This window comes from Bubalus bubalis, chromosome 18 (genome assembly GCF_019923935.1).
Source record: "Bubalus bubalis isolate 160015118507 breed Murrah chromosome 18, NDDB_SH_1, whole genome shotgun sequence".
NCBI lineage: Eukaryota > Metazoa > Chordata > Mammalia > Artiodactyla > Bovidae > Bubalus > Bubalus bubalis.
Genome location: NC_059174.1, coordinates 61,506,138 through 61,575,404, shown reverse-complemented (window position 1 = coordinate 61,575,404; position 69,267 = coordinate 61,506,138). Strand labels below are relative to the sequence as shown.

Sequence of the window (69,267 nt, the reverse complement as noted above, 5' to 3'; positions counted from 1 at the left end):
CAAGCCGGAAACCTGTGAGGCCCCTCCTAGTGACAGAGCGAAGGGACAAAGGAGGTGATTAAATAGGTAATCCTGCCAAGGGGTCAGGAGTAAAGGAAAATGTTCGGGAGACCCCTGTAAGTTAACGACCATTCAAGAAGACGTGCCAGGGAATTCCTTGGCGAGCCAGTGGTTAGGACTCCATGTTGCCACTGCAGGGAGCTGGGGTTCAATCCCTGGTTAGGGAATTAAGATCCTTGGGTGCTGTATGGCACGCCCAAAAAAAAAAAAGCAAGTTTGCTTAACCACAGAACCAAAACCAAACAGGCTTGCTTAGCAATCAACCCATGCAGCTGAGACATGCCCTCACACAACGAAACAGTGATGGCATGAGACCCACATCCTGGCCAGTGGGCTCAGTAAGCTACTGACCCCTAGGACGCGCTTCTCCGGGCATGTGCACTAAAAACAGAAATATAAGGAAAAGGGGACGTTATGCTGAAACCCAAGAGGATTTACCTTATTTTAGTTATTTTATGTTGCCACCTTTTTGCTCATTTCCATTGCACTGTGACAGTCCTAGTTTGACCGTGTGTGTGTGTGTGTGTGTGTGTTAGTCGCTCAGTGTCTGACTCTTTGCAACTCCATGGACTCTAGCCTGCCAGGCTCCTCTGTCCATGGGGTTCTCCAGGAAAGAACACTGAAGAGGGTTGCCATGCCCTCCTCCAGGGGATCATCCCGACCCAGGGTTTGACCATGTATGTAGGGACAGGAAAACTCCCCGCCTGACATGGAGGAGTTGCTGATGATGGAAGCTGGATGTGGACTTAAGAATGAGGGAGAAGGGGATCCTCTTCCCCTCCCCACTTTTCTCTTCTTTATAAAACCGCAGCCCACTAAGTTCTCAGCACAGCACCCTCTCACCTGCCCACTTACAAGCGTGCTATTCTGATAGATCACTTCTTACCCATCACTTTGCCTCTCACTGAATTCCTTCTGTGCTGAGATATCAAGGACTGGAGCCTCCCAGTGCCCCCCAACCCGAGACATATTTCTATGGTTTCACTAGCACCCCTTCAACGATCACTTACTAAGCACTTGCTCAATAGCAAGCACAATTTTGGAAGCCGGAGAGAAAGAACAAGACCCAAATTCACAGAGACAGGGTAAAAGGTGGGTGCCGGGAGAGAGAAAGGGTGAGCAGAGAGTTGGTGTTTAATTGGGAGAGAGTTTTAACTGGAGAAGATGTTAAAGTGCTGGAGATGGGTGGTGGGCATGGTTGCACGACTGTGTGAATGAACTTAACGCCACAGAAAATGAAAGTGAAGTGAAGTTGCTCAGTCATGTCCGACTCTTTGCCACCCGACTGTAGCCCACCAAGCTCCTCCATCCTTGGGATTCTCCAGGCAAGAATACTGGAGTGGGTTGCCATTTCCTTCTCCACAGAAGGGGGCACTTAAAACGGTGCAGGGTTCCCTGGTAGTTCAATGGTTAAGACTCATGCTTTCAATGCAGGGGGCATGGGTTTGATCCCTCGTCAGAGAAATAAGATCCTGCATGCTACATTGCATGGTCAAATATAAAATAAAGGTATTTTAAAAAAAGGGTTCAAATGGTAACTTTTGTGTCTTTCACTGCTTAAAAAAAAAAAAGAATAAAGCAAACCAAGGAATCAAGAATCACAAAAGGCAAATTAAGACTCCATCAAGGGACTTCCCTGGTGGTCCAGTGGTTAAGACTCCACGCTCCCAGTGCAGGGTGCCTGAAGTTGGATTCCTCGTTAGGAAACTGGATCCCACATGCTGCAGCTAAGACCTGTCACAGCCAATAAATGTCATTGTTGTTCAGCCGCCAAGTCGTGTCCGATTCTTTGTGACCCTGTGGACTGCAGCACACCAGGCTCCCCTGTCCTTCACTATCTCCTGGAGCTTGCTCAAATTCATGTCCATTGAATCGGTGATGCCATCCAACCATCTTATCCTCTACTGCCCCCTTCTCCTTTTGCCAAATAAACGAGTAAAAATAATTTTTAAAAAGAGAAACTCCTGGAGAAGGAAATGGCAACCCACTCCAGTATTCTTGCCTGGGAAATCCCATGGATACAGGAACCTGGCAGGCTACAGTCCATGGGGTCACAAAAGAGTCAGACACGACTTAGCAACTAAATAAACAAAAATAATTTTAAAAAAATAAAAAGAGAGACTCCATCAAGACTTTAGTAAAGAGTGATGATGGAATCTAACTTAGTTGAAGCCACTGACGCAGAGAGCAGAATGGTGGTTGCCAGGGACTGAGGGGACGGGGAAATGAGGAGATGCTAATCAGAGGGTACAGACGTCCAGCTGCAAGAGGAATCAGTTCTGGAGGTCTGCTGTACAGTATGGTGACCACAGGCTTCACTGGTGGCTCAGATGGTAAAGAATCCGCCTGCAATGCAGGAGACTGAGTTCGATCCCTGGGTTGGGAAGATCTCCCAGAGAAGGGAAAGGCTACCCACTCCAGTATTCTGGCCTGGAAAATTCCAAGGACTGTATAGTCCATGGGGTTGCAAAGAGTCAGACACTACTGAGCGACTAAGCACAGCACATGGTGATTATAGTTAATATACCATATACATAAACTTGCTAAGAGAGTAGATCTTAAATGTTCTTGCTACCAAAAAAAAAAAAAAAAAGGTTAGTATGTGAGGTCATGAATGTGTCAGCTAGTTTGACTGTCATGACCATTTTATGATGTGTATCAAAACATATCAAAACATCGAGTGGTAGGGGAGTTCCTTGGTGGCGTGGTGGTGAGAACTTGGCACTTTCACTGCCGTGGCCCAGGTTCAATCCCTGGTCAGGGAACGGAGAGATCCTGCAAGTCACACAGTGTGGCCAAAAAACAAAATGAACAAACGAAAACCCAACAACATCAAGTGCACACCTTATATACAATAGTATGTATATATATGTATGTGCCGTGTCGTGTGTGCTCAGCCGTGTCTGACTCTTTGCGACCCCTTGGACTGTAGCCCACCAGACTCCTCTGTCCGTGGGATTCTCCAGGCAAGACTCCAGTGGGTTGCCATGCCCTCCTCCAGGGGATCTTCCTGACTCAGGGATTGAACCCATGTCTGTGGCATTGCAGGCAGATTCTTTACTGTTTGAGCCATCATGGAAGCCCATATATGTGTATATGTATATATGTAAGTGTGTATATGTATATATGCACACAATTTATACTTGTCACTCATATGCCAATGAAACTGAAAAGAAAAAAGAGTGATGGCAGATTACAAAATGAAAAGACAATCAGGCAAGTTGTAATGCGATTTGATAAAAAAAAGAAAAAAGAAAGGAACAAGACCAACAAAGACCCTCACAGAACCTATGTTCTACTTGGAGAAGACAGATGGTAAACAAATAAACCCAGGCTTGCAAAACTCAGAGGCCTCCAGGGGACAATGAGAAAGTACAAACAGATGAGCAGGCAGGTGTGGTGGGGACAGTGACAAAGGGTGGCCCAGACCCAGCTTCAGCCAAGGGCAGCTCATCAGAAGCAGGGACTTAACGGACTAGATTTTCTGGTTTTCTAAGAACAGCTGGAATTTTGAAAACTGATTATTATTTCTTGGGGGGCATTCACCCAAAATATTGGGTGAGTTTAAATATTGGCTCAGAGAAACCTCTATACACTGCCTGCCAAACAAAGTACATTTATGGGCTGTTGCTGGCCTGTGGGCAGCCAGGCTGTGACTCTCAAAGTAAACACATGAGAAGATGGGGTAATTTCAGACAGTGATGCAGGCTAGGAAGGAGATAAAAACAGAGTGATGGGAAGGGGCGTAGCATCCAGGGGCGGGGGCTGGGACTCGAGATGGCGTCATCAGAACAGCCACTGGAGCTGAGACCCAGATGGACGAAAAGAAGCCAGCCGTGCACAGAACTCAGGGGCAGTGGCTCCAGGCAGAAGCAAGGCCTCTCTCATATGACCTAGAGGGGTCCATGGGACCCAGACCCAGCCTACTTCTTCAACCTCCTCTCGAGCTGCCCTTCCCGCCCTACAGCCGCATGGTGTACGATTTCTTTCAGGACTTGAGTGCACCTAATTTGTTCAAGCCTGGAGACCTTTATGGTGCTTAGAATAACTGCTTCCCCGCCCTAAACCTACATTACACATGCTTATTCTCTACATCCCTACTTAAGTTACATTTCTTGCGAGAAGCCTTCCCTGACCACCACTACTTAAGTCTCTGTTGGGTCTACCCAGTTACAGGTTTCCATTACACACTTTACTTTTCATTTATAGCATTAATCACAATTGGTAATTATTAACATACATTAATTTATATGAGTGTTATTTATTTGCCTGGTTTCTATCTCTCCCAATAGAATATAAACCTGTGAGGGCCAGGAACTTGTTTGTTTCATATCCCTAAAACATAGGAAACCTGACACATATACTTTATGGAGAAAAACAATATAACCTGAACATGTTTGAGGTCTAGGGAGACCTCGAAACCCCCACCTGCCCCGATATCCAGTATAAGAAAAATAATTACCGAGTCAAATCTACCCTTCACTTTCATTTGGTTGTACAATCTGCAGAGCATTTTTGTGCCTGAAACTTTCATATAACACTTTAATGTCTGCACTTTCATGGCACCCTCAGGAATAACACAGGCATGAGTTCAATAATAACACCAACACCAAATTCCTACCAAGCTAAAAATTCCATGACAGCAGAAATCATCTTAATCTGGTCTTCATTCTGTCCCCAGTAGTACCTAACACAGCATCCAGCACTTACTAGATATTAAAGACACACTGTATCATTGAATGAATGGGTGGATGGACAGATAGATGAATATATGAATGGAAGGAGAAACAGAAAAATGGGGGGAAAAGGAAGGAAGAAAAAGCAGTGGGGAGGGAGCTGATTGATGGATCAGTGTAAAGATGGATGGATGGATAGGATAAGTACTTGACAAATAGATACTTGAATGCATGAGTTCATAAATATGAAATTTAAACTCAGAGAAGGAGAGCAATTTCCCCAAGATCACTCATCTCTTAATAGTTACTTGCCTGTGCTGGGTCTTCCATTGCGGCATATGGGCTCTTTATTGTGGCATGTGAAGCCTTAGCTGTGGCTCGTGGGATCCAGTTCCCTGACCAGAGATCAGACCCCAGTCCCCTGCATGGGGATTATGGAATCTTAACCACTGGACCACCAGGAAAATCCCTCCTGGTTTGTCTTTTACACCAGTTATCCTCGCTCTCCATGTTCCAACCTCATGGGCTGTCTTTCAGGACCTGAAATTCACCAAGCGTTTTTCTAGCTTGCTTACCCAGAATTTGACATAGTAACTGTCACCTCCTCCAAGAGGCCTTCTCTAACTCTGCTCTAAATCAGCTGCCCTCATTAGGCACTCTCACAGGACTCTACTTTTTCTTGGGCACTTACTGCCATGTATAACTGTGTGATAATTTGTATCATTTCTATGTCCTTAGCCAGATGATAATTTCCTTAACCTTTCTGTCTTCTATAGTTTTACTATGACACACATGTTCACACATATACATAGTGTAATGGGTCTGTGTGCATAGCAGTGATTTAAGTGAACTAGTGGATAAATGAAACAGAGGAAAGGGAGTGACTGACGTTCTCCCCTTTATTTAGGAAGCTCTCTAAGGCAAAAAACAATAATAAGAATGTGATTATTGGGACTTCCCTGGTTGTCTGCCTTGCAATGCAGGGGATATGAATTTGATTCTTGGTTGGGGAACTAAGACCCCATTTGCTGCGGAGCAACTTAGCCTGAATGCCAGAACTAGAGCGTGCATGAGCTGCAGTAAAAGATCCCAGGTGCCACAACTATGACCTGACACAGTCAGTGAGTGAATAAATATTTTTAAAAGAATGTGATTATTAATCATTTCTATTTGAGTGTGCTCTTGACCATTTGAATCTCACTTGCCTCATTTTTCACCAAGCCTCTACTTCATCTGTGGATTAAGGTTACCTTATACATTTGTGCAAATTTTGCCCTGCTTTATGCTCTGATCTTCATTGTATCCCTCAGACTTGCCAAATATTTCACAGACTCCACACATCCTGTTTATCATCACTGTTACCGTATCACCAGCATCACCAGCGCACAGTCCCACAGTCCCCACCAACATGGCCGCCAGTACTGCCAACACCACACTCTGGGTACTTTCTGTTCCTCATTTGATTATTAGCTTTAATACCACTTTCTCAAACTTTGCCTGACACGCCTCCCACCCCAGTGTGTACCCCTTCTATGCTTTATCATAACTCTCATCACAACTATAGTTGAATTGCTGGTTACTGTCTATTTCTGTCAGAATCTAGGCTTTATGAGGGCAGACACAGTGTCTGTCTTATGAATCTTATATCTCCAGCCCCTCGCCTAATGTCTGGAACACAGTAGGTGCTCATTAGATCCATGAAAGATAAATGAAACTTTTATAATGAATGACCTATCTATCCACCTTAGAAACCATCTGATCCAATGAGGGCTACATTTCACAAGATGCAGACTTTTTGCACCGTCAACTCCAAAAATGCAACAGTTCTTACAGACCCCAAGTGCCAATCTAAAAGAGTGTCTGGAGAACCTTCAATTCTTGGCCAACAACGGCGCTTGGAATTTTCTCATATTTAAGACTACTATAGCCCTTGTGCTTCCCAGAATGCAACCAGTGCTTAGAGAACTTCTTCAACCTCCCAGCATGCAACAGCTCATGGGGCTCTCCCTCACCCTGTGAGCAGGCAACAGAGCTTGGAGACCCTAGATTCCAATCTAAAAAAGTGTTTGATTCAGCAGCAGAACTTAGAACTCTCCCATCTCTGAGAGTTCTATAGCACTTGAGCTTCTGCCAACTCCTAGCACACAACAGTGCTTGGAGACCTGATCTCTCAACATGCAACAGTGCTCAGAGACCTCCCTCGACCTCCCAGCATGCAACAGTGCTTGGAAACACAACTTCCTAGCATGCAACAGGGCTTTAAAACCCAACCTCCCAGCATGCAATGGTGCTTGGAGACCCGACTTTCCACCATGCAACAGGGCTTGAAGACCTAACCTCCCAGCATGCAAGAGAGGTTGAAATCCAGATCTCCTAACATGCGGTGTCCTTGGTCTGCAGGCTCTCAACCCTCACCTGAGAGGCCAAAGCAGACGGCTCCAACCCGGAGCAGGAACTCTGCACCTTTGCTGAGCACCATGATGATACAGAGGCACCCCAGGGCCATAACTGCCAAGCCTAGTACCGCTATCACTGCAGCTGCCTGATTCACCTCTGTGAGGAGGGGAAGGGGAAATGGAGAACACTGGATGTAGGAAGTGGAGAGAACTCCCCTATAGGGACTCAGAACCAGGAATATGAAAGATTCAGGACTACAGAAGAATTTTCAAGTAGCAGATCATCCAGTCCAATATTTTACTTATACTGTTCAAGGAACTAAGACTCAGAAAGGGTCAGTTATTTGCCTAAGGTCACAGAGCCAAGAATGGGCAGAGCCAGGATTAGAAGGAGATGGGAACTACCAATTATCATTTATGATCTGGTCACTGTTTGTTTACTAGTGGAGAAACTGAGGCAGTGGGTTGTGTGTGTGTGTGGGAGACAACAGAGAAGGCCGTACATTACAGTGGGATGATCCAAGTTGGAATTCTCCCTAGCTACTTTCTAGCTGGAAGGTTCTGCTAAAGCCACTGAACTTCTCTGAGCCTCACTTTCCTCTTCTAGAAAAATCAAGACAAAAGTCCCTATTTGGTCTGCTGTGAGGATTAGAAATGACACATGTAATGTGCCCAGAGCACAACGTGGTGCACAGCACTTGGTCCATAGCTGTGCCCTGAGGGTATTTTACTATCCTGGGGCGGGGGTGCACAATGACTTGCCCAAGCCCACTTAGCACCAAGGTAAGAAAGAAAGGAGCGGAGAAGACAGGAAACCACTGTTTAATGAGGGCCTACTATATGTCAGGCACCATACTATGTTTTAGCTGCACCGTCTCATTAAATCCTTATAAAGACTAGATAAGGTTGATGACATGACCACAGTTCCTTTACTGGTGAGGATACTGAGGTACTGGGGTGGTGGAGAAGCTGTGTTAGGGTAGAAAGGGTGAAGTCTTAAGAGTTTCATTGTTTAGTATGTAGCCACTACCCACAGATGGTGTTTTCATTTGAAATGGATTTAAACGGAATGAAATTGAAAACTCAGTGTCTTAGTTGCACCAGCCACATCTGGTCAGCGGCTGCCATACTGGTCAGTGCAGATTCAGAAACATTTCCATTTTCACAGCATGGTTTATAGAAGAGCGCTGAGTTGGAGTCGGAATTATTTAGCTTTAAATTATGCCTCTCTGCCACTTCCTGGGGAAAGAGACCATTTATGGGCTTCCGTTTTCTCATCTGGTAGATTAAGATAAAGGCCCTGCCCTGCAGAGTCATGGAAAGGACTGGAAGTCTTATAAATTAAACTCTCAGGGCTGTGCTTAGCATGTGGGAAATGCACACTTGTGAGATGTTATTGTACTACCCACAGAGAGGGGCTGGGACTTGCCCAAAATAACACACCTGAGGCAGGGACACTGGACAGAGGGCCCTGAAGAACCACCTCTCCCCAAAGGTGAGACCTCCCAAGACTTAGGAGCTTGTGCCCATCCTGCAGCAAAGCAGAGAAGAGCATGATGCTATCAAGAACTCCTCGGGTACTAACAGATACAAACTACTGTACATAAAGCAGATAACCAACAGGACTTATTGTCTAGCATGGAGAAGTATGATCAATACCTTCTAATAAATAAGGGAATATCATCAGAAAAAATAATGGAATCGTTTTGCTGTACCCCTGAAACAACACAGCATTGTAAACGAACTCTGTGTCAATTTAAAAAGAAAGAAAAGAATTCCTTTGGCGTGGTCATCCCATCCCCTCTGCCGGGTGAAATGTTCTTACCTTTCTTCGTGGTTCTCTGGAAGATGTGTGCATTCTCTCCCGTGGTGAAGAATTTAAAATAAGTGCAATTTGCTTCTGTAGGAGGAGCAGGGGAGAAAAAAAGAGAGGTAATGACATGGAGATCCCTAGTGTAAGCTCAGGGCTGGACATTTAGCATAGCTCACAATAACCCAGAAATATGACATTAGCATCCCTGATAAATAGAGAGAAATGATGTCCAGAAAAGGAAAACCACCTGCTATCACACAGCTATCCAGGAGCTGGGACTCCAATCCAGAGCTGAGAAGTCCAGATCTGTGGCCGTGAGAGGGCTATTGACCTTTCTGAGCTTCTGACTCTTCCTCTATAAAGTGAGTTAATAGTCTCTTCCCTGACTCTGTCATATGGACTTGTTTAGGGTCAAATGAGATTAGAAACAGATAACAGCTTTATTCAACAGAGCACACCAAGATCCAGGCAGAAGGTTAACACGTTCAGAAGAGATTCTTTATCTCAGAAAGGGCTCCTGTCTACACAAAGAACTCCTGCTGATCATCAAGAAAAGAGAGATAACCCAGTTGAAAAATGGGCAAAGGAGATGAATAGTCAGTTCATAGGAGAAGAAGCCCGGATTACTCACAAGAACATAAAGAGATGCTCCATCTCACCATGGATCAAAGAAATGCAACTTAAATCAGCAGGGAGACACCACTTTAGATCAATTAGATTGGGAAACATTAAAAGGATAATATTAAGCACTTGGAAGGATAAGAGGAAACATCTGGGGGTATAACAGGTACTAGTCTTTTTTGGAAAGCACTCTGGAGTACTTTATGAAATGAAGTATGTTTATACTCTATAACCCAGCAATTTTACTTCTGGGTATACATCCAGAAAAAAACCACATGCAGGAAAATATATGTATTGCCTGATGTTCATTGCAATACTGTTTATAAAAACATGGAGTCAGAATAATCAACCTGGTGCCCATCTCTATGGGAATAGACAAGTAAATGTGATGGATGCTCCCCAAGCAAGCCTCTGCAGCACACAGTAGCCACGAACTAGAATAACAGAAAGTAGACTGGAGAGATTTGAGAAACACAGCATTGAGAAAAAAAAAATCACAAATAGGAAAAAAATCTAGAGCATGATATCATTTATGTAAATTAAAATACATATATAAAAAACACTGTATATTTTCCAGGTTAAAACACATATCCAATGCATTAAAGAGATGAATTAGGAAATTTTTTTTTTAAAGAAGGTAAAATAATGCACAAGAAAGAACCAGCTAAGGCTGGTAATGATTTTGTGACACAAGCTGAAAAGTTATGATTCATCTGACACTGTGTACTTGAAGTTTAAGGAACCCCACACTTCAGGGGGGAGAAAAGATGCTTTATAAACTGCATTTTAAAGCCAGAATTTCCCATAGAACACACCTAGAATCAGCTTTCTCATTCCACAGATGGGGAAACTGAGGATGATGAAAGGGGAGGAGAGAAGTTGCGAACAAGAGGGGGAAAGGAGACAGAAGAGAGGTCAGGTGGTCTTGGGAAGTGGTAAGGAACTTTCCAAAGTGAAGAGGGATGCTGAAGGACAAGAGGTAAGCTCCCGAGTCAGGTGAGGGGATGTGGACACTCCACCTGGTACTCGGAGGGAAGGAGAAGGGCATGACGTATCCCGGCAGGGGCAGTGAGTCCTGATTCTGCAGCAGTAAGAAGCAAAAGATGCTTCGTGCAGCAGAGCAAAGGGCGAGGATGCTGTCTGTAGTGGCTGGGGGAGAAACGCAGTCTTCTTCTGAAAGGGAAATGGAAAGTCTCATCTAGAGAGTGAGAGGGGGTGGTACATCTTTCTGAGAGAGTGTGTGGTATCTGGCACCCGATTTTGGCTGCTAATGATTTAGGTTATCTTGTCTCTTATCTCAGAGGATGTGGCACATCTCATTTGGAAAAAGAGTGGGATATGGGTCACCCCCGCTTGGGGATGTCCTTTTATGGGCCATGAGATGGGTGGGATATTTCTGAAACCTTGAAAGCTGGGAGATGTCCTCTGAAGGGTCAGGACTGTGGGCTGATGGGGATGGTCCTTTAAGAAAGTTGAAGCCCTTTCTGATCATTAGAGAGACATCGAGGGATATGAAGGACCCCAGAGTATGCAGTTAGAGGAGACGGGACATCTCGTCCAGTGCAGTGAGGACCTCTGGGGCATATTTATAGACTAATGAGATGCAGTATATTGTAGTTGTTAAGAACTAGATGACCAGGGTTCAAGCCCCATGTGACTAGCCTGGGTGCTTAGACAGAGCCATTCATATTTCTTTCTCTCTCTGTCTTTTAAAAAAACTTCAGTTCTTTTCAAATTGCATACACTTAAATTTAATTTCTTTTTTGGCCGCATTACAGTGGTGTGTGGGATCTTAGTTCCTCAAACAGGAATGGAACCCATGCCCCCTGCATTGGCAGTGTGGATTCTTAACCATTGGACCACCACGGAAGTCCGGATCCATTTATATACACTTCTTGCTTTCTGTTTTGGGGATGATAATAACTACTTACAGGGTTGCTATGAAGATTGATAAGTTATTGCAGACAAAATACTTAGGACTGAGCCAGGCACTACATAAGCATCTAATACATATTTCTGACTTTATCTTTATTAAAATTTTTTATTAGAGCATACTTAATTTACAACATCTAACACTTTTTTTTTTTCACCAGAGCATCCCATTTCTCAAAAATTTGGGAACATCTGCTTGAGGCTCTGAGGGGTGAGCATGAGCCCATCTGCACACTGAGTGGGTGGGTATCTCAGATCAAGGGCACATGGCACCCCATTTTGCTATCAAGGGTGTGTGTAAAGAATCTGCCTGCAATGCGGGAGACCTGGGTTCGATCCATGGGTCAGGATTATCCCCTGGAGAAGGGGATGGCAACCCACTCCAGTATTCTGGCCTGGAGAATTCCATGGACAAAGGGGTCTGGCAGGCTACAGTCCATAGGGTTGCAAAGAGTTGAACACAACTGAAGCAATGGAACACACACACATAATAAGATAATAAGACATCCTTTGGAGAGGAAAGAGGAGGGTTGGCGATGCCATGCGGGCAATCAAGCATGCGACATCCTAAATGGGCTCTGAGGGGTGTCAGATAGTTTCCTTGGGTCAGTAGAGGTGGAGTGAGATCTCATCTCTGTTCCCAGGGGGTATAGGGTGTCCCACTGGGATAAGTTTAGGGCATGGCATGTCCCGTCTGGGAGAGTGAGAGGTATGGGATAGCTCTCTGGCAGGGCTGGGGGTGAAAGAGCCATTCTGTGGGAAATTGAGGGCTGTGGGGGTGTCTGGAAGAGACAGCGAGGAGGGCTGGAGTGTCCAGTCTCAGGATATGAGGTGAAACGGAGAGGGAAAGAAGATTTCCCAGGAAGCAGGAGGGCTGCCCTGGGATGTGGGAGGTGTCTCCTGAGAGCTCTGTTTTGGTGGACTCGGTAGGAGGGAACAGCAGATTGTACTCTGGGGTAGGCGTCAAGGCGGGCTATCTCCCCAGGGCCTGCAGGGTCGGGCTGCAGGCTGTCTCCAGAGTGGGAAGAGCAAGCTGACACCAGGAACCCAGAGTCTTTCTCTAAGGGAACAGGCTGTCTCAGGGGGGCGGGGGGCGTTTCTGCGGGGACCAGACTGTCTGAGGCACCAACTGTGTCCAGAGTCACCATCTGGGTCTCACGCCCCAGGCTGTGAGCAGAAACACAAGGTTTCTCTAGGGACACGGGCTCTCTGGGACTTCCCTAGTGGATCGGACAGTAAAGAATCTGCCTGTAATCCAGGAGAGCTGGGTTGGATCCCTGGGTGGGGAAGATCCCCTGGAGGAGGGCATGGCAACCCACTCCAGTATTCTTGCCTGGAAAATCCCAGGGACAGAGGAGCCTGGTGGGCTACAGTCCATGGGGTTGCAAAGAGTCAGACATGACTATTATCTACCTTTCTATCTATCTTATGGGTTCTCTGGGGGTACAGACTGGTCCAGGGGCACACAAATGACTGGGATCACGGGTTGTGCTGGGGGTCTGGGGTTTTGGAGGTCCTGGAGTAGTCTGGGGCTGGCCTGGGGACCCAGGCTAGTTTGGGGATACAGACTCCCTCTCTGCACGGTGTGCGCCTGGGGCAGTTATTCCCGGGAGCACAGGCTGAGGTTGGCAGGGTAGGGGGCGCATTCTGAGGGTGCCAGCTCGCTCTCCTGGGGCGGGGGGCAGGCTCTCTCTGGGGCTCGGCTTTCTCAGACAGCCGCCTCTCGGCGGCTTGCGGGGGTCCCAGCCCCCGCGCGGGGGTGGGCGCCGGCCTCACCTCCGGGCAGCTCGGCAGGCCCGCAGGTGTCTCTGCCCGTGGGCACGTCCGCCTGCCACAGTCGTTTGGTGCACATCTTCCAGAGGCCCAGGTGCGCCGCGTCGCAGACGGCGCTGCCGTTGTCCCGGTAGGTGTTGAGCTCCACCCAGAACTCGGTGCCGACGGCCAGCACGGCCAGCGTGGCGCCCACGGAGGTCAGCAGCAGCGCCAGCTTGATCTTGCCCTCGCGCTCCGGGGTCATCTGGGCCTTGGGCTGCCCACGACCCCGCCGCCGGGCCGCGGCCCCCCGCCGGCGGTTCTCCTCTTGCAGGAAGAAGTTGGACCACATCATCATCGCGCCTGGCGGGTGGTGGGGCTCAGGGGCCGAGAGGGCAGAGCTGAGGCCGGCTCCTGAGGGGGAGGTTGGCGGGGGAGGGGCCCGCCTGGGGTCTGGCAGCAGGGGTGGGAGGGCTACAGAAGGAGGAACTGAGGGTCTGCAGAAGCTCTGAGGGGCTGCTCTGGGGTCCCCACTGGGAGGAATCTGTGTTTCCACAGAGAAACTGTGTTTCCGGGGGCGGGGGGAAGGACCCAAGCTTCCTCCTAAGGCTCAGAGTTTGGGGTCCTCAGGAAGGGGAGCTGAGGTCCTCCTGTGTGTGTGTGTGTGTGTGTGTGTGTGTGTAGGGTGGGGGATGCTTCCTGGCTTCTTTTGGGCTAAGAGTCTGAGAAGGAGATGGATCCAGTCTGGGGTTCAGAAGAGGAAAAACTGGGGTGCAGGGGGTTCCGAAGAGGAGGTTAGAATTACTTCTGGGTCTCAGAGAGGCAGTAGGAACCCCCCCAGCTTTAACAGAGAGAGATCAGCAAAGTCCTGACTGGGGTTCAAAGCAAGGAAGCTGGGGACCAGCTGGAATTCCGGAAAGTGGGGGGCGGGGGTGTTCTCCCTGGCCATTCAGAGAAGAGAGCGGAGAAGATCTACCCGGGGCTGCGAGGGGACCGGGGGCTGAGGGGACCGTGGAGCCCAGAGAAGGGGCCTAAGTGATACCTCCCACCCCGAGACTCGGGAGGGGGGCCTGGGGTCCGCACTGGGGCTCAGATGAAGGGGCTGTGGTTCGCACCGCGGCTCAGGATGTGGGGACCACGTCCCGCCGCGGTTCGAAGGGCGGCTGGGGCCCGGAACTGACTGGGTGTCCCTTTGCGACCGCTCGCCTCCCCTCCCCCGGGCTCCCAGGGCTGGCCGGGCCGGGCCCGCTCCAGGCCGGGCGCCTCCCTCGGGCTTCCCACCCTCGGCTCTCGGGCAGGGACCCCGCGGGCTCTCCTGCCTCCACGCCGCGCCGCCCCCAGCTCCGCGAGGCCTCCGAACCGCCGGCTCCGCGCGCCGCCGCCCGCCGGCCCGGCCGCTCCGCGCACTCCAGGCCTCGCCCCCATCCGCCGCCCCCTGCACCCTCGCCGGCTATTTCGGGCTCGACCCGTAAATAACACCCGCACCTGTCGCCCGCGCCCGTTGCCATAGGGACCCCGGGTATTTTAAGGGGACGAAGGGCGGGAGGAGGAAGGCTGCCCGAGGAGGAGGGCCTGGGGGCGGGTCCCGACCCCAGAGGATCCCGCAGGGACATCTGATTCCTTAAGGGGTGCAGGAGGGAGCGGAGGGTCCGGTCTCCTGGGGGCTGGCGGGCGGGGAACGGGCGGGGAACCGGGACCGAGCGCGCCCGCCTGGAACCCCGACTGTTGGGTCTGAGGGAGGAGAAAGCTGCGGCCAGGGTTCTCGAGTCTCTGAAAGAGAAGAAACCTGGGGACTTTGACTCCTGAGGCTGAGAGAGGGGGCGGGGGTCTGGACCCCCGGGTCTGAGGGGGGAGGGGCCGGGCCCCCAATCCCTTGCATCTTGAAGGAAGGAAGCACAGCGCCCCACGCTGGGGGCCTCGGCTCCACAGGAGGGAGAAAGGGCAGGCCTCAGGCAGAAGCTGGTGCCTGGGGCACGGGATCCAGAGTCGCAGTCCTCTTCACCGAGTTTATTAGACGGGGCACCCCCGGGGGACCGTCCATGCAGTTCCGGCTCCCCCGGGGACAGGACGGGACAGCCGTGTGGAGTGGCAGCGGGGACGGATCATCACCCCACTCCCCCCCTCAGGCCCTCGGGGACCGCCCAGTGGGACCCACCTCTCCCAAGCTCCTTCGACCCCGGCTGGCCGCTCCCGCCGACCCCGTGCACCCTCACCCTCTCTGTCAACCCTGTGCCGCTTCCGTTGGGGCACCCATCGCCCTGGGATGTGATTCAGATCGTGGGCATGTGTGTCCGAGCCTTGGGCAGGGCTCGAGTGCCAGAGGAACCATCTCACCATCCTCAGCACCGCCCAGCCCAAACTGCAGCCCAAGGGAAGCCTTAGGAAGTGTGCATGGGTGATCTGAATGAATGAATGAGCAGATGGACGGGTGAAGGGAGATAGTGATACACAAACATCCAATCCCAAGCTCGGGAAGCACCCCCCAACTTCAGAGCACACCTCCCTCTGCATTTGATGGATCGCACTGCCTGTCTATGGATCTGAGCTCCCAGCACTGAGATTGTGTGGCCTGCTGCCTGGAAGGCCTCAGGGACTGTTTCTTAAATGAATGAGTGAAGCTTGTTCTTTCCTTCACCTCGCGGGTATTCCCAGGCCTTGGCAGGACCCAGAGGGGAACCTGAGAAGGTGCCCGGTGCTGGCAGCAACGTGAGATGGGAGCTGGGCTGGGTGACACCCACCGGCGTCTCCATTCTGAGAAATCGGACACCCTCCTGCAGCATCTCTGCCCTGCCTCTGCACTCCTCTCCCGGCCCAGGTCTCCCCATCGTTCAGTCTCGCCTGCAGCCATGGCTCCATCCTTTCAGCGTGCATTTGTCTTCCTTCCATCTGCCCCTCTGCCTCCCTTCCTACTTCTCCTTTCATAGAAAGGGTATGAACTTTCTTGGGGGGGAAAGTTCTTGACAGTTTCATACCAAAAGGATGACCTCGCCTCCGATCCCCTCCACCTCCCCTCCGTGAGTCTCTTCCTTCCCCTCGCTCAAGTAAGACTCCAGTCCCCACCACTGCATGGTGATGACTGCGTGTCAAGGTCAAGGTCATGTTATCTAACCCATGGCCACTTTGCTCTACAAATCCTCTCCTGGTTCTCAGTAGCATTTGGCTGGTTGCCAACTTCAAGGTCTCTGCCTACTTCACGATGGCTCTTTGCCTCTTTAAGTACATCCTCCTTCCTCCTACCTCCATGGAGATGTGCCCCCACCCTAAGGTCTTGGCCAGGGTCCTTTCTGTATCCTTTACACTCATCTCCTAGGTCACCTCATCCAGTCCTGGGGCTTTAAACATGCTGTCTCCTCTCTGCTGACATTTCCAAAACTTAGATTTCCAACCACAATTTCTCCCTCAAGCTTCAGTCTCCAATATCCAACTGGCTACCTGATACCTCGGCTTGGATGTCTCATAGGCATCTCACATTGTCTTGTCCCAGGGAGGTTGCTTGGCTCCTCCTGCATAATCCCTTCTCCCCCAGTGACCCCCTTCCAGGCAGCACAGAACAGCACCACCCAGGCTTCACAGATCCAGTTAAAAGAGTTCCCCTCTTTCTCTTTTTCTTTGGTTTTTCTTTCCCTCTTCTGTTACATCCAGTTCACAGCCACCACCATAGACCCTGCCTCCACAATCCCATGCCCTGTTCCTCCGCATTGGTCCAGGCCACCATCAGCCTCAACTGGAAAAGGATGACACCCTCTTAACTCCTTTCTTCCACCTTCACTCCTAAATCTCTTCTCAGCAAGCAATGTGGGTCTGTTACTTCATTTTTAAATAAAAATAGGGGCTGTCATTCTTATGCTCATCCCACTGAATCTAGAGTGAAATTCAGATTTCCTCCCAGAGCTACGAGCCCCCACACAATGGCCTCCAGCCCACACTTCCGAGCTCAGCCTAATTTGCTCACCATTCTTCCTCTGCCCTCCATGGGGTCTCCTTGAAAATGGGTAGCTTTCTCAGAACTCTGAGTCACTGCTTGGCCGGAATGTTTGGCGGGTGCCTTTCCTTCTCACAACCCTTGTTACCTTTGCAGTGGGTTCTTCCTGAGGTTCCTCATCTGAAGTCACCACGTCCTGCTTCACACTTTTTTTTTTTTTTTTTTAGACACACCTTGTGGCTTGTGGGAATCTCAGTTCTCTGACCAGGGATTGAGCCCCGGCCATGGTGTGGAAAGCTTGGAATCCTAACCACTGGACCACCAGGGAATTCTCTTTCCGGCTTCATTTTAGAAACACTTCTCTGTAACTGAAATTTCGTATTGTTTCTTGTATGTCTCTCCTGTGAGTTCCAGGACAGTAAAAGCCCTGGCCATCTCTTCCCTTGCACACCCCCTGCACCTAGACTGGCCTAGAAGAGGTGGGTACTCAACTATTTCTTGAATACTGAAACAAACCAAAGAAATGGATTGTCCCTACACCCTAAGCATGTTTCTGAATCCCCACCTTTCTTTCTGGGTACATCCTTGCATCTTTCTCCCTCCATCTGTGTGTGTGTGTGTATATATATATATTTGCTTCTCTGAGACTTCTCTGTCCTTACTTGTACATCGTTGTGTTGGCCCCTCCCCGGCCCCTTTTCCTCTCCTTTCTGGATCACTGTTTTTGTTTCCTCTGTCCCTGTAACTCACTCAGTTTTGGCCTCTGTTGCCAACTCTCCCACCCCCGCCATCTCTCTCCCTTCTGCCCATGCTCCACCTCTGTCTTGCTTTATGTTTGGCTTTTGAACACTAGAATCCAATACCCTCTAGCCAGCTCTGCTCCCCTTCTCCTACCAAATCTCTTTTAATGCCACCTCTTCCAGTCCTCTCTGTTTATCATCCCTACAGTTAAGTGTGCCTCTGTCCTGTGAGTTGTATTTCTTTCCCCACGTTTCCCAGAATCTCTTTCCAACATGGCCCTCATCCAATTCCTCCCTGGTCCCCTGCCCATCGGTCTTTCTCGTCCACCACAGGGACCCCAGAGGGAAATTCCCAACTCTCAGTTGTGGTCCCGTCCCTCCTCTGTTCTACCCGCTTTCTGCTGCTCCATGTTATCAAGAGAGAAGCTGGTGGAGCCTGGCACATTGCCAACCACTTCCCCTTCATCTGTGTCCAGGTCTGTCTTCCCACCAGGCTGGGAGCCCCTGGAGGGCAGGGCAGGCTCTGAATCCTCCCTGCTCCCCCCAGTATCGCTGAGCACAGAACCTGCCACAAGGGGCGGGGGTCTTGGGAAATACTTGCTGAGCAAATGAACGGAAATGCAGTGAGTGCTTTCCCTTCTGTGTCCTCAGTGACCTTCAAATCCATCCTTCCACCTTCTCTACCCCCAGCCCTTTCCCAGCTCAACTGCCATCCTGTCTTATCTATTTCACAGCATCGACATCCTATCCTCTCCTTTCCCACGTCCCAGGTGGTTCCTTCTGACACTCATGTCTCAATCTGCTCTTCACCTGCTCCAAACTCTCCTGTGTTTCCCGTCACCCTCAGAATAAAGTCCAAACTCACCAGCCCCGAACCCTAGCGCATTTAGACTCTGGCTTCTAGCTGCTTCTCTAGTCTCACCGCCCACCCCTACCCTGACCTTTTGCACCCTAAAAGGAGGAGTCCTGACCCCAGGACATCATGCTCTTTCAATCCCCTGCCCCACCCCACCCCACCCCACTTGAGTTGTTCTTCTGCCATGAAAGCCTTCCTTACTCATCCTTTGGAAACCCAGGCTGGGCCTGAGGTTCTCCAGGAAGTTTCCCTGAGGACTGCTCACTCCTGGCACTTGGCCACTCTCTCTTCTTCTCTGGTCAAGGTGCCCATCCTGGTCCCTGTTACTGCACCGAAAATCACCCTACTTGGAGTCTGGCTTTTGACTCCTCCTCGAGAGCAGCTCTGGGGATCCTGATTCTAGCACACTGCCTGGTTCAGAAATGTCAAGGAGTGAATGAATGGCTGAATTAATGAATGAGTGAAACATGAATCTCTAAGTCCTAGTGTTTTTCTTGCCCACCAAACACCAGGCCTGTGCTTCAGTCTTGTGTAATTATCTGCTCCTTCCCAGCACTGTGAGTTTGAAGTGTCAGTGCCTGTATTTAATCCTTATTTCGGCGCGTCTCTGCCTCTCACTCTCATCTCTGAGTTCCCACCTCCCATCGTTCATGTTATGATCCTGTTTAAAGCCACTCTGTGGTCCCCGCTGCCCTCGGGTTAAAATTTAAACTCTTCCCTGGAGAAGAAAATGGCAACCCACTCAAGTATTCTTGCCTGGAGAATCCCGTGGATAGAGGGGCCTGGTAGAGTACAGTCCATGGGGTCACAAAAGTTGGACATGACCTAGTGACTGAACCACCACCAATCTTTGCCACTTTGGCCACAGGAGAAAAAAATCATTTTCTAAGATTCCTTTTCCATAAATATTTTAAAATACATTTTTAAATATTAAAAAAAAAAAATCTAAACTCTTGACCTAACCTACAAAGTCCTGGAGCAGTCTGGCCCTGTCTACATTTCCAGTCTCATCTTGTTCCACCTCCATCTGGCTCAGTACATACATGTTAGCCCTTTCTGGAAGCTCTTCCTGCCCCAGGGCCTTTGCATATGTTGTTCTCTGGCTAGGACACTTCCCTCCAGCTTCACCTAACTGGCTTCTTATCATCCTTTCAGTGTTACCTGGTTTATCCTTTCCTTTTAAACTGGGTTAGCCTCCCTTTTTGTAGCACTTCGGGTTTCTCTTTTGTCCCAACTGTAACTTATTATTGTGTATGCAATTCTTTGATTAGTGTCTGTCTCATGCACAAGATGTAATTTTTTGTATTTTGTAGCACTTCGGGTTTCTCTTTTGTCCCAACTGTAACTTATTATTGTGTATGCAATTCTTTGATTAGTGTCTGTCTCATGCACAAGATGTAAACGCTATGAAGACGTTGGGGAAGTCTGACTTCCTCCCTTCTGTAGACTCAGCATTCAGCACAATGTTTGGCACTGAAGTACACAAATAAATTGCTGGTAATGAATGACGGAGTCTGTCTCTGGGCCTGTTTATGTTTCCTCCCCAGCCACCATCCTGGTACATAGCAGGTGCTTTTGAAAACCTTGGGGAATGATGAACGAAGAAGTGAATGAACGCCCACGCCCATCCCACCTCATTGTGCCTCTCTGCATCCCTTTGGTCTTTCTGTCTCTTTATATAGAGCATATATATATAGTTTGTAGGTATAACTCTATATTCGTGTGTTATGGGCCCCTCTCCAGGAGTTGGGCTGGGCTGGGAGTCCCTCCCTGAGCCCCGCCCCCACATGCACACAGCAAAACATTAAAAAGAAAACATCTCAAAACTGCAAAAAACACCACAGCCCTCCCCCCTCCCCCCCAACCCCACAAAAAAATAAAACACAACGCTCGCTCCCAACGGCCCCCTCCCTTCCCTTCCCTTCCCTTCCCTTCCCCCTCCCTCAGGGTCCCTGATTCAGAGGGTGGGGGGATGTTCCCCCACAGGTGGGCGGGGGTAGGGCGGGGAGGGGGCGCGGGGGAAGGCCGAGCAGTCTCCAGCGCGCTCACGGGGAAGGAGGGGGGCGCCCCCGACCCCCGGCAGCCTCGTTGCACGCGCGCCCGCGCACGCGCCCCGGACACGCCCCCCTCCGCGCCCCCAGGCGCGCCCCTACACGGGCGTGGTTTTCCTGTTGAGCGTGTTGGTGTTGGAGGCGCCGGCCTCCTTGGCTAGGGTCCCGGGGGCGGGCGCGGCGGGGGCGGGTGGGGCGGGCGCGGGCGCGGCTGGCGGCCCGGTGACCGTGACCGTGACGCCGCCGCCCGCCTCCTTGGGGAAGGCGTTGTGCAGCGTGAGGAAGCCGGGCGCCCCCGCGCGGTCCCGCTCCGCGCCCGCCCCGCCGCCGCCGCCCCCCGCACCCCCCGCGCCCCCGGCCGCCCCGCCGTACGCCCCGCCGCTGGCACCGGCGCTCGCCAGCCCCGCGGCCACGCTGCCCTTGGACGGGTCGCGGCTGAGCGTGTACATGGAGATGTCCGTGGAGGCGAAGCCCGGGCCCCCGGCGCCGCCGGGAGACGCGTCCCGCGAAGGCGACGGCTCGCTGGAGCGGGAGCTAGAGCGGGAGCGGCGGCGGTAGCGGAAGCGGTAACTGGGCAGACGGAGGATGGCCGAGGGGCCGCTCCCGCCACTGCCGCCCGCGCCCCCGCCGGCCTTGAGCAGGTCCGAGCGAGACTGGCAGTGCGCCTCGCGGCTGCGCTCGATGTAAATGTTGACGGCCAGCACGCCGATCACCTCGGCCAGGATGAACGACAGCCCGCCGAAGTAGAAGGACCAGCCGTATGAGTAGTGGTTCTTCTTCTCCTCGTCCCGCTTCGGGCCCGGCTCGCCCGCGTTGGCCGAGATGTACACGATCACCCCGATGATGTTGCTCAGGCCTGGGCGGGGACGGTCAGACGGGAGCCTCGAGGCAGTCCCTGGCCCCGCCCCCACCCTGGGCCCCGCCCCCGGTCTAGGCTCCGCCCTGATGGTCTAGGCCCCGCCCTGCTCTGGCCTAAGCTCCACCCACAACAGCCTAGGCCCCGCCCCAGCCTAAGCTCCACCCCTGATGGTCTATGCCCCGCCCTGCTTTGGCCTAAGCTCCACCCACGGCGGCCTAGGCCCCGCCCCCTGGCCTAAGCTCCACGCCTGACGGTCTAGTCGGCACCCTACTCTGGTCTAAGCTCCACCCACTATGATCTAGATCCCACCCCAAATGGTCCATATACCACACTGAGCATTTAGGCCCCAACCAGTGTTGATCTATGCTCGGCCTGACATGGTCCAAGCCCTTTCCAGATGGTCTAAATTCCTCCCCAGCTGGCTCAGGCCCCACCTTAAGTGAAAGTGAAGTCGCTCAGTCGTGTCCGACTCTTTGCGACCCCATGGACTGTAGCCTACCAGGCTCCTCCCTCCATGGGATTCTCCAGGCAAGAGTACTGGAGTGGGTTGCCATTTCCTTCTCCAGGGGATCTTCCCGACCAAGGGATCGAACCCGGGTCTCCTAAATTCCAGGCAGACGCTTTAACCTCTGAGCCACCAGGGAAGCCCACGGCCCCAAATCTTGCTTCGGATGGTCCACCATCCCTGGCTAATTCAGGTCCTAGTCTGTTGTTCTAAAGCTCACTCTAGCTGATCTAAACGCTGCCCTAGTTGGTCCAGGGACCACCCTAGATGGTTCAGGCTTACCCTTAGTGGTCCAGATCCCTCCGGGAAGACCCAAGCCCTACCCTAGAGAGTCTTAACTCCTGCCCAGATGGTCCAGGCTGGCCTAAACTCTGCCCTTGATAAGATGACCCAGGCCCTATACTGATTGGTCTAACTCCCCCCTAACTTTATAAATGTTGGCCTCACCCTGGACTCGTTTTAAGTCTGTTAATACGGTAATCCCGTTGATTCTCTAGACCCCCACTCTGGCTGATCTGAACTCTCTCATGATTATCATCTATTCTAGGCCTTCCTCTTGGTAGCCTTACTAGAGCAGGAAAGAGGGGGACACAACTTAGGAAGTAGACAATCTAGTCTAAGCCCCACCTCCAGCTTGCTAAGCCCCGCCCCCTGAGGATCGAGGCCAGACTTCCCTAGGCCCAGTTTGTAGTTAGCCCCGCCTTTCAAATACTCCAAGCCCCACCCCTGCAGGTCACATCCTTCTCTGAAAACACTCCCTGCTATTTATGCTAAACCCTCCTCCTCTTCAGGATTCCACCGCTTTGAGAAGACTGTATGTTCCAAAATGGCCCAGTACTACTCACGTCGAGTAGGAGGGGGGTCTTGCCCCTTTAAAAAGCCATGCCTCACTACCTAGTTGGCCTGGAAACTTTCTCAGGACCCGCCCCTTCTTGGATACACCGGAGCCCACAAGGTCAGGCCCCCCAGGGCAGGCTCCTCCCCACCTGCGTTCAAATCACTTTCTCTCCCTCTTCCCCCAGGTCCTCCCGATCCTCAAGACCTCAGTTCAGCCTCAAGCCCCCCTCTCCCAGGTTCCTTCCCTTCCATCTCCTGGACCGCCGGCTTTGGAATCTGAACTCCTGGAATCCCGGATTACGCGGTAGACATCTGTCTGAGCTGGGTTCATTCCCCGAGAATACGGCGGGAAGGCTACACCTCCCTCGCCCAGCGGGTGGCGATGGAGCTTGGTATAGAGCCTAGGAAGGCTCTGGGCCCCAGGGAGCGCCCCGGCAAGGTGGCTTTGCAGGCGCGCCCGCGTGCACACACACAGACACACGTGCGCGCGCGCAGGTGGGCCGCCCCCTCCCTCTGCCTCTCACCTGCTGCCACGAACAGGATCCCTGCTCCCAGGATGATGTTCCTCTTGGACTTGTAGACTCGGGAGGCCGCCACACACACGCCCCCGAGCAGCAGCAGGATGGCGCTGAGGATGGGGAAGATGCTGGAGGCCCGGACGACCCCTGGAGAGAGACAGGAGAGGGGAGGAGGGTGGGGAGGGAACCAGGGCGTCAGTCACGGCCGCCTGCGCCCCTGGGGCCCCGCGCCTCCTGTGTGCCTTGTCCCCCTTCTCTCTCGCTGGTTCTCCCATTCCTCCCCTCTGCCCGTGTTCTGGTTCTTTTCTGTCTCACTTTCTCTCGTCTTTAAAATTTCTCTCTTTCGCGATCTGATGGCCCCCCTCTTTCTTTTTCTTCGTCCTTTTCTTTCTTCCTCTGTGTTTCTCCTGGCGTATTTTTTCTGCTCTTTAATTTTTCTAACCACTCTCCCTCTCTTCCACCCCACCCACCCCACCTCTGAACGCCTCTATTTCCCTTGTGGACCATCTCCCTCTCTTTTTCCTTCTCGCAAGCGCGTTCCCTTCCTCTCTTCTGCGCCTTTTCCCCTTTCTCCAGATCCTTCTTTCTATCACATCTCTAAATCCCGCTCTCCCTCCCACCCCTCGTCAGCCTGGCTTCACCTGTCTCTCCGGGTCTCTCTTCTCTCTTCCCCTGCCCCTTCCATCGCGCCCTCTCCCGCTCTCTTCTTTTTCTCCTGTCTCTTCTCTCCTCCCTTTTCTGCCTTGCTTCATCCGTAGCTCTGGGTTTCCCTTCTCTTTCCCCCTTTCTCCTCTCTCTCTCTCTGCAGTCCTTTCCACTGTCCCCCAAACCCCAGGCAACCAGATTCTGCGATTTCTGAGTCCGGCTGAGGCCGCAGCCAATCCCAACTCAGGGTTTGCCGCGTTCTCGGGGTAGCTACCAATCGCACCGCGGGCTTCCCCAGCCAACTCCCGGGAGTGGCCAGGCCGCGCCGCAGATTGCCTCTCGGGCCCAGGGTGCGGTTGGCCAATCCGGGCCCGGAGAGGGACAACCAGTCACGGCCCGGAGTACCTAGGCCGGCACGGCAGCCAATCAGCTCCGGGGATCCCCCGTCTGCCCGCCCCGAGGTGAGAGGAGGGGGCGGGAGAGGGCCCACTGAGCCAATCGGAGGCCAGAGGATCTCGGTATCTTGGCTTGGATTGGCTGACAAGCTCATCTCGGCGCGTCGATCTAAGCGTGGGAGCACAGCCCCTTCTCCCCTCCCACGTGCCCGAGCCCAGCAGCACCCCCCCGCAACTCCGCCCCAGACCCCCACGTACGGAGCAGATACTCTGCGCTGTCATGGTCGTAGTCCGTGTCCTCCGGGAAATGGTTGATCTTCACGCAGACGCCTCTTTTCAACCCTGGAGGGGAATGGGGGGGGGGGGGGGGGGGTGATGGTGGTGGGCACTTAACAGTTGGGGAACTCTGGGTGAGAAAAGACACCTCCCCCCACCCCTTTCCTCAAACCCCTTCTCTTTCTGGGCTGATTGGGAGACAGGAAATACTGGCTCCTGAACGTGTCTGCGCACCTGGGACAAACTTTCAAACTCCCTGGCCTCAGTTTCCCAACCAGGTTTTAAAACAAGGACAAAGGAAAACATCCAACACTCACTAAAAGGCCACAGGGACCTTTGCCCTGTAACCTGGACGGGGACAGTCTCTCTGGCCTCTGTTTCCCCCTCTGTAAGAAAGAAGGTGTTGGTTTCAGTGATGTCAAGGACCCTTCCACTCGAAACCTGTTGAAAATACATGGGAAAACGGAGAGGCAACAGAGGACGAAAAGGACTCCATTTCCCGTGTGTGTGTGTGTGTGTGTGTGTGTGTGTGTGTGTGTGTGTGTTAGTCACTTAGTTGTGTCCGACTCTTTGTGACCCCATGGACTATAATCTACCAGGCTCCTTGGTCCTTGGGATTCTCCAGGCAAGAATACTGGAGTGGGTTGCCATTTCCTTCTCCAGGGGATCTTCCCAACCCAGGGATCGAACCCAGATCTCCCGCATTGCAGGCAGACGCTTTACCGTCTGAGCCTCCCATGAGGCCCTATGAAGCCTTGAGTCCCCATGGAGGAGAGAGCAGCCCCAGTGGATCAGTGGGGTTGTCGTCTCTTCAATCCTCTGTTTGGGGAGCAGGGTTCCCCCTCTTTCGGCGCCCAGCACCTGAAGTCCTCAGGGAGGCGATGAAGCGGTTGGAACAAGCCAAGGCAAGCTAGGGGTGAGGTATGCCTCCAGGGGTCCTGCAGTCAGAGCCCCCTCCTTCCTCCCAGAACACGCATCGTTACATAGCTGGAGACTGGTATATAAATCAGTATAAAGACACTTTGTTTCCTCAATTCTCCAGGCACCTTCCTGTCTCCAGGCCTCTGCCCAGTGCTTTGGAACACTCTGCTCACATTCTTCCTGGAGAAGAACTTAACCCTTGCAAGAGAGCAGCGCCCGGGCACCTGCTTGAGGAAGATTTCCTTCACAGAGACCCCTCCCACCCATTCTGGGTGGGGTAGCCGTTTTTTTTTTTTTTTTTAAAGCACGCATTGGGTTGCTTTATGATCTTCTTCAGCACGCTGGGAGTTCCTGAATGGGGGTGGGGGGGGCATGGGGTCTGATTCCTTCGTGTGTCTCTAGCATTGCCTGGCACCAAAGGAGGTGTCGAGAAATAAGTGTTGAAAGAATTAGATTATGAACCATAAGGATAGCAGAAGGGGAGGTTCGAGGCAGAAGATGACAGGGAAAGAAATACAGGTAAAGGAAAGGATTGGAAAGAAGGACTATAAGGCAGTGAATAATTCCACTAAGCGCTAACATTTGTTAAGCGCTTCTGAGGTAGATTAACTCATCCAGGGCTCCCAGGAGACCCATGAAATAGATAATGGTATTAGTGTCGTGCAGTGGCCGAACGTTAAGAACTGGGGTCGCGCTGTTTGATAATGAAGCCTGAATCCATCATGTCCTTACACCACATCCTTGTTGGCCTTATTTGGACTAGTTTGCTTCCGTCCCTTTTCCTATAACATGGGGCGTACTAGGATGCACCTCCCCGGTTGTTACAAGGGTTGAATCCAGGTACAGACATTTAGCACTTTGCTGGGAACACAATTGAGTGTTCCGTTGATACCACGTCATACACCCATTGTCCAGATGAGGAAATAGAGGCATAGAAAGGGTTCATTGATTCATAGCTGATGGGTGGTGGAAGCAGAATTCAAACACACAGCAGTTTGCTCCCACTGGAATCTAAGCCTGTAGGTGTCCCAACATCTAGAACAATGCCTAGAGCATCGGCAATGCTTGATATTTGCATATAAGAATGGTTGAATGGGCAAGAAGTGCATGAAAAGATGGTCCATATAAACGAATCATTAGGGAAATGCAAGTGAAAACAACAATGAAATACTATCTCATAGATATGAGATATCATCCCATTCAGACGGCTACTATAAACAAACAAAACAAAGCAGAAAATAACCAGTGTTGGTGAGGATGTGGAGAAATTGGAACCTGTCTGCACTGTTGGTGGGAAAGTAAACTGATTCGGTCTCTATGGACAATAGGATGGAGGGTCCTCAAAAAATTAAAAACAAAATTACTATGAAAGTGAAGTCGCTCAGTCTTTGCAACCCCATGGACTGTAGCCCTCCAGGCCCCTCCATCCATGGGGTTTTCCAGGCAAGAATACTGGAGTGGGTTGCCATTTTCTTCTCGAGGGGATCTGCCCGACCCATGGATTGAACTCAGGTCTCCCACATTGCGAGCAGACTCTTTACCCTCTGAGCCACCAGGGAATCCCATAATTCTTCTGTTTTAGGTTTTGGTTTATTTGGCCAGGAGGCATGTGGGATCTTAGCTGCAACTCCACCTCTGGGTATACACGAAAAAGAATTGAGAGCAAGGTCTCTAAGAAATATACAAATATATCCATTTTTGTAGCAGCATTATTCACAACAGCCAAAAGCAACCTAAGTGTTCATCAACGCATGAACTGAAAAACAAAGTGTGGCATATGGATAGAATGGAATATTATCCAGCCTTTTAAAAACAACGGAATTCTGACACATGCCACAACCTGGATGAACCTTGAAGACATGCAAAGTGTAATAAGTCAGTCACACAAATACAAACACTGTATGATTCCACTCATATGAGGTGTCTAAAGCAGTCAGATTCATAGAAACAGAAAGAATGATGGTTGCCAGGGGCTGGGAGTGGGGAAGAATGGGTAGAGTTTCAATTCTGCACAATGGAAAGTGTTTAGGAGCTTGGTACACAATGTAAATATACTTAACACTGCTGAACTGTGCTTTTAAAATGGGTTAAGATGATATATTTTACGTTATGTGCATTTTACTACACTTAAAAAAAAAAAAAGCAATTGAATGAGTGAATGAAGATACATCTTGTGGGAGCAAATGCTTACCCAACAGCACATCCACTATGGTCTGGTAGGTGGGTTCAAGTTCTCTCTTTCTTGAATGGGATCATAGTGCTTTTCTCAAAACATGAATGATAATTCAGTGAGATTGAGCATGGACAGTAGATGGCATGCAGACTCTCTCCACAGACTAGTTATGCTGTAAGTAATAATAACTAGGACTTTGTTGTTGTTATTTAATCACTAAGTCGTGGCTGACTCCTTGCAATCCCATGGACTGTACCTACCAGGCTCCTCTGTCCAAGGGATTTCCCAGGCAAGAATACTGGAGTGGGTTGCCATTCTCTTCTCCAAGGGATCTTCCTGACCCAGGGATGGAACCCGTGTCTCCTGCATTACAGGTGGATTCTTGACCACTGAATCACCTGGGAGGTCCACTTAACTAGTATAAAACTTACTGAGGGCTAACCACACACCAGACACCACTCCAAGCATTTGACAGCTGTTAACACTCTCAGAAGAGGACTGGATGGCATCACTGATTCAATGGACTTGAACTTGGGCAAACTCTGTGAGATGGTGAGGGATGGGGAGGCCTGGCATGCTGCAGTCCATGGGGTCACAAAGGGTCGTACACAACTTGGTGACTGAACAATACCCTCAGCATGGATGACCAACCCTAAGGATACCAGGAAATAATAGCACCCCTGCAAATTTCCCTGGTAGCTCAGACGGTAAAGCGTCCGCCTACAATGCGGGAGACCCGGGTTCGATCCCTGGGTAAGGAAGATCTCCTGGAGAAGGGAATGGCAACCCACTCCAGTATTCTTGCCTGGAGAATCCCACGGACAGAGGAGCATGGTAGGCTACAGTTCATGGGGTCGAAAAGAGACGGACACGACTGAGCGACTTCACTTCACTGCATTACAGGTGAGGAAACTGAGGCGTAAATTGCTCAATCCCCTGTAGAAGTTAAATCATGATGAGGAGGGTTTGGACCTCAGAGGTGAGCTGTCTGCTTGTTCGTTTGTTTGGGCTACACTGTGCAGCTTGTGGGATCTTAGGTCCCCGACCAGGGATCGAACCCGTGTCCCCTGCAGTGGAAGCAGGGAGTCCTAACCACTGCACTGCCAGGGAATTCCCAGAAGCCAGCATCTTTAGGGAAGCAGAGCACAGTGGTTATGGTAGCCACAAGCTTGGGCTTTGAAAGTGTATTCTCTGGCTCCGCATACCAGGACAGTCACTTCCCAGTTGTGTGGCTTTGGGGCTTTGAATACCTCTGAGCTTCAGCTTCCTGGCTTGGAAAATGAGGATGGTGATATGACCAGATAAGGTTTGACAAGTGCTCACTCTGCGTATGTGTGGGGCTTCCCACCTGGCGCCATGGTTAAAGAACCGCCTGCCAATACAGGAGACATAAGAGATGCAGGTTCCATCCATGAGTCGGAAAGATCCCCTGGAGGCGGGCAAGGCAACTCACTGCAGTATCCTGGGCTGGAGAATCCCATGAAAAGAGGAGCCTGGCGGGCTACAGTTGACCGGGTCGCAAAGAGTTGGACACACTGAAGCGACTTAGCACGCACACGCCGTGAAACACAGGAGTTAAAGAGCAGAAAACCTGGGGGTTATGCGGCTTGCCTCAGCATATTATCCAACCGCCTGGTCCCGGAGCTCTGTGTGCGTAGGAATGGTGGTGATGCAAACCAGCAAGTCCCCGAGGGCCCGCAGAGCACAGACCCGGGCGGGCATGGGGTTGAAGCCGAGCGCACTGCCGCGAGGACCCGTGCGGACACGCGCACTGCCCCTCGCATGTTGGGTGGCCCTGTAGCTGACTCACTTCCCTTTTCTGGCCATCAGCTTCCTGCTCTGACAAACTCTCATGAAAATAATACCGTCCCTCCTGGAGCAATTGGGAGGATTCAATGAGATAATAAGGCCTGCAAAGTGCTGAGCACAGGGGCCTTCAATAGGCTGCTAGAGTAAATTGGGCTGTAGGTCCAAATCCTGGGCGCTGCGATTCCTGAGAAGGGGGCTAGACCCATCCGGATGCCCCCAGCCCCAGGAGGTTGGTTCTGAAAGGTGGCAGTTGAGATGAAGCATGAGCCTAAAATATGCATCGCATTTCAGATTCATTATGAAGAAAAAAGCATCATATTTCATTAATATTTGTTATATTGCTCACATATAAAATAATATTTTGGCTATGCTTGGTTAAATAAAATCGATTACTAACCTTTATATTAATATATTGTATAATTGCATTTATTAAATTAGACTCATTGAACCTTCCCTTTTTACTTGTTTTAATGTCACTTAGTGTTGTTGTTTAATCACTCAGTCGTGTCCGACTCTTTGCGACCCCGTGGACTGTAGACCGCCAGGATCCTCTGTCTGTGGGCTTCTCCAGTCAAGAATACTAGAGTGTGTTACCATTTCCTTCTCTAGAGGGTTTTCCCAACCCAGGGATGAACCCACGTCTCCTACATTGGCAGGCAGATTCTTTACCACTGAACCACTAGGGAAGCCCTTTAATGTCACTAGTAGAAAGCTACAGTCCATGGGGTGGCAAAGAGTCCGAGAGGACTGAGCGAGTCAGCAAAGCACACAGCACAGAAACATTTAAGTTATAGAGGCAGCTTGTGTGATGTTTCTGTAGGGCAGTGCTGGCTGGAGGGATGGGATTTCCAGGTTATCAAGGAAGGGAGATCCAGGGATGGGTCACCCAAATTCCTAATAATAAGAACAGAGTAGAAGCTACACAGTCTAGCCTTTACGCTGTGTCTACTGGCCTTCTGAATGTAATAACTCACTGGGCTCCCTCCGTAGCCCTGTAGGTTAGGGGTTATTATAACGCCCATCTCACTGTTGGTGAAAAGAAGCAGAGACGTTGAACATATGGCTCAAGATCACGTTTCCGTGCCTGGCAGGCAGGAGGTAACCCAATGAGTTCTGTTCCAGAGTCTGGGTCTCCATCACCACTTCCTACTGCGTTTCTCAGAGACACTTGGAAGGAGACAGGATGAGACCCAAGAATTCCCTGGAAGACAGCACCTTCTGGGGACTGTGGCCCAGGGGAACAGTTTCTACACTCCCGGATCCTTGGATAGGATGGAGGCTGGTGGATGTGCTGACTTAGGAAACAAAACAGACGCGGACTCCAGTGCGGACTCGATGGCCTGTTAGCTGTGTGACCTTGGGAAAGTTGCTTCCCTTCTCTGAGCCCTAAGCTTTCGTTTTTGGAGATGGGGGTAACAGTCGTAAACAGTGCACAGGGTTACTGTGAGAATCCAGTGGCACATGAATGATGATAAAGTAACAATAAAGCCGACCTGCCTTTAACCCGTCCTTAAGTCATTTCCTTTGTCTCCGGGGACCCCACTTAGCCCGTTATTTCCCCCTAACCTCTGTGGTCTCTCCTTTCTCAGCTCCCTTTGCTGGCTCTTCTCATCTGTCTGATTGTCTTTGAATACTGGACTAGCTCAGTCGTTGGCCCTTCAACTAATCTTTGTGTGTGTTTCTGTCTCTGCTCATCCATCCACATGCCATGACCCACTGCCCCCCCCAGCCCAGACATCCCCCTGAACCCTGGCCTCATACATCTTATCACTAATGTCTTAGATCGGGGGGTTAGCAAACTGCGGCCCAAAAAAAAAAGATTGAAAAACTGTCAAGGAAGACTCTCGTGGTATGAGAAAATGATATAGAATTCAAATGTCAGTGCCCGTAAAGGAAGTTTAATTGGAACCCAGCCACACTCATTCCACTCACGCATTGTCTCTGGTTGTTTTTAGGAGTAGCGGTGACAGAGATCACACGCCCCACAAAGCCTAAAAGATTGACTGTGCGGCACTTTGTGGGTCCTCTCCTATGCGGACTCCTGTCTTAGACATTATCACCAGCAGGCACCCCCAATTTAACATTTCCAAACCTGAGGTCATGATAGCCCTCCTTACGATAAATTAGGGTTTCCCTGGTGGCTCAGACAGTAAAGAATCTGCCTACCAATGCGGGAGACATGGGTTTGATCCCTGGGTCCTGAAGATCCCCTGGAGAAAGAAGGGAATGACTACCCACTCCAGTATTTCTTGCCTGGAGAATCCCATGGACAGAAGAGCCTGGTGATCTACAGACCATGGGGTTACAAAGAGTCGGGCATGACTGAGCAACTAAACAACTGAGAGAAAGTAAGACAAATACATAAAATACCAACTGTTTCAACTGATAAATACCCCCCGCCTCCACCCCTACCACATTGTCCAGGGCTCAGGCCACAGACTTCAAGCAGTGACTCTCACTAGGGGCGGTTTTATTCCTAGTCCAGAGACAGTGATTTTCGTGGCCACGCTGATGGATGCTGCTGGTCTTTGGAGGCAGAGCCCGGGAATATTGCTAAACCTCCTACAACACAGAGGACCTTCCTTCCACCCGCCACCCACCACCACCACCGGCCACTGCAACGCGGAATTATCTATCCCCCAAAAGGTCAACAAGGCTGAGGTTGGAAAACCCTGCTTTCAAGACATGCAGACTCCTTTCTCTCACATCCTGCCACTGCCCCCAGCAGCAGTTCCTGCCTGCCCGCTGTAGCTGCAGAAGGTGCTCTCAATTCAAACCCCAATTCTACGTCGTCTCCCACCCCAGATAAGCCAGCTCCTGTTTTCCCTTTTCCCTCCCGCCTCCCTCTCAGAGACATAGCACAGCGATCCCCTTAACCTTTCAGCCAGCTCCTGTCACTCCTCTGCCCAGGAGGCTGCGATGGGAAAAGCAGATCACATCCCGGGACCCGAAAGTTCGTGCACCTTGCCGGCACCTCCTACTGCATTCCTCCTGCACCGGCTGTGCCCTGGCCAGGTGGTGGGCCTCCCCTGGCAGTCAGACACGGGGCACATTCCCATTGATGAGCCGGGATCTACAGCCTAAAGCATTCCCCTCCAGAAGCCACATGGCTCCATCTTTGGGTCCATTCAGCCCACCCTTCGGATGTCACCCGCTCGGTCTCCTTTATCTCCAGTTTTTACAGCTTCACACTCTTGCCCCTAACACTTCCCATCCCCTCCTTTGCTCTTTTTCCTCCTTAGCACTCAGCTCCATCTAACACCCTAGATGTTGTATTTACTCATCTCTCTTATCATCTCTCTCTCCTTCTAGAATGTAAGACACATAACAACAGGGATCTTTGTTGTTGCTGTTTTTCCTTGCACTGTAGCTGTAGGTCCAATATCAAGAATGGTGCCTGGCACATAGTAGAAACTCAATAAACAGTGGTTTTTGAAGGAGGGGATGAATACATGGAAATATGATTCACAGTACATTGTCCTGGGGGTTCCAAGAGGCAAGTCCCCACACATGGCTCTGTGCCTGATGCTTGGTCAGACCAGGGAATGAAGATAAAGTCAGATGCCCACACGAGGAAGAGAACTAACATCATGGGGAAATTGGACAGGTGTGAGGCGATAGGGAGCAGAGGTGACTGGGGAAAAGGACCCACATGCGTGATCTGAAGAAGCAGCTGCTACTCGGATCTGGCCGACCAGGACTGCTGGACAACGCCAGCCCCATGTTATCAGATCTTCCACAGTTCAAAAGAAGCTGGAAATCGGATTCTCAACGTGCAGTCTCCCTATTTTTAAATGTTGGCAACCGATGCTGATTGTGGTTTGGGTTTTAAACGCTGTGCATGCCAGACAAAACATATCTGTAATCCCATCCTTCAGACCTGAGTTCTCTTGGCTCTGCCCCCAGCCACAGCTGGGTGACCTTGGACGAGTGGCTTAACTTCTCTGAGCCTCAGTTTCCTCATCCCCAACCAGAGGATAGACCCTGCCAGGGGATTAAATAAGAAAATAACATTTCTGGCCTATTGAGAGCGCCCAGCAAAACAGAGGAGGAAACGATGGGGAAAAGAGAAGGATTAAAAAAAGAGAAGTGACGGATTGTGATCTTTTGGGCCCTGTACGGGGAAATTGGGGATTGGCTGCTCCCTTCTTCGCGTTGCAGACCAGGGCTGGTGAGGCTGGGGAGGTGAGCAGATAGTCGCCACACCGGGGAGGAGGCACCTACGCTCAAGAGGACTGGGACCAAGGTGTCCTGCGCCCCAGCCCAGCACCTCCGTGCCATATGGAAAGAAATGGCAAAGCTGAGAATGGGACGGAGGGGTTGCTAAATGGGAGAAGGCTGGCCCAGGGGGAAAGTCGGGGTAGATGGGAGGCAGGGGGAACCGGCTGGGAGGGAGGCTGCAAGAGGGAAAGAGCTGGACCAGAGAAAGAGCAGAGATGGAGACTGGAAGAGGCACTGCCTCCGCTGCGACAGGAAGAGGCCAAAGGGAGGCTGAGTGGGCCTAAAGGGAAGCAGAGCCCAGGAAAGGGCCAGGGAAGACAAGGACCAGGGGTGGACGAGGGGAGAGGAAGCCAGGACAAGACTCCCGGAAGACAAGCCCCCAGAAGCAAAGAGGAGGGGACCACGAGTTCAGGGGACAAACAGCCCACGTGGGGCCAGAGGGTCAAAGGGGATGAAGAAGGCGCTGGAAACGGGGTCATCCGAGGTCGGGGCGCTCAGAGCCAGGACGCGGGGAGCGACGATGCCACGGGCAAGGAGGATCAGGGGTGAGAGGGCAGGAGGGCAGGAAGGCAGAGGGTGCCAGCGTTGGGGTCCAGGCTGAGGGGGTCCCCTAGTAGAGGGAGGCCGGACCCCCGGAGGGGTGGGAGGGAGAGAGGAGGGGGCGCTTTTCCCGCAAAGGGAGGGAAGAGGAAAAGGCTCAAGGGGCCCTGCTGAGTGATGGAGAGGCGAGGGGCGGTGGGTGGGGGGGGGCGCGGTTCAGGCGAGGCTCAAGACCCAGAGAAGGGTGGGAAGCCAAGGGTGAGGGATGGCGGGGCGGCGGCCAGGCAGGAGCAGCGGGGGGCGAAGGGCCACCCAGGGTGGAGGCCGCGGGAGACTCGGGGGGCGGGGGCGCGGGGCCCTACCTTCCAGGCAGCAGATCCTCCAGAGGCCCGAGTGCGTGAGGCCGCCGGGGTCCTTCTTCTCCGCGGCGCCGCCGCCCCCGCGCTGGGGGGGCCCGTCGTCGCCGCCGGCGCCCGCCGTGAGGTTGGTGGTGTTGCAGATGAAGGCGCGCGTGTAGAGCCAGTAGTCGGTGCTAATGGCGATGGTCATGAGGCCGAAGGCCGCGAAGGCGCCTACCGTCGTCAGCAGCACCTGCACCCCCTTCTCGCACCAGAGGCCCCGCTCCTCGTTCCAGCGCTTCAGCGACTCCAGCTTGACCACGGGCAGCCGGGGGGCCGCGGGCCACCACCGGGGCAGCGGGGGCGGGGCCGTGCCGGCGGCTGGTGGGGGGCACAGCGCAGGCAGAAGTGGGGGGCCCCCCGAGGCGGAGGGCCGGGGAGAGGGGGTGGTGGCTGGGGAGGGGGCCGGCGAGGAGGAGGCTGCAGGCCGGGGACGGGGTCAGAGGGCCGCCATGGTCGCCTGCGAGTGGAGGGCAGGGGTAAGGCGAGAGAAGGATTAGACAGCGGCTCGCCTGGATACCGCCGCACCTGCACCCCTCCCCACGCTAAAAAAAATACCCCTACTGTTTCCTAGGTTGAAGAAACGCCTTCCACGATGCTTACCTCTGCCTCCCTCGCTCTGAAAAACATTTCCCTGTGTCCAATAAAGTCTTCCCACTAACCTCTTTCTGAGAAAAAGCCACCCCGCATCCTTGCATCCCTGCCAGTGGGTAGGACACTTTTCCAGGCCCCCCTGACTCCGCCCCCTGGTCTCACTGTCCCCCAAGCCCAACACACACACAGTGAAACCATCCCTCACTCCCAGCCCCCAGAGCCTCCTCCTCCCAAGGAACCCCTGTCCTGCTCTTCATTTCTTACAAAATGTTCTCATAAAGTTCTCCCCCTTCCCTATCTTCCCCTGCAAGGCCCACCTCTTCACCTACCATGGCCTCTACTGAGGAAAAAGAAATCTCCCAATCTCCTTAGCTGAAGGGAAAAAAAAAAAAAAAAAGCCAACAACACAACAGAACCTAAATCTTCCCAACTGATCCTCACTGTTTGCACAACTCAGAAAAATACAGCTATCACCACTTCACCTCCACAGTCTCCTCTGTATGGGAATCCCCCTACCCCCACCCCACCCCCAACCCCAGGACTCAGTCTCTGGACCAGGGTTCTCAACCTTGATGGCACCTTGAAACCACCAGAGGACCTTGAAAGACACTGATGCTTGAGAAACTCCGATTTCACCGGTCTGGGGTGTATGTAGCCCCAAGCATCTAGGTTTTTAGAAGCTCCCCAGGGAATTCTTTTAAACAATCCAACAGTGTTGGACTCTCCGGTTTAGAAGAATGGCCCCCATCTCCATGACATCCCCCCTAACTGCCCCCACCTGACTCCCTTGGACCATCCTCCCATCCCCTACCATGTCTTGGACTCAAGGAAAACCCCCCATTCTCTCGTTTCCTTATGGGAGTCTTCCGAAATGGATTAACTTAGACAAACTCATCATAGCCATCGCTTTCTCCTCCATTAAGAAAAATTTCCTCCGTGAGTTGCATGGCATTTTCTACTCACAGGAATCCCTTTCTCCAGACCCCAAACTCCTCTCCATTCAGAAATCTGCCAAGCTTGGACCTGTGATCTCTCAGCGGTGGAAGGAAATCCCCCAGCCCCTGCCGAGCATCCCCCCACTCTATTACCCTGCCCCCCCACCAGCTCCCCAGTAAGTCCGAACCCTGTCTGTCACGCATGAGGATAAGCCCCATCAACTCCAGATCTCCCCAGCTCACTTTGACCTCCCACTCTCTCTTGAACTTACAAGAACCTCCTCCCCTCACCTCTACCCTGACTTTCACATCGTGAAGAATCAATGCCATAAACTCCTGCCATCCTGCTCCACTCACTCTGGCTCCCAACATCTCTTCTGCTCAAGAGAATCCCGTTCATGGCTCTCCAGCAACCCCCAACTCCCCTTCTTGGGAACACCCCCAGACCTCCCCCTGCTCTTTCACCTGTGCAGCAACATATGCTGTACATTCATTTTTCTTCCAAATTTTAAAAGCTCCCCTCCATAGATGGTGCCCCCAGAAAAATCTGATCCCCAAGATTACAACTCTTATTCAAGCAGGAATAATTTCCCACTCAGCACCCCCTCCCAAGTGTCCATTCACATTCCTCTCCCACAGCACCCCACCACCATGCCCCCTGGCCCTGCCTCTTCCATCCCACTCCAGGCATACATCCCTTAGCTGCTCCCACCACTCACTTTCCTACACTTCTTTCCCCAAACCCCTATTCCAGTTAAGAACCTGGAAGCCTTAGGGGAGGGGAGGGGGGAACCAACCCCATACTGGGTCCCATATCAGGGTGACCTTGGCCTCTTCCGCCCCCATCAGCTGGCCCTCACTGGGTCTGCTCCAAGGAGGGGTGTTGGAAAGGTTGTCTATGGGGGGGGGTGTCTCCATGGCAACTGGGGCCCCACACGTGTGTTCTCTCCTCCCTTCCACTCCTGCCTGCCCACGCGCGGCCCCTGGCCCGGCCGATTCATCAGTGCCCTGGACTCTGTCATCCCCAGACACCCCCCCCTCCCCCACCCCACCACCACTTCTCCTCACTTCTGGACCCTTCCCCTCTCTCCTCTCCAGAAAGATGCTGAGTTTACCCTCCTGTCCGCCTCTCGGCCTCTTCTCTCCGCATCTGTGCCCCTCACCACCGGCAGCATCACCTCCACTGTCCTAGCAAATTCCTGCCTCCACATGGGGTGAGGCTGTGACCCCAGGATGTACCCCTGCCCCTGCGGGGGCTCCCTAAAGCCCCCATCCCTGGGATAAGGAAGGGATGGAAGAGGAGGCCACTCAGCGAAATTCTCCATCAAATCAAGATCGGAAGATCTTTTCATTTTGTCGATTTTGGGGGCAATTTGCTTGGTTTTAGGGGTTCTTCCTTTCGTCCCCCTGTCAGCGGCAGCAAAGGAGGGAGCAGGGGATCCCCCAATTCGAGAGCTCCGGTATATGAGAGGGGTCATCTTCCCCTCTGCCTCGGAAGGGGACCAGCTCCTTCCTCCAGAACTGGTGGGGGGGGGGGGGGTGTCACAGAGCCTTCCTTCTACACATCCACCCACCTCCGATTAATAAAAAGATCTGTCTCACCTCTGTTAACGATAGGTCAACTCTCCGATGCACTGGGGAGGGGACGTTGAGCCCCCTTGTCGGCAACCCCCCCAGAACAGCCCTTGGGGCTCCCAATTCTCACTGCTCCCCCTCCCCCAGCAGCGAGGGACCCAGGCGTCCGACCTGGTCGGGGGCGGTGATGAGGAGGTGGACCGGGGGGAATGGGGGTGTTGAGCTGGGAGGGGAGGCTGGGGGCAGCTCTGAGCTCGGGCCCCTGAGGGAGAGGGGGTCGGGATGGGGAAAAAAAAAAAAAAAAAGGTGAGGAGACAATTTGGTTCTCGTGTCGCCGGGTAAAGTGCGGAGCTGGAGGACGAGAGAGGGAAGGAGGAGGGAGGGGGGAGGGGAGCCGCCGAGGATGGGGAGCCACGGAGAGGAGATGGAGAGGGGGGGAGGGAAGTGATGGGGGGCAGGGTCTGCTTGGCAGGAAGAAGCTGGGGAAGAAGAGAGAGACCCAGAGAGGGAGGCAGAGAGACGGAGCCAGGAGAAGCGGAAAGAGAGAGACCCGGAGTCGGGGAAACAGAAATGGGGGAGGGAGAAAATTGGGGGAGGCAGCGGCTGGTAGCAGAAGGAAGTTGGAGAGGGAGACACACACAGAGAGAGCGAAATACCCAGAGAGAGAAGGGGACAGAGGCAGAGACGGAAAGAGAGAAAGCCAGAGACGGGGGAGAGATGGGGGTGGGGAAAGATTCTGGCGAGGGAGAGGATGGGGGGTCAGGATCTGGGTAGCAGGAGGAAAGAAGAGACAGAGAGAGTCATCCAGAGAGGGGGAGGAGAGACAGATGGGGGGAGACAGACAGAGAGAGACTGAGAGCATGAGGGAGAGAGAGGGGGAGAGGAGAGGAGAGATGAAGCTGGGAGAGAAATTGGGGCTGGGGGCAACGGTCCCAATAGAGAGAAGAACGCTAGAGAGAGAGAGAGGAGAGAGAGAACACGAAAGAAATTTAGGCAGGCGGGAGCTGAGTGGCAGAAAGTGCCTGGAGACAGAAAGGCAGGTGCAGAAGGGAAGAGAGAGACCCAGAGAGGGAGACAGATGGGGACAGACTGGGGCTGGGGGAGCGAGAGATCCAGGGAATGAGAGACAGAGGTAGAGACGGAAGAGGCATCCAAAAGAAGCCGGAGGAAAATAGAGGGGCCAGGCTCCATCGAACGGAGGAGGTCAGAGAGAAAGGCTCCCCCTGCCCCCGCCCCCGCCCGCGGCCCCAGCCTCGGCTCCCTACCCCCATCCCCATTTCAAAGCCACCACCCCACCCCCACTAGCCTCCATCTCTCCACAGCATCGCTTGCCGCCGCCACCGCCTCTTCCTGTCGTCATAGCAACAGGATCCAGGCGCCCAGCCAAGGCTGGCAGCAGCGGCCGGAAATGAGGGGAGGGCCTTTTAAAAAGGACCCCAGGAGCTCTCCCCTTTCCCCAAACCCAAGGAAAAGCTCCACCTCCCCGAGTCTCCCCACCATTCACCCCCCACCAAGTGGCAAGGGCAAAGAGCCACTGAAAATAAAATTATATTCAATTTGCCAGGATCGAAAGCCTTTTGAGTTTCACCAATATCTTTTTTTTCTTCTTAGCCCCTACCCACCTCTAGTTCAAAGAGTTAGATTCCCCCCAAGATAGGGATGGGAGTGAGGAGAAAAGTAGGATGTATGAAGCTTGAGTGGAAATAAGTTTTTAAAGAAGTCTGTCTGGGGTTGAGTTGGAGGGCTATGTAACAGTTTTGAGATGTGTGGATTTGCAAGTTCTAGAACTAGCCAGTGGGTAGAAGGTGGGGCAACTCACGGTAGAAAATCTGAGATAAGGGTCAGAAAGTTTGGTTTGGGGATTCAAACCTCAGAGCTGCCTGTAGCCAGTGTGTGACCTTGGGCAAAACATTTCCTCTATTCTAGACTCAGTTATAATGGGAGCAAAAACTCGCCTGCAATTAAACATGAACACGGGTGAGAAAAGGTCTCTATAGGCTGCTCTAGACAAGCAGTGTTTCAAGACTGTGTGTTCACGGAAATGGAATCAAAAGCTAAAAGCTCTTGTTTGTAGATATTTTGATGATGGCTCATTCTGACTGGTGTGAGGTGATACCTCATTGTAGTTTTGATCTGCCTTTCTCTAATAATTAGTGAAGTTGAGCATCTTTTCATGTGCCTCTTGAATGTCTTCTTTGGAGAAATGTCAATTTAGATGGGAGCAAGGTCCGAAAGAGAGGGGATATATGTGTACATATAGCTGATTCACTTCTTTGTACAGCAGAAATTAACACAACACTGAAAAGCAACAATACCCCAGTTAAGAAAACAAAACAAAAACTCTAAAACTAAAAGCTAGCCTTAGCCACAGACTTGGGCTATCGAGTTTGCATACTGTCTCATGGAATCCTTGCTGAGTCCTTGCAGCGTGGGTGCTGATGTTCCCATATTGAAGATGAGCAAACTGAGGCTCAGAGATGTGCAGTGATTTTCCCATGATCACCCAGGAAATACAAAGTCAGGTCTGGAGATGAAGCAGCCTCTTTGCAGGGAGTTGCTATGACTGGTCAGCAAAAGGTGATGAACTTCAGAGCAGGGTAACCATTCTTGTGTTCTTCCTGTGTCAGCTCCTCCCTGCTGGTGGTAGGGGGGAGGCTCTGGCAGAAGACAGAGAAACCCTGTGCTCCCCACACATCCAACTACCTCCCCCGAAGCAGCATCTCAGATTTCCACTGGAATTTCACAGGTAAGTTTACTGAATCTTCACTGTGCCCCACAGGGGAAAGGGTTAGCATTCTGACATCCTTGATGTAGAAGCAAATAAACACCAGCCTCCAGGGAAGGGGCCTGGAACTCACCCATCGGAGAAACATTTGTTCAGCCTCGGTTCTTTCGTCAGAGAGGAGGAGAGAGACGTGGACAGCAATGGTAATAGATACGAATTGACTGCTGAAGGTTACAGATTCGAAATGATTTGCAGGCATGGACTAGGTCTTCTGGGTTCTCTTCTTAGCTCCCATTTTAAAGACGTGAAAACTGAGGCTGAGAGGTAAACACAGCCTGCAAATAGGAAGCGGTAACAATGGAAACACCGAGTCAAGTCTTCAGATTCCAGAAACTGATATTTTTCACTGCTTCCTGGTTCTTCGGCTGGAGTATGGGGGAGATGTTTATATCCTAACTGGGGGAACTATAAATAAGCAAAAATAGATACTTTGAAAGGGTGAAAACAACATGAAGATGATAAAGTAAGCCAGGGTTTCTAAACCTCAGAACTACTGACATTTGGGCTGGATGATTCTCTGTGATGGATGGGGGCAGGGGGCTACCCAGCATCCAGGGAACTCTACTCACTAGGTGTCAGTAGCCAAAGATCGTAAATAAAAAGAATGCAGTCTGTTCCACCTCAAATCTTGCTTCTTACTGGAAGTCTTTTACCATTTTCAACTCTTTCTTCTCTTATTTGCCTTTACATCCCTAAATAATGATCTTCTAGATGCATCAACATTATACATCATAGATTCTTCACTCTGGTAGATTAGGCTTTAACTCATGTAGACCTCATTTTCCTCCCTAGAAGTATTTTTAATTCTTCTGTTGGTTAGAAGAATTTTGTGGCGTTAAGTACTAGACTTATGATTTCTTCTTTTGGAGGGCATATCTTTTTTCTCTCTGTTTTTTTAGCAACTTTATTGAGATAGAACACACATGCCATGCAATTCACCCGCTTCAAGTGTACAGTTCAAGGGCTTTTAACTATACTTATAAAATAGGGCATCCACCTTGGACACCCTTAAGAACATTCTCATTATTCCAAGGAGATGTCACACACCCCTCAGCCAGCCACCACCCTCCATCTCCCCACATACCCTACCCAGCCCTACGCAATCATTAATCTACTTTCTGTCTGGATAGATTTGCCAGTTCTAGACTTTTCATATGAAGGGAATCATATACGTTCATTTGTGATGGGCTTCTTTCACTTAGCATCATGTCTTCAAGGTTCATTCATGTATCAGTACTCCATTTCCTTTTATTGCAGGATAATATTCCATTGTATGGATACACCACATTTGTCTACTGGATATTTGGGTTAGTTCTGGATTTGGCCACTTGAGTAACACTACTGTGAACATTTGTGTACACTTTTTTTGTGGCAACATTTTTTCATGTCTCTTGGGTGTATAGCAGGTTTCCCTGGTGGCTCGGCTGGTAAAGAATCTGCCTGCAATGCAAGAGACCTGGGTTCGATCCCTGTGTTGGGAAGATCCCCTGGAGAAGGGAAACGCTACCCACTCTAGTATTCTGGCCTGGAGAATTCCATGGACTGTAAAGTCCATGGGGTCGCAAAGAGTTGGATATGACTCAGCAACTTTCACTTTCACTTTGGATGTATATATAGATAGGGGTGGAATGTCTGGATCACATGTTTATCCTTTTAAGTAAACGAAGTCCAGCATCTCTGAATTTCATTCTGCATCCTAGAAATGTTAGACCCACTGAACAAGCCTTCAGCTCATGGAAGGACTCTTCAGAGGGGTGTTGCAGAAAATGGACCCTTTCAGCTCTCATTTCTAAGTTTGCTCCTGAATTCATCTTGCATTAACTGAAGTCTCCCATGAATTAACCTGAAGACCTAGAAGCTGTAGGCTCAGAGATAGGTCTGCTGCTGCTGCTGCTGCTGCTAAGTCGCTTCAGTTGTGTCCGACTCTGTGCGACCGAATAGACGGCAGCCCTCCAGGCTCTCCCGTCCCTGGGATTCTCCAGGCAAGAACACTGGAGTGGGTTGCCATTTCCTTCTCCAATGCATGAAAATGAAAAGTGAAAGTGAAGTCGCTCAGTTGTGTCCGACTCTTAGTGACCTCATGGACTGCAGCCTACCAGGCTCCTCCATCCATGGGATTTTCCAGGCAAGAGTACTGGAGTGGGGTGCCATCGCCTTCTCCGAGAGATAGGTCTGCCAAGCCCCTAACCTTGAGCAGGTCCTCCAGCCTCACACCCCCTGGTCTCATATGGTAAGCAGAACTCCAAAATGACCCTCAATATCCCCACCACCTGGTGCACACACCCCTGTAGAATTCTCTCCTCTTGAATGTGGGCAAGATTATAAAATAGGATGAGGTGTCATCCCCGTGATTAGATTACATTATACACAAGAGGGAGGGATTTTGCATGTGTAATTAAAGTCCCTAATCAGTTGATTTGAAGTTAGTCAAAAGGAAGATTATCCTGGGTGGGCCTGACCTGGTCAGGTGGTCTCTTTTAGAAAGAGTCAAGAATCAGCTCACGCTAGTTAGAATGGAAATGCTGGAGAGGGTGTAGGGAAAGGGGAGCCCTCCTAGAATGTTGGTGGGAATGTCAGTTGGTGCAGCCACTCTGGAGAGCAGCATGGAGGTTTCTTGAAAAACTAAAAGCAGAATTACCATATGATCCAGTAATCCCACTCCTGGGCACATATCCAGCGAAAATGCTAAGTCAGAAAGATACATGCACTCCAATGTTCATAGCACAGCTATAGTCAATAATCAAAACATGAAGGAGTTCCCTAGCAGTCCAGCAGTTAGGACTCAGCACTTCCATCACCCCTGCCTGGGTTCAACCCCTGGTCAGGGAACTAAGGTTTTGAAAAGATCACAAGGCAAAAACCACCCCCCCCAAAACAAACAAAAAAAAAACTGCTACAGGAACTTCAGTCACACAACCACAGGAAATGAATTCTATTCAACCTGAGGGAGTGGAAGTGGATCTCTTCCTAATTGAACCTCCAGATGAGGACCCAGCCAGCCGACTTCTTGGTTTCAGGCTTGTAAGACCCTGTTGAACTGTATGAGATTCCACGGTAAACTGTGAGATAGGAAACACGTGTTGTTTTAAGTCCCCGTGCGTGTGGTAACTTGTTATGCAGCACAGGTAAGCAGTATGCCTTGTAAATCACAGGGCACTGTGAAACTCACTGGGGGCCTCCTCAGTGTCTCCCCTCCCCTGCTCCTGACAACCAGCCAGTCCCCGTACATAGACTCGTCTCCCTCCAGGGTCCCTTTTCCTCCTCTCTGACCTGCTCCTGGGTAGACTGTACCATCAGCTCCTACCACTGGTTCCCTTCCCCCGAAGTCCAATTTCCACTTGGCCCCTTTCTAACATTCAGAACTGTCCTTGTTCTTCCTCTGCTCAGAATTCTCCGATGGAACTCTCTTACCCTCAGGGGAAAAAGCTAAGCTCCTCACCTGTGTCCTTCTGCCAAGGTCACCAGTCTCATCTTATGCCACCCCACTGCTGCCTCCTACAAGGTAGCCTTTTAATTTTATTGGCCATGCTGCAAGGCTTGCAGGATCTTAGTTCCCTGACTAGGGATTGAACCCGTGCCCTCAGCAGTGAAAGCACAGACTCCTAACCATTGCACCACCAGGAAACTTCCCAATGCCTACTGCAAGCTGGAGTTGTTTTTCCCTACCGTGTCCCGCTCCTTCATGCTTTCAAGTTTTCTGAGTGTGGCTCCCTTTTCCAGACTCCCTTTCCGTTGCTCATCCATATGACAAACCCTCTACTTGCTCTTAAAGATTCAACTGAGTTGCCTCTTCCTCCAGGAAGCCTTCCCTGACCTCTCAAGGCTGCATCAAGTGTTACAACTGTGCTTCCTCCACGCCTGGTAGTGTTCCCATTAGAGCACAGTCACCCTGCATTGTGACTGGTCCAACGGTCGGGCTCCCGCAGTAGAGCAAGGAGCTGTTCAGGACAAGCAGGGGTCTAGTTCACTCTGGTGTCCCCCAGAACCCAGCCCTGGTAGACAGGAAGCTGCAGTTCACAGATGCAGAATGAATGGATGGATGAAGGAATGAATGAATGACTCAGGGAGCGAGTGGCTGCATATTTCAGGGTCCCTTACCCCCCTAGCAGTCCCTGCCCAAGCCCTCTCCCCCGCCTCACATCCTGAATGTGCTTTTTCCCAGGTGCCTGAGTGTTTCTCATCAACAACAGCTGGGCCTTTTGTGTTTTCTCAAGAGGAACAGAGTGCTGGTGGCGTGTTTCCCCGCTGTACCAGGAAGAGAAGATCAGCGTTTCTAAAACGTCCTCATTCAGGGTGAAGTGGAAATATTCCAGCGCTGGGGAGTCAGGTGGCCCGAGTTCCAATCTTTGCTTTGCCTTGCCTCCCTAAAGGACCCAGAACCAAATTATTGCTCTCTCTGCCCCTTCATCCTCTTGTCTAAGAAGGGATCGAGGGGTGCAAAGTTAGTGATCTCTCTCTCTGGATGGGGTGCTCTAGGGCTGTGATTCGAAAATCACACATCCTTGGGGACCTCCTCGGTGGTCCAGTGGCTAAGACTCTGCCTTTCCACTGCAGGGGGCGCAGGACTCGATCCCTGGTGGGGAAACTCAGATCCCACATACCACATGGCATGGCCAGAAAATAAAAGCTGGGGCTTCTCTGGTAGTCTAGAGGTTAAGAGTCAAATGCAGGGGACATGGGTTTGATCCCTGGTCCAGGAAGATCCCACACGCCATGGAGCAACTAAGCCCATGTACCACAATCACTGAGCCTCTGCTCTTGAGCCAAGGAACCAAAACTACTGAGCCTACACACTGCAACTGCTGAAGCTCACATGCCCTAGAGTCTGTGCTCTGCAACAAGAGAAGCCACCGCAGTGAGAAGCCCGAGGACCGCAAGCAGAGAGTAGCCCCTGCTCGCCACCACTAGGGAAAGCCCAAACACAGCAACAAGGACCCAGTGCAGCCAAAAATACATGAACAAGTAAATCTGTAAAAAACAAAAAAGCAAACAAAAATCCCACACCCAGGAGATTCTGGCAGGGCTCACTTAGTGACTGTGAAGCTCCTGAAATTATGTACAAAACTTTGTAAATATGGATATTGCTTTCTGGGGGGGTTTATCTGGTGTTCAAAGGGATCCCTAATCCCCTATGGGTTGAGTCACTTTTTAAAATTGATTTAGCAAAATATCATTTGTGTTAATAAAAATGAAGGTTAGGGAAAAAAAGCAGGAGAGAACATATAAACAAACAAATAATGTCTAAAGAAGGCTTTTATCCACCCCAGCACTAGTCACTTCTTGGACCAGATCATTCTTTGTTGGTGGGGGACTGTCCTGTGGATTGTAGGCCACTTACCAGCATCCTTGGTCCCACTATATGCCAATAACACCCGCTCCCCAGTTGTGACATCCAAAAATGTCTCCAGACATTGCCGGATGCTCCCTGGAGGCAAAATCACCCTGAGCAGGGAACCGCTGATCTAGAAGAAACTGATAAAAATTGTTCCCCCTGGGGATCAAAACTGGGATTGAGAAAAATGAGAAGAAAGTTATTCTTTTTTCTTTCTATCCTTCTCTGGCTCTTTAAATTTGAAAATCATGACTAAGTATTACATTTGTAATAAAAATGAGTTTATTGTTAAAGTAAATTACCTCCATTCAAGGGACCACTGCACAGCCTTTGAAAAAAAAAAACAGGCCAGTCTCTGCATCTGATATATTGCCTCCATGGCATACAGCAGCAATGATGAAAACTTTTGCCCTCAAAACCCCTCTCTACCCTTAAAAATTGTAGCAGACACCGAAAAATTTTGTTTGTGTCTATCAACATTTAGCATATTCAAAATTCAAGTTCAAAAGATTTTAAAGTATGTATTAAGTAAAATAATAAATTCATCGCAGGCTAGCATAAACAAACTTATTTTAGTGAAAAATAACTATTATGAATACTTGCGTTCACTCAGCCCAGCTGTATCCGACCCTTTGCAACCACACGAACTGTAGCCCGCCAGGCTCCTCTGTCCATGTAATTTTCCAGGCAAGAATACTGGAGTGGGTTCCCATTTCCAACTCCAGGGAATCTTCCCAACCCAGGGACTGAGCCCATGTCTCTTGGGTCTCCTGTATTGGCAGGGGGATTCTTTACCACTGGCCCACAGATTCAGCTGTATGAGGACTCAAACACTGCCTGGTGGCTCAGTGGTAAAGAATCTGCCTGCAAAACAGGAGATACGGGTTCAATCCCTGGGTCGGGAAGATTCTCCTGGAGAAGGAAATGGCAACCTGCTCTGGTATTCTTGCCTGGGAAATCCTATGGATAGATGAAGCTGGAAGCCTGCAGTTCATGGTGTCACAAAAGAGTCAGACATGACTGAGCAACTAAACAACAACAACAATATATATGCTTAAATCTGCGTATAGTATTCTCGAAATTACACAGTAAAAGATGATAATACCTTAGGGCGAAGGGTATTTCTGGATGTCAAGAAGTCAGAAGACAGACTTTTCACAGTATTCCTTTCAAAAAAATAAATCTTTATGGAATCCTATTGTATTTTTCAAATGTAAAATTTGAACCACCAAAAACATTAGCTTAATTTTTTATTTTAACGAACATGGACTTCTTGTTGTTAAGTTCCAGACAAAACTCAGCAGATAACCTCAGCGCTTGCACCAACTGCTAATCCTGCACGCAAGACAGACAGCACGAAACGAACAGGATGGCAGACAGCACCAATCGATGGCGGACAGTCTTTCCCACTGAGCAAATCCTTCTCAACTCTGTGCTTCCAAGTGGCCATTAGGAATCAATTCATCTTGATGAAAAAGCCAAAACGCATTTGCCGTTCCCAATTCTTGAGCATGACCTCCAGAAATTCCTGAAATCATTGAAAATGACTCAGAGTATTTCCCTCAGGGAGTCTGATCCTGCTGACTCTTAATTCTCTCCTGCTAACCTACCCCCACCACTGTCTCTGTTCCCGAGGGATTTCGGGATTTGGAGTTCTGCTACCCCACCCCCCTCCTCGTTTCTTTCTTTTTTTTTTTTTTAAACAGAAAAAGAAACAGAAGCCCCAGAGATTAAAAGACTCGCTCAAGGTCACAGAATGAGTTTGCATCAAATTTGAAGTAAAATATAGCAGCTTCGAGAGTAGATGCTGGAATTTGGCAGAACTGGTTGTGAATGCTCCCTCACATCCTTCCAGCTGGGTGACCTTACCTCACAGTCTCAGTTTCCCCATCCTCAAAATGGGGCTCTTTGGAATGCCTCGCTTAGAGGATGTCTGGGAGAAACCAATGAGCTGATAAATGAAAAGGGCTCCGCACAGCATCTGACACCTAATGGCAGCTTGATCAATGGGATCGTGGCCATTATAGGATGTGGTAGAGGCTGCAAAAGTTGTTCTGATTATCCCCTAGAGGCTAAATCTAGGAGAGCTGAGGAATCCAAGTGCTAGAACTGTGTTTCCTTTTCAGTATATTTCAAGAATAAGCTTATCAAGCATTTAGGCTATTTTCAATTCCTCAGTGTAGTAGGTGGGATCACAGACCTTGGAGCCCACTTTGAGCCTCCGTCCATCACCTGTAAAATGTGGGTGTCTGTGCCGTACCTAAAGGGTTGCTGGGAACGTCTCCTGAGATCAGGGATGGCAGCAAAGTGTGTGGCTTTCCATACAGAGTAGATACAACAGATGATAGTGGTTATCTCTCAATAGCGTCACCAAGCATTAGGAAAAGCCCCTGCTCCTTGGTGCAAAAGGAAGGAAGCTTAATTTTTGGAACCAGATGAACCTAGTTCCAACTCCCGGCTCTGCCAGTTTCCACCTGTGTGACCCTGGGTGAATCATTTCACCTCTGTGGACCCAGCTGCAAAAGGAATCCAATAAACTCAATGTGCAAGCTTGGGGAGGAAATTAAATGAAGCAGGGAATGCTCTGGCTGGCCATCGCTGGTTAGGGCACTGCAGAGAGCATGTCCTGGTGGAGAACTAAGATGCCCCCATGCACTGGGGCACAACCAAAAGAAAAGAACAACTTGTTTAAAACGAAGCAAGGAAAGTGAGTAATAGTAACAGTTCTGTAAGTGGTCATTATCACGCATGCTGTGTGCTCAGTCATGTCTGACTCTGTGCGACCCGTGGACTATAGCCCACCAGATTCCTCTGTCCATGAGAATCTCCAGGCAAGAATACTGAAGTGGGTTGCCATGCCCTCCTCCAGGGGATCTTCTCAATCCAGGGATCAAATCCATGTCTCCTGCAGCTCGTGCATTGGCAGGTGAATTCTTTACTACTTAGCCACCTGGGAAGCCCTGGTCAGTGATACCAAGAGTTAACTTTTACTGATCCTGACCTGTGTCATTTGCTGTCCTACACGCTTTACATGGACTGAATTATAAAGTGCGACTGTTAATAACTGTGCTGATTAAGCAGTTTAAGAAACAACTAACTTTATTCTGTAGCACCTCCCCCCCGCCCCCCGCACCACACACACACATATACCCTCTAGAGACCTAGACTCGTTCTCTGTATCCAATACCCCCAACCCCGGATAGGCAGAGACGTGTTTGAAATAAAGTTTATTGACGTTTCTGTCGGTATTTACATATGATACACGGTAAATAACAGAGCCAGGCCCCCCCACCCCTCCCCCATCTCCAAAGCCCCCCTCCCCCCAGCCTCGTTAAAAATCTTTGCGTAAAGACAGGTTAACTGCTGCCGTCCCCCCTCCCCCCTCCCACCTAAGATGCAAACTAAAAACCCCCCAACCCTCCCCTGCCCCCCTCCCCCCACCCAGGGGGCCTTTCTGGTTCCGTGTACAACACTGTGCTACCTCGCCCCTCCTCCCCTAATAAGAGAGTGGGTGAGTTTCTGGTGAACCCCCACCCCCACCCCAATCTGTCCTAGGAGGCGGACGGACCCTTGAAAGAGGCCAGAGTTGGGGGATCTGAGATGGGGAGGAGGACTTCAATGAAGGGGGAGGTGCCAGAAAATGGAAGACTTCGAGGTTTGGGGGGTGTCGACCCCCGCTACTGCCTCTCCCTCCCACGACGGGGCCTCGAGGGGGAAGAGGCGAGCACAGGCGTGGAATTGGCGTGGAGGACTTTCCTCCACCCTAGGGTCTCCATTCTTGTCGCGTGGTGTGTGGGGGCTGGATACACCTAGGGGGGCTTTGGATGAACGGGTGGTGAGGAGGCCAGGAGACAGGGGAGGAAGAGGAAGAAAAAAGAAGCCAAGGTCAGCTGAGAGAGAGCGAGAAAATCCGTTAAAGAGCGCCCTTGAAAAGGCAGGTAGCCTTCAGAAGGCTGAGACGTGTCCAGCAGGTGAGACAGAACGGGGTCTCCCTTGTGTGGGGAGGAGGGCGGGGGAGGCCAGGTTAACCATACCCGTTTATGGTTAACCATCCCCATACTAGAGATGGGGTAGGGGTGTGGGGTGGAGTAAGAAGGGCCTCCCCCTCTGCACTCACTGCACGCAAGGACCATGAAGGTCTGGAGGTGAGACTGGGCCAAGTAAGAGGCTAGCTGAGGCAGAGAGGAGAAGAGGATGTTTGGCATTCCTGGCGGCTGCCGGAACCTACTCTCCAGCCCAGAGCCCCCAGCCGAGGCGAAAGGTAACTGGTGCTGTTTGCACGGAGGTGGACGCGCTCGGCTGCTGCACTCGAAGAACCCGGGACCTGGGAGTCTTTTGACTGGGGGGCGGGTCCTAAGGGAAGGGGCGTGTCTTCCAGGAGGAGGAGGAGTCTGGAAGTGGAAAGAGGGCGGGGCTACGGCGGCGGGGCGGGGCGGGGCTAACGCGCAGTTTCTTCCCCGGGGGACAAGGTGTCCTCGGGACTTGCTCTGGAGCCGCGCGGTGGCAACGAGACCCGTGAGGAGGAGGAGGAGGAGGAGGAGGAGGAGGAGGAGGAGGAGGAGGAGGAGGAGGAGGAAGAGGAAGAGGAGGCGGGGCGCTCCGGGGGCGGGGCCTCAGCAGGGCGAGGTGGAGATGTGGAGGTGGTCGGGGTACTTGATGGCGGGAGGGTAGTTCTGCGTCATCTGTATGGACACATCGCTGGAGATGTCGGAGGGGCTGCGGCCACGGCGCCACGCCTCGGGCTGCAGAAACTGGCCCGAGTAGTCTGAGCAGTCGCTGAGACGCGGGCGGTAGAAGGCCGGGTGCGGGCGGTACATCTCCTCCTCCGCGTAGCGCTTGGTGAACAAGTACACGGACATCACGCCAGCTCCCTGCGCCAAGGCAAGACCAGAGTCCCCGCGGCTGGCCCCGGGCGCGCCGCCCCAAGGCCAGGCCCGCCGGCCCCGCTCTCCCAGGACCCGGGATTCCAGGCCTCCAGCTTCCTCCTTTTCCAAAAGCCAGGATTAGGGGCCTGGCCTCCTCCTCCCTTCCCACAGCCCCTCCCCCCCCCCCCCCATCCCAGGAGTCAGAGTCCCCGGCTTCATCCTCCAGAGATCTGGGAGTCCAGGGCCCCCCCTTCTCCCCTGGAACCCCAGGAGTTGGAGCTCCCAGACCCTCCTCCTCCAGGACCTGGGGGCTAGGACCTCAGCCACCACCTCCTTTTAATCCACAGTCTAACCCACAGCCTCCTCTTCCTCCTGGACCCAGGAATCACACACGCCCCTGCCACCGGTCCCCATTCAAAACTCTGAAGTCTGGGCCCCACAGACATCACCTCTTTGAGTAGGAAGGAGGATGCAGCGAAGGCAAAAGACCACCCGTAGCGATAGTGGAAATACTGCTCCGAGCTGCTGGGCCTGTTCATGACCTCATCGTTGATGCTGGAAATGTAAAGAACCAAGCCCACCACCAAGGAGAGGCCTGGGAGAGTAGAGGGATGCCCTTGGTCCACTAGCAGTGGACCCCTTTCCCCAGCCCCAGGCCCCTGCATCCCACTGCCATCTTCTCCTCCCACCCCCCATCCCATTCTATCCTGGACTGTGCTGTGCTTAGTCACTCAGTTGTGTCCGACTCTTTGCGACCCCATGGACTGTTGCCCACCAGGCTCCTCTGTCCGTGGGGATTCTCCAAACAAGAATACTGGAGTGGGTTGCTATGCCCCTCTCCAGAGGATCATCCCAACTCAGGGATGGAACCCAGGTCTCCCACATTGCAGGTGGATTCTTTACTGTCTGAACCACCAGGGAAGCCCAAGACTACTGGAGTGGGTAGCCTATCCCTTCTTCAGGGGAATTTCTTGAGCTGGAGTCTCCTGCATTGCAGGTGGATTCTTTACAGTCTGAGCTACCTGGGAAGCTCCCATCAATTGAAGTCCCTTGTGGGCTCGTCCTGGGCTGGGTGCAGGGAGTCTAGAGGTAAATCAACAGCCTCCTCCTCCTTCCCCCCACCCCTGCATCCCTAATCTGCCATCCAGGGCTCACAGTGCAGTTGGGGAAGGCAAATGTGGACACTGGTCAGCAGTCACATCCATGGTGACAGTACTGTAAGGGAAATGGTGGCACAGGGACTACCCTAGCAGCCCAGTGGCTAAGACTCCGAACTTCCGTTGAGGGGGTGCTGGTTTGATCCCTGGTCAGAGAACAAAGATCTCACATACTGTGTGGTGCACCAGAAAAATTAATTAAAAAAATTTGCAGATGAAATAATAGCATAAAGTTCCATGGGTCCAGAAAAGGCACCAAAGCCACCTGGAGGCAGGGGTGGAGGGAGTCAAGAAAAGTTTCCTGGAAGCTGGATTTTGTCCTAAATCCCAAAGGATGAGGCCCAGGGAAGAATGCAGGAATACCTCGATACCACGCCATGCACGGCAGAGGGACTGGCATTGTTCTAACCAGAATTAGAGGGGGAATGCTGAACTGATCCATCCATGCAGCTCAAAAACATGGCCTACAGCCACCAGAAAGGAAGCCAGAGAAGGTTGGGCAGGGGCATTGCCATGATGAGCCTCAAGTGCCAGTCTGAGGAGCTTAGCATTGATGGCAAGGGCACTAGGGAGCCATGGAATGTTGGGAAGAGAGAGAGGACAGGGCCAGACTGCAGTGTTAGAAGATCCTTTGGGGGCTGATGGGTTGTGGGAAGGGACTGGAGGGGAGAAATGCTGGAGCTGTGATAGGCCCAAGGCTGGGGAGGATGAAGCAGAACTGAGGCTGTATAGATAATAACGTCAACAACAATAATAGCAGCTGCTTGTGTAGGTCTTGCTCTGTGCCAGGCACCATTCTAAGTGTCTTATATGCATTAACTCATTCAAACTTCACAATAACACTTTCAAGTAGGTACCACTTTTATCTCTGTTTAGAGTTGAGGATACCGAGGTACAGGGAGAAAATGGAGAGAAGAAGTCTCATTTGAGAATTTTTAAGAGGCAAGTCTCACTTCCTCAAGCTGAACTTTCTTTTTCTAGCATATATATGTATATAAAATAAACATATATATTTTATATGAGCAGCATGGGGGTTCTTAGTTCCCTGACCAGGGATTGAACCCATGCCCTGTACATTGGAACTTGGAGTCAACCATTTGACCATCAGGGAAGCCCCAAGGTGAACTTTCTTTTAAACAGTAGCACAAGGGTGGCTTGCAATGGGTGTGTGCTCAGTTGTGTCTCACTCTTGGCAACCCTGTAGCCCACCAGGTTCCTCTGTCCATGGGATTTTCCAGGCAAGAATGCTGGAATGGGTTGCCATTTCCAGGGGATCTTCCTGACCCAGGGATTGAACTCGTGTCTCCTGTGTCTCCTGCCTTGGCAGGTGGATTCTCTACTGCTGTGCCACATAGGAATCTGTTAAAGGTGGCTTAAGGAATCAGTAAAATCCCCAGCCCTAAATTAATCTCCATAATCCTCATTAGCACCTTCCCCTAGAATCCTATTACACAAACAAACATCTGTGTGCCCATCACCCAGAATAAATCTGAATTCCTTCCATTGCCTACGAAAGGGGTTAGCAAAAAACGACCCCCCACCCCGACCCCGACCCAGGGCTAAATCCAGCCCACCTCCTTTTTCTGTATGGTCTACTAGCTAAGAATGACTTTTACATGATTAAGTGGTTGAAAAAAAATCAAAAGAAGAGTATTTTATGGCACGTAAAAAGTATCAGAATTTCATTTGGCAGTTCCTCAAAGCATTAAAGATAGAATTACCATATGACCCAGCGATTCCACTCCTAGGTATTTAGCCGAGAGAACTGGAAACATATGCTCACACAAAAACTTGTGCAGGAATGTTTGCAGCAGCATTATTCATAATAGCCAAAACGTGGAAACAGCCCAAACGTCTATCAACTGCATGGATAAACAAAATGTGGTATAGCCATATAAAGGAATAGTATTCAGCCAAAAAAAGGAATGAAGTGCTGATTTATACTGCCACGTGGTGGAACCTAGAAAATATGCTAAGTGAAAGAAGCTAGATGCAGAAGACCACATATTGTACGCTTCCATTTATAGGAAATGTCCAAAATAGGCAAATCCATAGACAGAGAAAGTAGATCAGGACTTCCCTGGTGGCTTAGTGGTGAAGAATCTGCCTGCCCATGCAGGTGACACAGGTTTCGTCCCTGACCTGGGAAGATTCCGCATGCCACGGGGCAACTAAGCCTGTGCGCCATGACTACTGAGTCCAGGCCCCAGAGTGCATGCTCTGCACAAGAGAAACCACCACTCTGTCAAGCCTGAGCAGCACAACTGGAGTGGAGCACCCACTCATTGCAACTAGTGAAAGCCTGTGCCCAGCAACAGCTACAGCCCATAGGGTCACCAAGAGTCAGACATGACTGAAGCGACTTAGCACGCACGCACACAATGATATTAGGATGCAGGCAAGCATCATCAGTGGTCGTTAAAGCACTGAATGACAGAATCTTCTTGTGGAATATCTATTCATTACAAAGATACTTTGGAAATATCATAAAGGAGCCTGAAAGATACCCTTTGAACCAAGGACCTGCAGCTAACATCACCAACAGTGGGACAAAGGGACACCCCGACCTCCTGCTGGGCTCGTGCCACTACTTCATTTATGCAGTGTCCCTGCTGGAAATGTGTAACCTGGATCTACTCCAGGAGAAAATGTGGGGCGTTTTACAAACACCGGCTGCATTCTTCAAAAATAAACGTCAACATGAAAGATTTTTTTTAAGGCATAGGAACTATATAAAAGATGAAAGGAGACGAAAGAGACACATCAAGGAAATGCAGAGGGGAATCCTAGCCTGGATCCCGAATCAGGGGAAAAACGGACTATAAAAGGCAGTGTGGGGACTTCCCTGATGGTCCAGTGGTTAAGACTCTGTGCTTCCACTGCAGGGAGCTTGGGTTCGATCCCTGGTCAGGGAACTGGGATCCCACAGGCCCCAGGGTGCAGCCAATGGGGAAAAAAAAAAGGAGTGTGGGTTCTGTGGGGCAACTAAGCCCGTGCATCACAACTTCTGAAGCCTGAGAGCCTAGAGCGCATGCTCCGAAACAGGAGCAGCCCCCGCGATGAGAGGTCTGTGCACCGCACCTAGTGAGGAGCCCTGGCTTGCCACAGCTAGAGAAAGCCTGCCAGCGGCAACCAAGACTGAGAGCGGCCAAAAATGTTTAAAATATCAAAAAGGGCAGAGTGCCGACAATTGATGAAATTTGAATACGGATTGTGTATTAGCTGTAAAATTGTATTAATGTTCAACTTCCTGAATTGGATGATGGTGCTATGCTTAGGAAAGGAAATATACTTGTCCTTAGGAGATATCTGATCTGATTTATTTAAGAGTGAAGTGTTTCTAGTTGTGTAAAATGGATAGTTGGTGAGAAGATGCTGTGTGGCACAGGGGGCCCTGGGTGCTCTGGGATGACCTAGAGGGATGGGATGAGGGGACAGGAGGGAAGCTCAGAAGGGAGGGGATATATGTATAATTATGGCTGATTGTCATTGTTGTATGGCAGAAACCAACACAACATTGTAAAAATTAAAAAATATTTAAAAGGGTGAGGTGTTTGTAATTTATGTTCAAGTGGTTATCTATGATAATAAATGTATTAATAATATATAGATATATACCCATATACACACATACACTCTAATACTTTGGCCACCTGATGTGAAGAACTGACTCACTGGAAAAGACCCTGATGCTGGGAAAGATTGAGGGCAGGAGGAGAAGGGGACGACAGAGGATGAGATGGCTGGATGGCATCACAGACTCCATGGACATGAGTTTGAGTAAACTCTGGGAGTTGGTGATGGACAGGGAAGCCTGGCGTGCTGCAGTCCATGGGGTCACAAAGAGTCGGACACGACTGAATGACTGAACTGAACTGACCTATATACACATAAGATAGAGAAAAAGACAAAGGTGGCAAAGTGTTAAAAATTGGTCCAGGTGAAAAACATGAGAATTCTTTGTGCTGTTCTTGCAACTTTTCTGTATGTTTAAAAATTTGCCAAAACAACAAATTTTAAAAAAATAGGCATCCCCAAACAGGAATTCCACCCCCCGAAGACTCAAAAGTGTTACCCTGCAAATGGTTTACTCATCATAAAGAGAAAAATGTGCCTTTCCAATGGAGAGCTCTAATGAACACCCCCTTTACCAAGGGGTCAAACATTTTCCCACTCCTGGTGGGAACAACTTGACATTTGCTACCTGAAGTGATGGGCTATAAAGAATACGGCACCACTTCTAAATCTTACCAAACCTATTTAGCTAGAATCTAATCAAGTCTCTACCTTGGACATAACTGCCCGTTACAGAAAATACAAAGGAAGAGGAAGAAGTCAAATGATGCCATGGGGAAACAATCAAACAGATGCAGGATGTGGGGTGTTCTGCAGGACATCCTGTCTTGTAGATTTAAAAAGGACAATGGTATGAGCCAAGTTATAATACTTAAGCCAGTGATTAATCTTAACATCTCAAAAAGAGAGGCAAACAGATAGTATTATGTCTCCTGATGCAATGCAATAGGACTTAATAACACCACCTATCTATGAGGTATTTTTGCCCCCCCACTCCCAAAGTCAAACCTGGATCTGAGCTACAATTTTACAGAAAAACACAGAGTGGATGGATATATTAAAATCACAACACAAAGACACAACAGAAAGATCAAAAGTGTGGAGATTATATGAGGCAAATGACTAGATGTCTTCAAATGAATGGCAAGAAAAAAACAGAAGGAGAGGGACTATTAGAGATTAAAAGAGGCTTCAGAGATCTATCAACTAAATGCACAGTGGTATTTGGATCCTGGTTTCCAACACACTAATTGTAAAAATTTTTTAAAAGGCATTTATGAGACAAGTGGGGAAGTTGAACTCTGGCTAGATATTAATTTATATTAAGCAGCTATTCTTCATTATTTGGGCAGATAATGGCACTGTGGCTATGTTAAATAACAAAGTACTAATTTCTCAGAGATATGCTGAAATATTAGTGGATAAGATGATTTAATGCTGGAGACTGACTTTAAAATTCTGTAGTGAAGTGCAGAAGGGAGATATGGCAAGTTTGACTAAAAAAAGACTCACCATATGTTGATAATTGTTGAAACTGAGTGAAGGGTACATGGCACACTATACTATCCTTTCTATATTTTCATAATGAAATATATTTTGAAAGTCAGTGTTGTAAAAAATATAGTATGGGAACTAGTCTAGACTAAAAGAGAAATTAACTAAATGCAGTGCATAAACTTAGATTGAATCCTGCTTCTGGGGGAAAAGCTATAAAAGGCATTCTTAGAATGACTAGGACAGTTTGAAAATGGAATGGATTGTGGTATGGACTTATTGTAAAATTTCTAGGTTTAATAATGGTCTTGTAGTTATGTAGAAAAATGCCATCACTGTTAAGAGATGCATATTAAAATGCTTAGTGATGCCTGCAACTTACTTTCAAGTGGTAAAGTTAAAACAGAGTGCTTGTGTGCTCAGTTGCTACAGTCATGTCCAACTCAGTGAGACCCCGTGGACTGTAGCCCACCAGGTTCCTCTGTCCCTGGGATTCTCCAGGCAAGAACACTGGACTGGGTTGCCATTTCCTTCTCCAGGGGATCTTCCCGACCCATAGATTGAACACGTGTCTCTTCCATCTACCTGCATTGGCAGGTGGGTTCTTTACCACTAGTGCCACCCGGGAAGCCCAGAGGAGTCCTTTTAATCCCACCCCCCTCATCCAAGAAGGATGGTCAGTTATCAAGTCATGTCTATTTTCCTTCCTAAATTTCTCATAAATCTAAAATCCCTTTTACGTCCCCAAGTCCTCTAATCCAGCTGAGGCTTATTCCCTGTGCCTGTCCCGTTGCCTTCAAACCTGTCTCCCTATTTTAGATACTGTTGTTTCTTTCTTTTCTTATTTTTGCCACACTTCGAGGCATGTGGGATCTTAGTTCCCCAACTAGGGATCGATCCCACACGCCTTGCATTGGGAGGTGGAGTCTTAACCTCTGGACCACCAGGGAAGTCCTGTATGTTTTTGTTTTGTTTCAGATACTGGCTCTTTCTAAAAACCCATACCAGGGAGGTCCCTAGCAGTCCAGTGGTTAGGATTCTGCCCTACCACTGCAAGTTGCCTGGGTTCCATCCCTGGCCTAAATAATTAAATAAAACCCATATCAGACTCTGTCTTTCTCTTGTCAAAATCCTTTCCCAGCGCTCTACGATCCATGGGAGAAAGAATTCATTCCTCAGTCTGATTATCCAAGCTGTCTTTGATCTGAAAACCTGCCAACCACTCCTGCGTCACTCAAGTCCCTGTTTCATATTTCAGTTCTAAAAGACATTCTCCCTACAGAGAGTCAGGAGCAGGGTTGATGAGAAGGAAACAAATGTTTCTCAAGAGAAGGAGCTTTTTGTTGTTGCTTTTGCTCTTGTTTTTGTTTTTAGTGATTGAAAGTTATCTAAACACAATGTCAGAAGCTGTTCTTGTCATTCTTTCTCCTTCCTGGGCATTTTATGGCAACTCTGGTTCTCTAAAAATAACCTTCTTTTCTCTTTTTTCTCCTCCCCCTTTCTCTCTCTCCCATCCCTCGTCCTTTCTCTGTAATCCAGTCTTCTCTCCCCCCACTCCACTACATCTGCTTCAGAATTCTTAGAGCACAGAAGGCAAGAATCACCTACATTCCAAGCTGAATAGGAACAACCTGGATTTAGAACAAAGAATTTCAGGACCATGGAGAGCTACACGGGCGGCTACCTCAGTCTTACCGCTTTCTAGAGTCTTAACACACGCTGTGAAATGCATGTCTGTACCAGGCACTTTTCTTTCTTTACTTGAAAAGCTCCCCCTCGCCCTTTCTGCATCAATTTAGATGTCACCTGCTCTTGAAATTCTGGTCACTCCCACCCTCTCCAGCATTCTATTCTGTCTGCTTAAAGCAGCTTCCCTTTTCTCAGAATGCCTTGAACTTTCTTTATCAGGGATCTCTTCTACCAATACTTCATTATGGAACTTTATACCAGCAACTCATCTAGGCTCTGAAGATACAAGCATGAGCATGTCTCTGCCTTTTATTTATCTATTCATTTGGCTGCGCTGGGTCTTAGTTGTGGCACTTGGGCTCTTTCCTTAGTTACAGCTTGTGAACTCTTAGTTGCAGCGTGTGAAATCTAGTTCCCTGGACAAGGATCAAACCCAGGCCCCCTGCACCGGGAGTGTAACGTCTTAGCCGCTGGATCACCAGGGAAGTCCCTTCCTGTCTTTTGGAGTTTACATTCTGGAAGAAGGAGGCAGAAAATGAATAAGATGACGCTAGCAATAAGTGCTATGAAGCAAATATCAAATAGGGAAGGCGATGGGTAGTATAGTGGGGGCAAAGCAACCTTGGATACCATTGTCAGAGAAAGAAAATCTGAAGAGGAAAAGTTGGGGAATTAGGAGAAAGAGACTTCCAAGCATGGAGGGTTAATGATTGTAAAAGTGAGGTTGAGATTAGCATTTTCAAGGGCGATGCAGCAACGGAGAGAGTGTTAGTGAGTTAGGAAAAATGAGACCAGAAGTCTAAGCAGTAGCCAAATCATGTAAGACCTTGTAAGTCAGTGTGAGGAGTTGGGATGTATTCTAAGTGCAATGGAAATGCATCGAGACACTGAAGGGATTTAAGTGTTGTGTGACCAGCATCGAAAGGCATGTAGCTGGGAGCTGTTTTGTGGCTGACTGCATGAAGACTGCCATTTAAGATTCAGCATGTCACCAGTGCTCAGTAAGGGCATGGCGTAGAAGATGTTTCTGCAACTGTTTGATGAGTGAGTGAATGAAAGAGCAGACACATGGAACATGTTTGAGGAGCAGGGGTTAATGTGAGCCAGGCGCGGGAAGCTTGCCTCATCTGACCTGGAAAAAGAAAGCCAATGTCACTCCAGCCTCCTCCCCCTACTCTCACCAATCATACCCAGTCAGTCATCTGGTTCTATTGATTCTTCTGTCAACATCCTTCTTTCTCAAAGCCATCCAGTCACCTTTATCCTCCCATCTCCCTCCCCAGCTAGAACCTTATCTGCTCCTGCCTGGACTACTGCATATGCTTCTTCCCTTTCAAATCTCTTTCCTTTTAGTCCATTCCAACACAGGTCCCTGAGGGATCATCGACACCCTATCCCTTTCCTTCCCAAGCCCTCCCACCACTTTCTCCAAAACTGAATGTTACCTCACCATTTACCAGACCTTGGTCAACCCTTGTCTCTTTCTAAGTCTCAGTTTCCTCATTGGGAACATGAGGTGGTTGCACTACTACATTCCACTCCAAGATCTAAAACACTGGTACTATTTCCACCCTTTCCTTTCTTTCTTTCTTTTGCTAGCTGGGTCTTAGATGTACATGTGGGATCTTTGATCTTCGTTGCTGGCTCGTGGGATCTAGTTCCCTGACCAGGGATGGAACCCTGGGCCCCCAGCACTGGGACTGTAGAGTCTTAGCCACTGGACAACCAGGGAAGTCCCCAGCCTTTCCTCTCTTTTAATCCCCTTTGTCTTTATGACTATTAATTGTGGTGGAGCAGTAGAACGCCAGAGTGAAAGACCGGTCTGGAATCCTGCTTCTACTGTGGAGCAGCTCAACTTCTGAGTGCTTTCCGTTTCCTCAAATGGAAAATGGGAATAAAAATAGCATCTGCCTTAGGAGGTGAAGAAAAAGAAATAACTTAATTTGCACAAAGCACTTAGAACTTCCCCAAACCGTGGCACTCAATTAACTGTTTTCTATTATGGTTGCTGTTGCTACTACTACTATTCATGTACATATGTGAGCATGTGTTTATTTATTTAAAACTGCCACGTGCTGAGCACTTACTGCTATAAACCAGGCCCTGGGTTGGGCCTTCACATCCATAATCTAGACCAGGGGTCAGAAAACTACTATTGGTCCCACTGCCTGTTTTTGTACAGTTTGCAAACGAAGTGTGGTTTTTACTTTTTTTTTTTAATGGTCAGAAAAAAAAAAAGACAAAAGAAGAATAAAATTTCATGGTCCATGAAAACTATATTGAATTCAAATTTCAGGCTCTTTAAATAGGATTACTGGAACACAGCTAGGCCCACTGCTTCCTCTCTGGTTGCTTTGGCACACCAACAAAGCCTAGACTATTTACTGTCTGGCCCTGAGCAAAAAGTTTTCCCACCCCTGACCAAGGTTGCCCAGTCAACAGCTCCAGAAAGGAAGGCTGCAGCTCACACAGTGTCAGGATTTTAACCCAGGTCTTTCTAGGTTCATAGCAGCATGAACCTTCAGCCGCTACAGGCTGCAACCTTGGCTACCTTGGGTAGGGTGCATAGATCATAGTGTATGAAATGAAGTTCAGGAAGTGGGGTTCGATCCCCCTAAATTACTCTATTGTTACATCAGAGGCCTGATTTCCAGCCGTGTCGGCACCAACTGATACTTAAGTTGACCTTGGGAAGTCAGGTCCTGATGCATTGGTATAAGCATGGCCTTGGGGATGAGAACACCCTTGATTCTAGTGCGAGCGCTGTCATTTATCAGCTTTATCGCCTCTTTGGTTTCCACTTCTGTAAATCACAAACAATAGGATTTTCCTTCGAACATTTCAGGTGGGTTGAATCAAAGTCCCCATGCTCCCTATCCTTGCCCCACTTTCTGTCTCTCTAGGCTACAATTTTTCCACCTGACACTCTGAAATGGTGATATGATACATGTCTTATTTTAGCTTGGTGTCTGGCTCCGCATGCTGTGATTCAAGTTTGCACGGAGGTTGCACCCTGCTTTCCTGGGGAAGAGGTCTTGTCAGGTTAGGTTGGAGGCATGGGGGAGGTTTAGCCCAGAGAAAGCTGGATGAGGAGCAGGGAGGAGACTGGGGGAGGGGATTTTTGAAGACCCATCTCCAATCATCTGCAGAGCCAACTCCAAAGAGGTGGCTGAGTGCAGGCCCCAGGGGATGTAACGGGAGTGAGACGTACAGCGGGCTTTGTTCATAAAATATCAACTGAATTAAAAGGGCCCCAACGGAGTTTAATTAAATCATGTTGAAGTAATTCGAATTGAACTAAAGAACTGAGTCAGAATAGATTGGGGTCAGTTGGGCCAGATTGATGGAGTTAAGTGTGTCAGAGCAGAGGTGACCTGACCTGAGCCGAGTTAGACTGATTGGACTGGACTGAACTAAAATTTGGAGGAGGGGAACACTTCAGAAAGAGCTCTCCTCTGGAGCTCAGGACACTTGAGTCCCTGGGGAACCAGCTTATACTGGGATCTCAGGCAACTCCCTGCACAATTTCGAGACCCGGTATCCCTATTTTATCAAATTAGGTCTAATAATACCTCCCGGACAGAGATGTTATGAGAAGTTTATGAGATTGCTCATGCTAAAGAGACTTAGATCTCAAAAGAAAAGATAACTATAAAGAAACATTGAACTCTAGCTAATGACAGGCATGGTAAAGAATCTAGAGTCAAGTGTACTGATGCCTGCAGCTTGCTCTGAAATTCATTTTTTTTTTTTTTAAAGTTTATTTGTCTGCATCAGATCTTAATTGCAGCATGTGGGATCTAGTTCCCTGACCAGGATTGAACCTGGGGCCCTCTGCATTGGAAGCATGGAATTATAGCCACTGGACCACCAGGGAAGTCCCTGAAATTCATTTTTAAATGATAATAAAATAGACGGATGGATGGGTAGAAAGATAGATAGATGGACAGATACAGGATAAAGCAAATCCCGTGACATGGTAATGATCAACTCTAAGTGGTGGGTACAGGGTTCTTTCGACTTTTCTGTTTGAAAAATGTTCCAGTAATACGTTGCACAGAACATAAAGAGCCTTGCAAACTGTTAATTGCTAAAATATCAGGAGTGGTTAAAAATACAGCCTCTGGAGGCGAAATGTGTGTGGTTGAGTCCCATCTCTGCCTCTCACTGGTTGTATGGCCCTGACTTCATTCCGCTGAGTGTTTGTTTCCATAACTGTAAAATGGGGTTATTAATAGCATTTGCTTCACAAGGTGGTTGTATCAGAACAGAGCCTGGCACCCAGTTAGCACCCAAGAAGCGCTTGCTGAGAAATGCTCCATTCCACAGAGCAGCAAAGTGGGGCTTGGAGACGTTCTGCAATTCCTTCAGGATTACCCAGCAAGGAAGTAGTGGTCTTATTGGAAGAGGAGCCCCAGGTTCCTGGTACCTGAAATGGTTCTGCAGCCTGTCAGTCCTTTCCTTGGGCTTACCCGAGAGGATGAAGAAGATGCCGGAAACGAAGGCCAGAATGGTCCTCTGCGGGCGGATGTGGCCAATGTTGCTGATGACGAAGGCGGTGAACACGAGGAAGAGGCTGACCATGGGGAAGGGGGTGGCTGTGCGCACTGTCTCTGGGGGAGGGGTAGGAAGAAAGACAGAGGTGAGGGGGGGCTCTCTGGGGGTTGCCTCTGAATCCTCCTCATCTCTGCACCCCCACGCCCTTTCTGAAACTTCCACTGCTGGCCCCGCCCCCTCACCCAGACCACACCTCCTTGGCTTGACCCCACCCCTTAGCTTCTGACTCCACCCACTCCCGGGCTCCGCCCCTTCGACCTGGCCCCACCTCCTCACGCACCTACTCTGCCTGCTTTCAAGTCTGCACGCCTTCCCTTCCACTCCATCCCTTCTCTTGTGTGCGCAACTCTATGCGACCCCATGGGCTGTAGCCTGCCAGGTTTCTCCCTCCAAAGGATTTCCCAGGCAAGAATACTGGAGCGGGTTGCCATTTCCTCCTCCAGGGGATCTTCCCGACCCAGGGAATGAACCCATATCTCTAAGTCTCCTGCATTGGCAGGCGGGTTCTTTACCACTAGCGCCAACTGGCCTGCCCTTTTCCCCAGGACCCACCCTGTCACCCTGCCCCTTGGTTGCCTAACCCTCCCAGCCCCATGCTCAGAATATTCCCCTCACTCAGAATATTCTCCGTGTTTTCCGTCACCAAGTTGATCTCCGGTTCAAGGAAATATTCTGAGGCCACGCAGCGACCCTTTTCCCGGCCTGGGGGGAAGATAAGAAGGCAGGGCGGTCAGGGGCAGGACGCACAGTCAAAAGACCCCAGGATGGGAACGACCTGGGGATTAGTGTCTGGCTACTCTGTGTTACTCTGTACTACGTTTGCGCTCCTTTTAGGGGGTTACAGAAGGGTGTGGGCAGGAGTCTGTCAGCTCCTATTGCAAGCTGCCCTAGAGACCGTTGGATGGAGGAAGACAAGCCAGAAGCCAGAGTCTCAAGTAAGAAGGGGTTATGGGCCAGGTCTCTTGGATCCCTAAAGAGGGAAAGGTCTGGGGGTTGAGGTGGGAAAGGATTCCTAGAAGGAGCAATGTCCATAGTAGCTGGGAGGCACAGATATTGTTTATCCTTCCCATTCAACACTGGAACTGTCCAGGAGACAAGTTCTGAACTAGGATTACCGTTTCTCTGGGTCTGGGGGCTCCAGGGGGTTGCTGGGGATTAGGGACCTGGAGATTGTATGATCGTTGGGGTTCTTAGATCCAGGGACTAAAGTGCTAGAAATTGAGTGTGTGTGTGTGTGTGTGTGTGTGCGCGCGCTCCACTGCTTAGTTGTGTCTGACTCTTTGCAACCCTGTGGACTGTAGCCCTCCAGGCTCCTCTGTCCATGGGATTCTCCAGGCAAGAATCCTGGAGTGGGTTGTCATTTCCTTCTCCAGGGGACCTTCCCGACCCAGGGATCAAACCCACGCGCGTCTCTTGCGTCTCCCTGCACTGGCGGGCAGATTCTTTCTGCAATGCGGCCACCTGGCAAACCTTAGAAATGGAATCTCCAGGTAGACATGTGACTGTCCAGGAGAGACACGGGGTTGATTTCTGGGTTTCGGGCACCCATGGGAGGGAACTATGGATGAGGACTCTTGGGTGCCACGCAAAGGCAGGGACAGTTGACTGGTGGGCAGGTGAGGCCTGTACCTGCAAAGAAGCAGACGCGCCACAGGCCAGCGTGCAGCGCCATCTTGACCTCGGTGGTCTGGTTCTGCGGCAGCACGGTTCCCTCCTCCATGTACAGCCAGTAGTCTGTGCTGACGGCGATGCCCACGAGCAGCAGGCCGCACGCACCAAACACGCTGCTCAGCAGGGTCAGGGCGCGGCTGCTGCAGTGACTCATCCTCAGCGGCGGGGGGCGCCCTGCGGGGCCTGAGGGACCGGGAGCTCCAGTGGAGAGCCCCGCTGGGGCCATTGGGGTCCCCCAGACCGCATGCAGCCACGGGGGACACCAGCCCTGGGCCAGAACCAGCAACCCCCCGAACGGAATTCTCTCCTATCTGCCCCCTGGGTCCTGACCCGTGACTCCAGCCTGGATTTGGACCAGTAACGTGTCTAGAAATCCTAACCTAGGCCACCAATCCCCACTCCATGCCCAGACCTGACATCCTGACCCCGTTCTTTTGGGCTCTTAATGGGAACCAGAAATGCCCCAAGTGGGTCGTTAACTAAGGACCCTAACCCTGTACCTTGGCCTTGACCTTAAGCCTCCCATATCTAGTTGGACTCTTAAAAAAAAAAAAAATATATATATATATATATATATATATATTTGGCTGAGCTAGGTCTTAGTTGCAGCTTGCAAACTACTTAGTTGTGGCACGTGGGATCTAGTTCTCTGACCAGGGATTGAACCCAGGCCCCCTGCACTGGGAGCACAGAGCCTTAGCCACTGGACCACCAGAGAAGTCCCTGGACTCTTCTCTTGACCCTTAATGTCCAATTCTAACACCAAGACCTTGACTTTCTAACCCTGGTATGGTGCCTTGACCTCAGTTTGGCATCCTAATCTGAAATCGTGGACCACGACCCAGATTCAAGATTCCAGAACATTAACTGCCCCTCCCCCCCAATCCCAAATCCCTGCAAGCCTCTGAACCTGGGGTGCTAGAACTCCATTACAGGCTGCTGGTTCCCCAATATCCTGAGGGATATTGGGGCCTAGAGACCTGGAGCAGGGTTTTGGCTAGAGAGTTCAGAATGTCCAAACCATGATCTAGGAATCCCCCCCCCCCCCCCCCCACCTCTTAGTATCCTATTCAGAGCAAGTGACCATCATTCAATAGGAATCAGGGCTCTGAACTCTAAAACCCACATCAGGAAGTCTGCAATCCCCATTCTCGTTACAAGATCCCCAAATCCCCTCCCAGAGAGTCTGGACTCCAGTTCCCCCAGACTAAGACCTCCAATTATAGACCCTCTTCAACCTCCAATCTGGAACCCAGATTTCCCCTAACCCTGGACCTTCAAAACAAAAGTGCTCCCAAGTTCATGGCTGTGGCCTCCAAAATTCCAATCTTAAATCTGGAGATTTCGTTCCAGGGTGCTCCTAATCCCTTAGCCACCACACTCACCCTTTCCTGAGAACTTCTCCCTAAACCACATAGTCTCATGGTTTGGGGGACTCAAACTGGGATCCCCATCTTTTCTCAACCGGAGCCCTCAACCTACCTGAATACCACGATCTCCATCACCTTTTTAACAGTGACTGTTAAGACCCCTAACCAGCACTCCCCCGCTCCACCAACAAGCGGCCAGGACTTGAGTCCCCACTCTCTTTGACCAGAATTCTTGGAGCCTTGAAATTGAAATTCTGGAAACTTGACACCACCTCAATAAGAACCCTGGAGCTTGAGACGACCTTCATCCCTGCCTGGGCGCCCCCGCCCCTCAACCCTAGCCTCTAGGGCCTCCACCCCACCTGCCCGGCTCCCCACCTCCTGAGGGATTCAGGAGTCTGAGACTGGCAGAGCTCCGGACCCCTGCTTGCTCCCATCCCCCAGCCCATGGCTCCAGGGCTTGACTGCCAGCTGCCTGCTTGCCTTCCTGTCCGCTCATCTCAGAAACCAGCGTCAGAACCCCTGTCTCCCGGGCTGCCTCCGTCCCAGGTAGCTGACCTCAGCTCCCCCCACTGGCTCCTCCGATCCAGACGGCTGGGACGTGGCCCACCGGCACCCTTCTCACTCCCGTTTTGGGGCGCCCCTCCTTCCTCGCCCGGTTCCTCCACACTCTTAGCGGCCCGCCCAGATCTCCTCATTCTCCTCCAACCGCCAACCCTTCCTCCTTTGGGACCCCCCCTCCTTCCCCAGGCCCAAAGCCTCCGTCTTATCCTTCTTTATCCCCGCCTTTCCTGGATATAGGCTTTTGGATCCCCGGGGGTCCCCATTCTCCAAGCCCTAAGTCCAAACTCCATAGGCCCTCAATCCTGGGTAGATCTCTTTCCGGGGACCCCTTCTCAGACTCACGGCCGGCCCTTACCGGGCCCGGGCCCTCCCCCCTCATCCAGGACCGCCTCCCTCGAGGATCCAGCCCGTACCCTCTCCCGTGCCCACGGCCTCAGAGGTTCGGACACTGAGAGTATGGTTGCCCCGTTCTGGGACCCTCGGACCCCGTACCCCCGGGTTCCTCAGGCCTAAACGTCCCTCCATCGCCCATTGCCCCCCGAACTCGGGCGTCCGATTGCCGGCATCTCACCCCCAGGAGCTACTCAGCCCCGTTTAGTCCAGACCCCCGGTCGCCTCAGGAGGACCGCTCCCCGCCCCCAACCTGGTTCCCGGACTCTCCCCTCGCGCTCACCTCGCTCAGGGCTTGGCGGACGCTCCGGGCCGCGGGCCCCGCAGCCGCATGACCGGCCCCGCGGCTTCCCCCGGCCGCCGCCGCCACCGGGGTCGCCGGTGCCCGCGCCCCCCGCCCCCGCCCCGGAGCCCGGCGTCCCGGCCCCCTCCCGGCCTCCCACCCCCCACCCCCCGCGCCCGCGGCCTCACTCGGCGGACGACGCCGGGAGCTGGGACTGGCGGTCGCTCATTGGCTACTGCGGAGGAGGGGAGGGGCAGGAAAGGAGGAGGGGGGATTGGATGCGGGGAGGGAGGGAGATGGGCCTTGAGAATGGGGGAGGCAGGGAACGAGAGAGAATAGAAACAGAGGCAGGGGAGCCGGAGAGGGGCAGGGGCGCACGGGGAAGCAGAGAGTCTGCCCAGAACTGAGACCCGGAGACTATGAAATTCTGAGACTCCCGGGTCTGGAGACTAGAAGAGACACAGAGATGGCCTGGAAGAGACAGAGAGATGGAGAGGCAGAAATCGGATCTAGGCAGGCCCCCTCTTCCCCCAGGCTCAGAGATTCTGGGCTCCAGAAGTGGAGAGGTCACAGAGAGAGAGACAGGTAGACTGTCAAAGGCCTTTGGGCGGAGAGATGCTGAGACCCAGAGACCTTGAGGTAGAGAGAGAGAGAGAGAGACAGGGAGGGAGAGAAAGAGAGAGGGGCAGAAAAAGAGAGGAGAGACCCTGAGACGGATAGACAGCAGGGGTGGTCCTGGGGGTCTCTTGAGAAGACTGGGGCTCTGGCCAGGCGTGGGGGCGCAGCCTGGGGTCTGGGCGGCTGGAGGAGACGGGAGGGGGCGTCCCGGGCCGGGGGTCCCCTGAGCAGCGGGCGGGCGCAGAGCGGAGCCGCGTCCTGCAGCCGCCGCGGAGCCGGGAGCCGGGCCAGCACCCCCCCACCCCCGCCGTGATGTCAGCGGGGCCACTCTTAAAGGGGCAGGCCGCCCGCCGAGGGTCGAAGCAAGGGTTGGGGGCCGCGGGCACGGATGGGGGTCCTGTGGCTGTGCTGGGGGGGGGGGGGGAGACAGGGGGAGCCCCAGCATCCAGCTAGACCGAGTCTCGGGAACCCAGGAGTCTGCGGGGACGAGGAGACGCCGGAGCTCCCAGAGGGAGCCTGTGAAGCTTTGGGGCTCAGTCCCCTCCAAACGCAGACAGAAGCACACCGTTCCACGGGCCTGTCCCCATCCAGGAACTACACTTCCCATCAGTCCTGGCGGCGGCGGGGGCCGCGCCTGGGGGGAGGGTCTGCCACAGGGTCTGCTGGGAAGTGTAGTCTATTGGGACTGTCCTCTCCACGCCCCCTCACTCGCAAGTGGGTCAAGGGAAAGACGCCCGCAGGGTGCGTCCGTCGGCCCTTCGCCTCACGTCGCGGCTCCTTAAGCTCACAAGTTTCTTTGTCGTAAGGTCTCTTAATGACAGGGCTGCCTTTCCTCCTCCCTCTTCCGACTTCCCGGCCTCCGGGTCTCAGCGTGTCCTGTGTGTGCCTGGGAGCTT

The 69,267-nt window shown here is 51.0% G+C and overlaps 3 protein-coding genes, 2 long non-coding RNA genes and 1 other non-coding gene across 7 annotated transcripts in view; 2 read left to right on the top strand and 4 right to left on the bottom strand.

Moving 5' to 3' along the window:
• The window catches only part of CACNG6 (calcium voltage-gated channel auxiliary subunit gamma 6), a 15,515-nt gene extending 815 nt beyond the window's left edge, over positions 1-14,700 (bottom strand). Inside the window, exons 1-3 of one of the 2 annotated variants that reach the window (XM_006063850.4) lie at positions 13,275-14,696; positions 8,958-9,032; positions 7,152-7,289 (exon numbers count right to left, since the gene is read on the bottom strand). In XM_006063850.4, coding sequence (XP_006063912.4) covers positions 7,152-7,289; positions 8,958-9,032; positions 13,275-13,608 — 547 coding nt within the window. In that variant the 5' untranslated portion in view covers positions 13,609-14,696. Of the gene's footprint in view, positions 1-7,151; positions 7,290-8,957; positions 9,033-13,274 lie in introns of both variants that reach the window. The other variant, XM_006063851.4, reaches the window with a different exon arrangement.
• Positions 14,701-20,422: 5,722 nt separating this feature from the next.
• Positions 20,423-35,327, bottom strand: CACNG8 (calcium voltage-gated channel auxiliary subunit gamma 8). Its single transcript, XM_006080930.4, has 4 exons — positions 34,881-35,327; positions 24,837-24,920; positions 23,545-23,685; positions 20,423-21,675 (listed from the first exon to the last, which is right to left on the bottom strand). Exons 1-4 carry the CDS (start codon positions 35,065-35,067, stop codon positions 20,918-20,920), a joined length of 1,170 nt encoding a protein of 389 aa, XP_006080992.3. The 5' UTR covers positions 35,068-35,327; the 3' UTR covers positions 20,423-20,917.
• TRNAC-ACA lies at positions 28,638-28,709 on the top strand. The gene has a single exon. It is a non-coding gene; the product is annotated as a tRNA-Cys (tRNA).
• Positions 35,328-43,920: 8,593 nt separating the features above from the next.
• Positions 43,921-45,981, top strand: LOC123330164. Its single transcript, XR_006545891.2, has 2 exons — positions 43,921-44,307; positions 44,968-45,981. It is a non-coding gene; the product is annotated as an uncharacterized LOC123330164 (long non-coding RNA).
• Positions 45,982-47,503: 1,522 nt separating this feature from the next.
• On the bottom strand, positions 47,504-48,965 carry LOC123330163. Its single transcript, XR_006545890.2, has 2 exons — positions 48,398-48,965; positions 47,504-47,665 (listed from the first exon to the last, which is right to left on the bottom strand). It is a non-coding gene; the product is annotated as an uncharacterized LOC123330163 (long non-coding RNA).
• A 384-nt stretch (positions 48,966-49,349) lies between these two features.
• On the bottom strand, positions 49,350-67,909 carry CACNG7 (calcium voltage-gated channel auxiliary subunit gamma 7). Its single transcript, XM_006063853.4, has 6 exons — positions 67,754-67,909; positions 65,105-65,329; positions 64,091-64,177; positions 63,391-63,531; positions 51,452-51,597; positions 49,350-51,008 (listed from the first exon to the last, which is right to left on the bottom strand). Exons 2-6 carry the CDS (start codon positions 65,298-65,300, stop codon positions 50,751-50,753), a joined length of 828 nt encoding a protein of 275 aa, XP_006063915.1. The 5' UTR covers positions 65,301-65,329; positions 67,754-67,909; the 3' UTR covers positions 49,350-50,750.
• Between the last annotated feature and the right edge of the window lie 1,358 nt (positions 67,910-69,267).

Bases quoted from the DNA above. Each gene is read 5' to 3' on its own strand.
- CACNG7 (XM_006063853.4), bottom strand. From the start codon at position 65,300: ATGAGTCACTGCAGCAGCCGCGCCCTGACCCTGCTGAGCAGCGTGTTT. The intron at 63,532-64,090 runs GTGAGGGGAATA...CCCCTCCCCCAG, and splicing joins AAACACGGAGAATATTCTGA to AGACAGTGCGCACAGCCACC. The intron at 51,598-63,390 runs GTAAGCCCAAGG...CTACTCTCCCAG, and splicing joins CATCTTCTTCATCCTCTCGG to GCCTCTCCTTGGTGGTGGGC.
- CACNG8 (XM_006080930.4), bottom strand. From the start codon at position 35,067: ATGACCATCGCCATTAGCACCGACTACTGGCTCTACACGCGCGCCTTC. The intron at 23,686-24,836 runs GTACGTGGGGGT...GTCTCTCTCCAG, and splicing joins CAGCGCAGAGTATCTGCTCC to GGGTCGTCCGGGCCTCCAGC. The intron at 21,676-23,544 runs GTGAGAGGCAGA...GTCCCCGCCCAG, and splicing joins GATCCTGTTCGTGGCAGCAG to GCCTGAGCAACATCATCGGG.